Source organism: Bos indicus, chromosome 21, assembly GCF_029378745.1.
Source record: "Bos indicus isolate NIAB-ARS_2022 breed Sahiwal x Tharparkar chromosome 21, NIAB-ARS_B.indTharparkar_mat_pri_1.0, whole genome shotgun sequence".
Classification (NCBI taxonomy): Eukaryota; Metazoa; Chordata; class Mammalia; order Artiodactyla; family Bovidae; genus Bos; species Bos indicus.
The window spans coordinates 56,955,402-57,027,328 of NC_091780.1; the positions used below are offsets into that span (position 1 = coordinate 56,955,402).

The 71,927-nt window shown below is 40.7% G+C and overlaps 2 protein-coding genes across 3 annotated transcripts; one reads left to right on the plus strand and one right to left on the minus strand.

Annotated features, from left to right (window-relative positions):
- Positions 1-527: 527 nt before the first annotated feature.
- On the minus strand, positions 528-7,603 carry NDUFB1 (NADH:ubiquinone oxidoreductase subunit B1). Its single transcript, XM_019983659.2, has 3 exons — positions 7,445-7,603; positions 1,588-1,732; positions 528-644 (listed from the first exon to the last, which is right to left on the minus strand). Exons 2-3 carry the CDS (start codon positions 1,725-1,727, stop codon positions 608-610), a joined length of 177 nt encoding a protein of 58 aa, XP_019839218.1. The 5' UTR covers positions 1,728-1,732; positions 7,445-7,603; the 3' UTR covers positions 528-607.
- Positions 7,604-7,778: 175 nt separating this feature from the next.
- Positions 7,779-44,394, plus strand: CPSF2 (cleavage and polyadenylation specific factor 2). Of its 2 annotated transcripts, XM_019983657.2 has the most exons (17): positions 7,779-7,935; positions 8,726-8,844; positions 11,219-11,280; positions 16,916-17,098; positions 18,183-18,342; positions 18,426-18,531; positions 19,578-19,707; positions 21,913-22,028; positions 23,427-23,614; positions 24,279-24,569; positions 33,248-33,348; positions 33,696-33,896; positions 36,320-36,472; positions 37,183-37,408; positions 37,833-38,132; positions 39,298-39,432; positions 39,821-44,394. In XM_019983657.2, exons 4-17 carry the CDS (start codon positions 16,950-16,952, stop codon positions 39,911-39,913), a joined length of 2,349 nt encoding a protein of 782 aa, XP_019839216.1. In that variant the 5' UTR covers positions 7,779-7,935; positions 8,726-8,844; positions 11,219-11,280; positions 16,916-16,949; the 3' UTR covers positions 39,914-44,394. The 2 variants fall into 2 exon arrangements, with proteins under 2 accessions (XP_019839216.1, XP_019839217.1); XM_019983658.2 differs by lacking the exon at positions 8,726-8,844.
- Positions 44,395-71,927: the final 27,533 nt, after the last annotated feature.

Below are 71,927 nucleotides of genomic sequence, written 5' to 3' on the forward strand. Positions count from 1 at the left end.
TATGTTTTTTTCCTCCCCCCCTGGGCCGGCCCTATGTAAATTGGGCTAGCCAGGAGTGCTGTTTGTTCTACCTGAGGTCCTCACTCAGGTCCTCAGACCTTCCTTTGTTCTATTTTCGCTGGCTTTTTCCTTCCTTGTCTTTTAGCCACCACCATTTTGGACTCCTGTTTCCTATTCTAACTACCTAACAATCTTAACTACTGAACCCCCAGGAAAGTCCCTGAATGGTGTCTTTTAAAGAGCAAAAGTTTTTAATTTTGATAAAGTATGTCTTGGTTTTAAAAACTGGTGCATGCTTTATATGTTATATTTAAGAATCTTTGCTAACCCCAAGGTCACTAAAATTTTTGGTTATTGATTTTTAGAAAATAAATCCTACCATATTCTTTTTAGAGATCCTTTGAAGCACAAGGTTTGAAAAAAAATTCTGAATAGTTGGGCTATGATTCGGTGACCATTTTTTAATCACCACATCTGTTATTGAAATGGGAGAGATTATTTCAGCACAAAAAGGATCACACTTTAAATTCTTCAAATTAAATAATGAGTGTTTTTATTTCTATTATAATTTTAAAAAAGTGAACATTCTGTAATTCAGCTGTAGCCATTACTTCCAGGTGACTTCTTCATTAGGTTTCAATTCCCTGCATAGAAAGAAAAAAAAAGGAGAAGCGAAAGTGTAAAGACAATTTTTATGAAGGAATAAAAGGGAAAGTCAAGAGAATATGAATTTGGTGTTTTATACTGTATTACACTGACCCATTCAAAATATTTTATTAGATTGAGAATATTCATTCTATTCTCTTGTGATTTTAAACCTTTTACCACCTCTTCAATTTCATTTTTCCAGATTAAAATGTAATTTTTTTTTAACAACTGTAATTTCTCATTAGTCTATATGAAAGCAATTATCCTCTCAGTGACTTCATTTAATGTTTTAGACTCTTTCTAGCTCATTTTATCTGTCTTGAAATCCCTAACTGTGAACCTCCTCTATACACCTCCTGTGACTGCTGCTCGATTCTCTTGTCCTGTGAGCCTCCTCCTTCCGGAAATCACAGCCAGTGGTGGATTCCCTGTCTTGCTAACTCTAAGTCTGCTGCCAAATAAGCCATCTCCAGAGACACAATGGGACAAGGCGGCTGCCAGTTGCTATCTGATCACCCAACCATCCTGCCTAAAGCTCTTGAGGAGTGTTGCTTAGACCAGTGCCTCAAGCCATTAGTGCTGTTGATTTCAGCTACATCATGGACTAAGTCAGACAGTATATGATAATATATGTTAAAGCTGCATACAGAATAGGCTTGATGAGATGGTATAAAACTGTTTGTACATTAAAATGTACCTTGAAATAAAAGATTTTCAAAGATCTGAAATAGCCTGTTCAGAAACTAAAGACTTGTTTACACTGCAAAAGTAATCATATTGCTTTATATAAGGGCTAAACAACAAACAAGACTACAAAACAGTATCACTAAATCCTTGGAGGAGTGGGAATTACCCCTTCTGTTTATTTTTGGCACAAATAATATTAAGAAGAGTACTTCCAAAAGCTGACTGTTGGTTTAAAAAAATACAAAAACTAACCTTTTATATAACAGACTCTTGTTCCGGAAGGCAGTTAGCTTTTCATCATTCTTTCTGTCCAGATAATATCCAAAGACAAATCCCATAGGGACAAGTACATGTACCCAGTGGTCACGCACAACCTGAAGTAAGTTCATCATGAATGCTATATTAAAACAAAACAAAAAAATAACCCTCTGAAATATAGCCACTTTTGAAATATCTTTCAAATCATACCTGAAACAGGAAGATAGCTCTAAATATAGGAGATAGATCTTAAAAGCATAATAAGCCTCTTCAGAATGTAGTATATTACTTAAAAATCTACTTAATGAAGATTACATAGGTGACAATGAGTATGAAAATTACACTGCACTAAAGTCAATTTATTAATTTTATTTCAAGTTTCACCAGTGATCTGATATATCACAGGAATGGAGAGAGTATTAAAACATTCTACCTGCAAAAGCTAAGTATTTTCACCCTCCTAGTATTATTTTAAAACTTTTACACATGTAAAATATTTTTAGATTTAGCATAGCTCACAATTTTAAAACTGATATAATAATATTGTCAGAAGCAGAATTCTTTAAAGCTATAATTATTGAAACCTATTTTTTAAAACTAATTTTAGAAAGGAAATGAAAACATGAGAAATTTTCTTAAGAACCATACTGAATAATGTCACAGTAGATCTGAATATCAATTAAATAACTCTAAAAAGATATGGAGAGAAGGGAACTTACTCTTGTAGAGTGACTACTAGGTTACCAGAGCCATCACATAGTCCAATATATAACATGAAAAATTATTACTCTTATTTTACAGATAAGAAAACAGTTTAACCCAAATAGGTATTACATATAAAGCTGGAATTCAAACACAGGTTCATCCCAAAGGCATAGATCCTTCCATCATATTGAAATGCCTCTCATAGAGACCCTTCCCCAAATTGACATTGCCATTTATGGTACTTAAGACTTGTTAACTTTTTAAGAGTTTCCAGGGCTTCCCTGGTGGTCCAGTGGTTAAGAATCTGCTTGCTAATGCAGGGTACATGGGTTTGATCTCTGGTTTGGGAAAATCCCACATGCTGCAGAGTGACTAAGCCTGTGTGCCATAACTACTGAGCCCATGTGTTGCAACTACTGAAGCCTGTGTGCCAAGAGTCTGTGCTCTGCAACAAGAGAAGCCACCGCACGGAGCAGCCTGTATACCGCAATGAAGAGTAGCCTCTGCTCGCCATAACCAGAGGAAGCCCACATGCACAACAAAGACCCAGTTTAAAAAACAGTGTTTAAAGAGTTTCCAAAAGGCAGAAGAGGATGACATCTTTATGGAAGAACTAGAAGTCATCACATGGAAAATAAATCTGCACTAATTCAATGGAAACATAGCTGAATCATCAATTTTCTGTAAAAATTTGGATCTAAAGATGAAATACATATGTATGCACATGAATCTATAATGAATAAATCCTGTATAATGTCTGAGAAGACATGGCAGCATCCCAGAAAGAGAATACATTACTGCTAATAAAAGGGCTTAGCTGTGTTTGGGAAGAAGCTGTGCTTTCTAATCTTAGCACTCAACTGTTCTAGGATTATGTAGACTGGATTCCTGCCTCTCCTAAAAACTGGTTCTCACACACATTCTAATTATTTCTCAAAGTTTACTCACTAGAGGCACTGGGTTAGGAAACAGACATGAAGTTAAAAGTCACACAACTATTATACACTGCTTTCATAGAGTATAATATTACACACAGCAGATTCCAGTCTGAATATCAGAGATCTAAGCAACATGACCTTATTCCTAGAAGGCGGTGGTTTTCTTAGCATTGTACCTCCCCTAAGTAACAGTATTTGCATTCAGATCTTTGCTGCTGCTAAGTCACTTCAGTCGTGTCTGACTCTGTGTGATCCCATAGACGGCAGCCAACCAGGCTCCCCCGTCCCTGGGATTCTCCAGGCAAGAACACTGGAGTGGGTTGCCATTGTTGACCAACAATGTCAACAATTTGACCAACCTAGACAGCATACTAAAAGGCAGAGACATTACTTTGCTGACAAAGGTCTGCTAGTCAAAGCTATGGTTTTCCAGCAGTCATGTATGGCTGCGAGAGTTGGACCATAAAGAAGGCTGAGCACCTAAGAATTGATACTTTTGAACTGTGGTGTTGGAGAAGACTCTTGAGAGTCCCTTGGACTGCAAGGAAATCCAACCAGTCAATCCTAAAGGAAATCAGTCCTGAATACTCATTGGAAGGACTGATACTGAAGCTGAAGCTCCAATACTTTGGCCACCTGATGTGAAGAACTGACTGACTGGAAAAGACCCTGATGCTGGGAAAGATTGAAGGTGGGAGAAGGGGATGACAGAGGATCAGATGGTTGGATGGCATCACCGACTCAATGGACGTGGGTTTGCGCAAGCTTCGGGAGTTGGTGAGGACAGGGAAGCCTGGTGGGTTGCAGGCCATGGCGTCACAAAGAGTCAGACATGACTGAGTGACTCAACAACCAGGAGATAGCGAAGGATGGGGAACCCTCGTGTGCTGCAGCCCAGGGGGTTGGAAAGAGTCGGATACAACTTAGCGACTGAACAACACCACAACACTGAACCAACAAAAAAAGTAATTGCTGATTCTCGGGTCCAAGACTTCAGCCCATGGCCACCTGTGGGCTAATGCCATTACTGTTTGCACTCTTCTAATAGGGCCAGCAATGGCACCCCACTCCAGTACTCTTGCCTGGAAAATCCCATGGACGGAGGAGCCTGGTGGGCTGCAGTCCATGGAGTCGCTAACAGTCGGACCCGACTGAGTGACTTCCCTTTCACTTTTCACTTTCATGCACTGGAGAAGGAAATGGCAACCCACTCTAGTGTTCCTGCCTGAGAATCCCAGGGATGGTGGAGCCTGGTGGGCTGCTGTCTATGGGGTTGCACAGAGTCGGACACGACTGAAGTAACTTAGCAGCAACAGGGCCAGCAGACATTTCTCTCTGCCTTTACCCTGACAAGAAAAGATGAACCACGCCCCACGGGCTCTTGCTTAATACAGATTCTCAAAGAGACTCTACAGATAAGGCAGTAGGAGTGACAGATAAAAGGATTCTGTACATTTAGAACCCAGAGTTGGAGTCAATCACCATGATGGACTTCCCTGATAGCTCAGTTGGTAAAGAATCCGCCTGCAATATAGGAGACCCTGGTTCGAATCCTGGGTTGGGAAGATCCCCTGGAGAAGGGAAAGGCTACCCACTCCAGTATTCTGGAGAATTCCATGGACTGTAAAATCCGTGGGGTTGAAGAGTAGGACATGACTGAGAAACTTTTAGTTTCACCATGATGGAAGCGATTTCCATCCCTGAGAGAAAAATGGCAAATCTTACTCCCAGAGGCAACTGCACAGTCTACTACATAATGAGCTTTGGGACCAGTGATACTGAACATAAAATTTGTCCTACATATGTCACTGCAAGTGGATGACCTGGAAAGACAAAGATTGATGAACATAAAAAGTGAGCTAGATGTTTGGTAGAAACCAACATAATTCTTGAAAGCAATTATCCTTCAGTTAAAAAATAACTTTTTAAAGAAAGTGAGCTAGAATGATCCCCTTGAGAAGGGATAGGAGGAGCAGTGTAGACAGGTTCATGGTCACAGGCCCAAGACCATAAGATGGTTCTATTTAATGGACGAAGGGCAGTGAGCATCTGGGACAGTCTCTAATAAGACAAGTCTGCTGCTGCTGCTGCTGCTAAGTCGCTTCAGTCGTGTCTGACTGTGTGTGACCCCATAGATGGTAGCCCACCAGGCTCTGCTGTCCTTGGGATTCTCCAGGCAAGAACACTGGAGCGGGTTGCCATTTCCTTCTCCAATGCGTGAAAGTGAAGTCACTCAGTCAGTGAAGTCGCTCAGTCATGTCCAACTCTTAGCGACCCCATGGACTGCAGCCTACCAGGCGCCTCTGTCCATGGGATTTTCCAGGCAAGAGTACTGGAGTGGGTCGCCACTGCCTTCTTCGAATGAGACAAGTCTAGGTTTGGATAAAGAGTGACATCCACATGGGTGCCCTCAAGGGCACTATACATATTACTAGTGTCTTCTTTATATGAAGACTCTCAAGAAAAATTTTGCTTCTACTTCAGAATTGAGAGTAGCTATGGTATTCCTGAAAGAAAGAAAGAAAGAAAAAAAAAAAACCTAAATGGTTTTTAATCTTCTTAACTCAGGGAACTGAATCATGTATCCTCTGATGCCAAAATTATCCAAAATTTTCTCCCTACTTTTAGAAAAAGCTGACTTTTAGAGCACTCTCTGTCAGGCATAGTTCTTAACTGCTTTTCATAATCTCCATTTCATGTAATTCTTATATTACTATACATGTATTAACTAATGCCATGTCCCCAGCGAAGCAGGAATACTTTTTTCAGATGAAGAAGTCCAGAGACAATCAAGTTGTCTAAGGTCACAGATGCAGTAAGTGCCAGAACTGTGATTAATACCCAGGCAGTCTGGTTCCTTGGTCCATGCTCTTTATTCATGCTTTTCTGTCTTTTACAGTAAGTATAAAGGTCAACATGTATATTAATCTTACTCTTGGCTTTATCTCATTTTCCCCACTCAAAGCATAATTTGAGATATTACAAGTGTCGTTCCAGACCACTGCAATAAAGCGAATATAGAGATAAAGTGAGTCACGAGAATTTTTTGGTTTCCCAGTGCAAAATAAAGGTTGCCACACACCTTCAGTTTGTAAAAAGTGCATTATCTGTGAAGCACGATAAAATACTTGCCTTATTACCTTTTCTTTCAACCCAATTTTTCCCACTTAACATCTATAAAGAAAATTGTATATGGTGTGATTTTTGTGAGTCCTCCTAAATTCACACAGGAAAAATATAGATGGTTAGACATTAGTCCTGACAGCAATTTATGTGTATTGATCCAAAGGGTCGACTTAACCTATAAAAAAATCAGTTCTGGATGGAAGGAGAAACTGAACTCTTTGAGGTCCGGAACCTCGACTGAATGACATGTACACTCCAGAAATCAAGAACGAAATTACTTTGTTAAAAACTACATTTTAAAAAAGTGTGTATTTTGGGGCTTGGCGGCTCAGGAGGGTTTGAGGCTTAAAAGAGAGTAAGGTTAGTTTCCAATCCTGATTAACGAGGAAGACAGAACTCTGAAACTTGGACGAATCAGAAATGCTAGCGGAGAAGCTGGAGAAGGCAACGGCACCCCACTCCAGTATTCTTGCCTGGAAAATCCCATGGACGGAGGAGCCTGGAGGGCTGCAGTCCATGGGGTCGCTACGAGTCGGACACGACCGAGCGACTTCACTTTCACTTTTTCCTTTCATGCATTGGAGAAGAAAATGGCAACCCACTCCAGTGTTCTTGCCTGGAGAATCCCAGGGATGGGGGAGCCTGGTGGGCTGCCGTCTATGGGGTCGCACAGAGTTGGACACGACTGAAGCGACTTAGCAGCAGCAGCAGCGGAGAAAATGCCCCTTCCAGGCTGTATAGCCCAGGAGCTGTGATCCCTCAGTCTGGGAGCTTTGATCCCGGCCGGTTCGCCTCCGGTCCCGTAACATCTAAAGATGTTTTCCAGTTAGGACAACCTCAGAATACTCTTTCCCAAAAGCGCCAGGCGGGAAGCATGAGCGCAGCCGCCCGAAAGTCTGCTACTTTCCTTTCTCGGTCTTCTTCGCCCAGAAGCCTTAGGAAGCCGTCCCAGCCCCGAGGAGGCCCAGACCAGCCCAACCCCGGTGCACACGCCGCCGCAGAGCGCTTTCCTAGAGGTACACCCTCCCCGCCTGCACAACGGCGAGTCTCCCCGCTTCGACCGCCCTGGACCCCAGACCCACCTGCGGCCTCGGAGCCAACAACGACCCCACGACCAAGGACAGCGGGGAGCGCAGCCACTCGCGCCGGCGGAAGCGGCGGCCTCGGGACCCACCATTAGCCGCGTCCGGTCCGTGAGAGGGGTGGCTCCGGGAAATCATATTTCTTCTTCCTTTGACTGCTCGACTCTTCTCATATTTATTTTAGCTTCAACACGTTATGAATCCTTGAGAAGTGAAACTTCGGCCCCCAGGTAACGAGACTCGGTGTAAGCGCCACCCTCTTCCTCCAGTTTTGTGCCCCCCCGCCGACCCCGGAAGATGGTATCACCCTGTGTCTCCCCGCCTCCGCGGGGTCGCCCTCAGTTTCAAAATGGCGGCGGCCATTGCGGGGCTTCTCTTGGTTGATCTTCACCGGCGCTGCTGAACCAACGTCAGCTTTTCTCGCTCTTGAACGTGGATTCGATTAGGGGGTTGGGAAGGGCAGTGGACCGCTTTGGGGCAGGACTTATGAGGCAAGTGGGGGCGGAAGAAAGCTGTGCGCCTTTGGATGGGGGAGGGGGCGTCTCGGCCCTCGGGGAGAGCCCGGCTCCGACTCCGCCCGGGTCTCTGCGCGGGGACGTGCCCCCCAGGACTTCGGCTGCGACCGTCCGGGTCGTCCCCGGCGGAAGTCCTCAGCTTGGGAAAGACAGTGACTTCTCCGTGGATCCAAAGCTCCCTATCTTTCGTGGCAGTTCCTACGATTCACTCCCAAGCTCTCCTTTCCTCCTTTCTGCCGTTTTCCGCCTCCTTTTCAGTCTCGATGCTGGAGGAGTTAATCCGACTCCAGCTTCGGTTCCTTAGCCTTTTGGTTAACTTGTTCTCAGCCCCCTTCCTCTGGGTCTTCCCGTTGTCTCGTACTGAGAGACCACGAAGCTACTGGGCACAAAATAGGTGTTCTTTTTAGTTAATCGACTCCACAGACCTTGAGGACGTTACCATGCTTTTAAAACAGTCTCCACAACCCCCTTCCCGAACCCTCCCCCTATCCCTGCATAGCCTTTGCGCGCTTCCGGCATCATCACTCTATATACATTCTCAACGGTAAACAGGAGGTCAGAATAATTTTAACTCCGGCAGGTCTGGCTTCCTGTGACCAGGCGAACGTGCGTTATCAATTGCCCGTGCTCTGATTTTTTTTTTTTTTTTTAATTTTAGAAGCTCTTGGAGCCTTTTATGAAACTAGTGCTCTCCCGGAACTGACCAAGAGGAGACTTTTCTCACTCGAGCTCCAGAGCTAACCCAGACTCTTTCGTTTTCCCTTAGATTTTGCATGGTTCCCCTTTGTTGTCATCAGCATATGCAGCCCTTATTGAGAACGAGTGACTGTGACAGATAATTGAGGTGAAATGGTCAGCAATCCCCGCCCAGAAGGAATTTATATGGTGAGGATTCAGTCCGTTCAGTACACATTTGTGTTGCTTTGAGCCCTGTGCTTGGCATTGGCGATAAAAAAAAGATTCATTTTACTCTTTCCCCATTCATTTAACATCCATTCAACATATATTCTTTGAACATATATTCTTTGTGCCCACTTGTGTTAACTAAAAATGAAGAACATCGCCTGGAGACACCAAAATAGCTTTCAGTTGAACTGGGTCATTAAGGGTCAAAAGGAAAGTACTAAAATCAGGAAAAGGTCATCCCTGGATACAGTACAGCGATGCAGAGACTGGAGAAGTTTTGGCTTACTTAGGGAGAGCAGGAGAAAGCAGCCTTGAGCATGCAGTGCAGGGGTGGTTGGTGAAGCAAGAGGGAGATTAAGGTAAACTTGGGAAGGACCTTGCTTTCCAAGCAAGGTGTTCAGACTTTCCAAGGAAGTATTTAGCTGGAAATCACAAGAAAGAGGCGCAAAGATATTTGTTTTTTAGGATGGTCGGTCTGATTGCTTTGTGGAGAATCAACTTGGAACAGAAAAACTAGATGAGAGGAAATTGCAGTTATTCAGGTAAGGCAATGGGTGCCTCTGCTGAGGCAGGAGAGTAAAGGATGTCAGAGAGACTTCTGAAATGCCAAATAGGGTTTAACTGATGGGAGCCAATTTGGTGGTCAGAGGGTGACTTAATTTTTAGTCTGGGAGATTAAGTGGTTGGTGATACCATTAAAATCAAGTCTAAGACATGAATGTAAAAATAGTATGATGTGAGCTTGCACTTGAGGAGTGGCAAAGCACAGTCCAAAGCATTGATTTTAGAGTCTAGACTTGGGCTATTACAGTAGCCACTAGCAACCTGTAGCTGTTGTGCACTTGAAATTGTGGTTGGTTTGAATTGAGAGGTGTTGTAATCATAAAATACAATGAGTTAGTACCAAAACTCATTAATGTCTTAATAATGACTACATGTTGAAATGATAATATTTTGGAAATATTGGGTTAAGTAAAATAAAATTAACTTCACAAACTTCAGTGTGACTGTGAAAAAATTTTAATTACGCTTGTGGCTTGCATGATATTTTTGTTGGACAGAGCTGTTCTAGTCTAGACTAATGATACAGGGATTAGTGAGGATGTTAGATTTGAGCTGGGCTTTTAGATGATGATAGTGGTGATCTCAGGGTAGCTTGCTGACGCCCTCCGTTACCTGTTAAGGTGTTCAGGTTTTGTTTTTTTAAACAGAAGCCTTCAGAGATTTTTCAGCAAGGGATCATATTCAGGGGTGTTTTGGAAGATTAATCAGCAGTAAGGTTTATGTTGAGGTGAAGGAAGGAAAGGCTGCAGGCAAAGAGAAACTCTAAGGTAGTGAGACCCTGTGTAAGGGTGCTTGCAATATGAACGGAAAGAGAAGAATAAATGTACAAAAGTATTCTAAGGGGGAAATAATCAGGAGTTGCTAAAGTCTAATAGTCCAAGAAGTAAAGGAAGCAGTCGAACATGTAGAGTTTCAAGTCTTGGTTACTTAAATAACAACCAGTGAATTCTGTGTCATAGGTATAAGGTACATGTGGGGCTAAAGAAAGTTAGTCTCAAAATAGAACCAGTAAGTTTGAAAGGAGGAAGTGGGCTGCTAAATACTCTCCTTTTTTTTTTTTTTTTTAAATCTCCCTGCATTCTCTGTCTTCTTTATCTAATCAGTCATGTATACCAGCTACTTTTTTTTAAATATAGAACTACCTGTATCATATTATCTTACTTGATTACTGCTGCTGCTGCTAAGTCACTTCAGTCGTGTCCGATTCTGTGTGACCCCATAGACGGCAGCCCACCAGGCTCTCCTGCCCCTGGGATTCTCCAGGCAAGAAAACTGGAGTGGGTTGCCATTTCCTTCTCCAATGCATGAAAGTGATGACCTTAAAATGTCTCTGTTGCCTCTTCTCTTTAGCAATTATAATTAGGTCCAAAGTTTCCAAGGCCTTTCATTAGCTGACCTTTTTCTATTCATTAAAACTTTTTCATTTTTTGCTTCCATGAAATTGTGCCAGGCTAGTATTGTTACTGGAAAGTTTTTGTTTTGTGCTTTTGATCATGTTTTTCCCTTGTTTTGAATACCTTTTCTCTTTATCTCTTTTTACCCATGGCCTACCAGTTCTTAATGAATAATTTAAGATCCCACCTCTTTTTTGATTCTCAATAACATAAATTAATGTCAGTTTAAAAAATCTTATTTCCAGGATTTTTTTTTAAAGGACCATATATTATTGTACTTGCTGCTGTTCACTGTGTTTACCTTAGGAGAAGACATAGAAGTTAAACACCAAAATTAAAAACAGAAGTAAATCATCATACCACATTCATGAGACTCTTATTTCTTTATTTTTTAGATATATAAAGAAGTCTTCCTTTGAATTCATTGTGTTTCATCCCAAATACAACTGAGATATCAGTAAGTAAAGACTGTGTAATAAAGATACAGCTTTATTATAGTATAAGCAATTATAATAAAAATATCTTTTCATGAAATTTCTTTTTCATGAAAAAGAAAATATCTATTTCATGAAATATCTTCTCATGCAATCTGGGTTTGTCTGCAAAAGTTATAAATGAGCTCATTCGGTTCTATCTGTAAGACACTTTGTATTTTCATGTCATAATCTAAATAAAGAAAGTGGGAGAGTAAAGTAGATTTAAGTTGGAAAAGAGTTTCTCTTAGGCCATTATTATAATTGTGGTACACGGAGCTTTTTGACAGGGAGATCCAAGTCCTGTTTAAAAATGTATTTATAAATACGTTTCTTCAAATAGAGAATTAGTATCTTTGTATTTCTCATACCTTAAAAATAGGAACACACTAAGTCAATGTATTTTTAATTTCAGTTTGTTTTAGCAACAGTGGTTGTTAAACATCCACTGTGTAAGCCGTGCTCATATGGTAAGGGTACAAACATAGATCAAACCTAGTCCTGTGTTCAGAGAGCTCTCCCAAAACCAAAGGAGGTGCATATAAATAGGTAGCTGTTCAGTTCAGTCGCTCAGTCGTGTCTGACTCTTGGCGACCCCGTGGACTGCAGCAGGCCAGGCTTCCCTGTCCATCACCAACTCCCAGAGCTTACTCAAACTCTTGTCCATTGAGTCAGTGATGCCATCCAACCATCTCATCCTCTCTTTCCCCCAGTTTCCCCCTCAGTCAGTCTCTCCCATCAGGAAGCTTCCATCTCCATCAGAGGGCAGACAGAATGAAAACCACAATCACAGACAACTAACCAATCTGATCACATGGACCACAGCCTTGTCTAACTCAATAAAACTATAAGCCATGCCGTGTAGGGCCACCCAAGACGGACGGGTCATGGTGAAGAGTTCTGACAAAACGTGCTCCACTGGAGAAGGGAATGGCAAACCACTTCATTGTTCTTGCCTTGAGCACTCCATGAACAGTACGAAAAGGCAGCTGTTAATGGTGTGGAAATAGCACTAAGCTCATTTAATACTAGCCATCTTCATTTATTCATTTAAGAAGCACTTATTGACCACCACTATGTGTTAGGCACTGTAGGGGTGCTGGCATATAATTATAATCAAAATAGACAAAAGTCTCTACTTTCATGGGTCCTTCTCTGGTGTAGGGGTTAAAAGGAGATAAGGGGTTGGACAAAGTGAGCAAATAAGCAGCAAGTACAGGTGGATACTATGTATTTTGAAGAAAATAGAAGGAAAATACAAATTATAGGATGTAGTTGAGGTGGGGGTGGACTTTAGGGTGGTCAGAAAATGTCTCTGAAATAATGAATTTGAGGTAGGGAAAACAGTAACTCAGACTAGTTAGAAATCTTGGTGACAGCAGAGATAGAAGGAAATATATGAGAAATTATTATGCTTGAGAAATATTATAGAGGTAAAAAGGCAGGATTTACTGATGGATTAGATGTGAAAAACAAGTAAAAGATCAAGGATAATGCCATCAGAGATCAGATGATCTTAAAGCTCTTAAGACTGTAAAATTACCTAGAGAGAAAAGAGAAAGTCCTGCAGAAAAGCACTGCCTCATGTAGAGGCTGGGGGAGAAGGAGGAATTAATTAAGGAGCATGAGGAATGGCCAGTTAGATATAAGGAAAATCAGGAGAGGGTTGACCCAGAGGAACAGAGGAAGGTGTTTCTGGGAGGATGGAGCTGTTAATTTTGTTGAATGCTGCTACAATTTCCAGTACGTTGGGACCACAGAAATGTCCATTGGCTTCAGTTGTATAGAGGTTTGTCAGAGACCTTCATGAAAGCTTCTAGTGATATGGTGGGGAAAGACATCAGATTCAGTGATTTGAATGGGAGATAAGAAAGTAGAGACAGGTCTGTGGACAAATATTCTGAGAAATTTTGTTGTGAATGGAGAGTGTAGAAGCGATAAAGCAGTTGCAGGGGACTGTAGGATTGAGAGAGGGTTCTTTTAAGTTGAGAAATTCTAGAGGATCTTTGTATGCTAATGGGAATGGTACATCGGTGATTCATTGGTGATGCAGAAGGAGGGGATGACTGAAGAAGTTATGGAGAAGATAAACAGGAGTGGGGTTCGGAGCACACACGCAGGATTGGCCTTGAATGAGAGCTGGGCTATTTGTTCTGAATGATGGGAGACACAACAGTGTATGTGCAGATAGGTTAATGTAATAGCTGTGGTATCTGGAAAATGTGGAGTTACTGTCTGATTATTTTTGTCTTCTAATTGAGGAATGAGGTGAGATTATCAACCTAGTAGGGTGGAGGGAAGGATGTGTGATGCTTGAGCAGAGAAGAGATGTGAAATGATGGTCTCAGATGGAAAGTCAACCTACTAAGAAAAATCAGATTGGTAGGTAGGACATAGCGCCTGTTTGAGATCTTTGGCCATGAATTTAAAGAGCAAATAGCATAGTTGTGTGACTGGCTTTTTCCCCCTCTGGCAGCATTGAGCTGCTAGAAAAAACAAGGTACATGATTGGAATGAGTGAGGGTTAGGATTTTGCCAGACTTATACAAAGAAGGACTAGAGCTGCAAAACACTTGAGTATTTGCAAAATAATCAAGATGGCTCGTGGATCCATATAACTTAAGTGGAGACAGGAGGTGGTCATGGACAGTGAAAAAGTAGTCAGTAAATACAGTGAGGCCAAAGGGTTTTTGCAGTGGGAATTCTGGAGTAGGGATGGTGGGAGTGAGACAGGGAGATCGTTGAAAGTGAAATTTTGAAAGTGCTACAGTTTATTGGTCATGATAAGGTCATGGTTGTGACTGTGGTGCTGGGTGGCTGAAGTGAAAAGAAGACTATTGGAGTTGAGAAGGTCAAGGAGAGAAGAGTTCAGTAGTGCAGCTCCTCAGAGGAAGCCTGAGTCAGGAACTAAAGTCCTCCATTAATGGGGAAGGACCGGAAAGGCTCACAGCGAGCTGGCTGGGCAGCACGAGTTCAGCGGGACTCGAGTATTTCCAGGAAGGAGAAGACATGGACTGGAGGCTGCAGTGATGATCAGGGAGCACATGCTTCCTGCTTTTGAGGTCAGGGAATCCAGGAGAAAAAAGGCCTCTTGAGAAGGCTGGAGGAGATACAGTATCATTTGAGAAGAGCTAGGTTTCTGTCAAGATTTGCAGATGAGGAAAACCTTCGGAGAAGAGGGTGAAGTTCTCTGTGAGTAATGGTTCCAGGGGGAATACTGAAAGGATTTGGAAGGCAGAAGAGGTAGTGAATTGGTCCCACCAGGTGGACTTCGGTGATGATGGACAACCTCAGAGTCTTGGGTCTTTGGCTGTGACCGAAGGATGGGAGATGTGGTGACAGTCTGTTAAGAAAGCTGGGCACTTTACCTTAATTTGTTGATATGACCTTGGGCAGATGTTGAAGGATCATCAGATGTGCAATGACCTTCTCTCTCTTTTTTTTCACATAATAATAATTTTAATAATAGATACTATAGAGTAACATTAACAGTAATGAAAAGGCACATTAATTAGAGGGAGGTCTAATAACTTAGAAAACTTTTGAATCTTCCAACATCCCCTTTTCTTCTAAGCACTCTTGCCGGGGACCAGCCCCGGCTGATCCAGGGTATTCGAAGGAGAGACGGCGTAGGCGAAGATCAGGAGACAATTGCTTAATTAAATGTTAATTAAGGATATAAAGAGTAATAGAATGAGGATAGCTCAGTAAAATTCAGTGAAGAAAAGAGGCTGAAATAAGGATAGCTCAGTGAGGAAATTCAGTGGAGAAAAGAGGCTGAATAATTCAGCCAGAAGGTAAGAGAAAGAACGACATGGTGAGACCAAGTTTCGGTGAACAAGGCCCGTACTTTATTTTCCAAAGTAGTTTTTATACCTTAAGTTATGCATAGAGGATAATGGGGGAAGGGGTAGAGTCTTGCAGCAAACCAGGCTTTCTTCCTGCAAACTTATCATATGCAAAAGCTTAGGTGATTTGCATCATCTTCTGGCCCGGAGGCCTGTTAACATTTTAAGACCTTTTCTTCAGAAAAGGTATTTTTCTCTAAAGGTGATTGGTCAGGAGCCACCCTCCAAAAGCATTAGATAAAGTTGCATTCCTACAGAGCAAAGGTGTGGTGGGCTATAACAAGAAAAAGAATTAACTCAAGGGTCCCAGGTTACAAACATTAAAGCTACTACTTACACCAATTATATTAATCAATACACTGCCAGGGACACAGCAGGTAAGGGATATGGAGACTTAGCAGCAAACATTGGCCCAAGAAGTGAAAATCCCTTCACCAATACAATTTCTAATCAATCTTTTAACTACTCAAAAGAATCTGTGTTTAGACAGTTTAGAACATCTCCTGCCTCTCACAGTTGGGAGGCTCTGAACAATCACATGTGGCCGGAAAAACCTATTCAGGCAGGCTAGAGGATTTCCAAAGGAGTTTGTAGGTTAAACACTGTCACACCCAGGAATTATTAACTGGAGCTGTAAGCTAACTTTTTTCAGAGAGGTAGTGGGGGACAGCCCCCCGTAAAGTCAGAGGTGTAGGTGAAAGCACAAAGCAGAAAGTAGGCAGACTCTGGTTTTGGGGGTATATGCTCGAGAATTTCCAGGGAGACTCCTGAGGCTTGATCCCGCCTTTGCGTATGCCAAGCCTCCTTCCTCATGACCTTTGCCAGAGGCAGAGCTCGCTCCCCGAACACTCTAAGGATAAAGAACTGTGAATGAATAACTCTCTTACTTGCATAGTTAATCAGAAAAGGCAAATTTATTTTAAGAACCTAAGATCTGAAATCTTGCTGTGGAGTTGTGCTTTGCTAATGAATGTTTTTAATAACATCTATATAGTAGCACACAATTCTGGGTCCTAAATCCCAACAGATGTTTTTATGTTGTATCTTCTTGAAATACGTAGTAAGTATCCCAACTGTATTCCATCAGATATGTTTTGAACACCTACTATGTGTCAGATTCTCTTCAGGAAGTGCAAACTATAAGGTACTACAGTTGTTTTCCAGTTGCTCACATTCCAGTGCAAGGCTTCTTAACAAAATTCCCTGAAAAATATGTGAATTGCTACGTGTATATGGACCTTTTTGTTTTTTTAAGGACTGAGGGGAGCAGGAAAGATCCATAGCTTTTTATCACATTGTCAAGTGGTTCTTTATTTAAGGACCACTGGTTTAGTAGTAGAGAAAGACACATAAACTTGCCATCTCAGAGCAAAATAAAGGAGGAGCAAATGCACCTTGAAGAATAAGTTCACTAGTTTAGTACGCTACATTTATTTATTGAGAAACTTGGTAGTCTCCATTCTAGGTAATTTATACATTATTTAAAATCTTCCAACATCCTTTTAATGTATATATTAATATTCATATTTTATAGGATACATAAGTGAGGGAAAATTTAGCTAACCTGCTCAGAACAATATAAGTATAGATTCAAATACCGGTCTGATTCCAAAACCTGCTACTTTTCATCAAACCACATTGGGGTGGGCCACTGAAGGACTTATAGAGGGTGTAAGATTATGTTTGTACCTTCACACTTAGCAATGATGGAAATAGGTCTTTAAAATGACTCTGTTTTTATGTTTAACTGTGTTTTTATTTCTGTTGAAAGAACTTTTTGGATTGTTGTTGTTAGACCGAAAAAAATGACATCTATTATCAAATTAACTACCCTTTCTGGGGTCCAAGAAGAATCTGCTCTTTGCTATCTTCTCCAAGTCGACGAGTTTAGATTTTTATTGGACTGTGGCTGGGATGAGCACTTTTCTATGGATATTATCGATTCCCTGAGGAAGTAAGTTACTGTTAATATGTCTACACTTTTAGTAAATCAGCTTCTCTTTTCCACGCTGTAATACTATTTTGATGTTACACAGTGTTTGCTGTTTTGCTCTAAAATTTTAGTTGAAAGTAAAACAGTTTTATTTAAACTGAAGAACCAAATAATGACTTTTTATTTGCGTAGTTTTGATTGACTTGTAAGCTGTGTTTATTGAATGTCAGCAAAATCTTAAGTTAATTGTTACTGGATAAATGGATCTCAGTAGAAATTTTTGCACCCTAATTTTAGAAAAGAGCAAAATTAAGTTTATAAGAATTTGAAGAGAGGAAAACTGTACTTGTAAAAGTTCTTCAGTCAGATCAAATTAGCTTATTTTCTTTTAATCTTTTGATGCTTAGACATTTGAGAATTGGTGCTTAGAATAAAGCCCATGAGATTCAAAAGGATCTAATCCATCAAAGAAAGATTTAGTTGTGTTAGCAGTATTGTACTAATTATGGAATGAACGAGAACTTAAATATTGAAAAAACTTAGAACTTACAGCAAAACATTTTTTTCTTATTTCTTTTGTTAATGAGAATATATTATTCATTGACTGAAGTTACACTATCATGAATATGCTGTCAGTCATTATGCTAAAAAGCTGAGACAAAAATCCATAATAAATATGTGGCCTTTTAAATGTCCTTTCCTTAACAGTTTCTTAAATCCTGAGTTCTTGAACTTTAATAGTATATGAGATAGACTCTTGAAATCAGTTTACGTGTAGTGTCTACTGTTTTCCTTCCTTTTTTAAAAAAACGTGTCTAGACACTGTATATTTATGTGCATCTCATACCACAGTTTTGATCTCTATGAGGACAGGGGTAGTACTAATTGAAATTCATAGGTAACGTAATTTTAGCTCTCAGTTGAGCATGGGGTCTCAAAGTCAGACACGACTGAGAGATTTCACTTTCACTTTCGCTCTTTTTACCCCATCATAGTCTTCAGCTCAGAATACTGAGAGGAATCAGAACTGGCAAATTAATTTTGAGTATCCTGCCTGTTCCTTTAGGAACAAGACTCAGTAATAGTCGTCTTGCTTGTGTTCTAGGCACGTTCACCAGATCGATGCGGTCTTGCTGTCTCATCCTGACCCTCTCCATCTTGGCGCCCTCCCCTATGCTGTTGGAAAGTTGGGTCTGAACTGCGCCATCTATGCAACCATTCCCGTTTATAAAATGGGACAGATGTTCATGTATGACCTTTATCAGGTAATTTAAGCAATTAAAAAACAACTGTTTTAACACCCTTGCAGTGATCATTTTTAACCTTTTATTTGTATTTTTTTTTTTAGTCCCGACACAATACAGAAGATTTTACACTCTTTACCCTAGATGATGTGGATGCAGCCTTTGATAAGATACAACAGTTAAAATTCTCTCAGATTGTGAATTTGAAAGGTAAAACATGGGTTCCAGTAGCAAATAATTGGACAAATGGTGTTTGAACTACTGAAAAGTACAAGGGAAATTTGTAGTAAACATTATAGGCACTATTGTCTGAAGAATAGAAAATCAGCATTTTTTCACAGGGAACTGTGAACTTCCCCAAAATCATCTGAATTTTAAAATATTCCAGGCTAAATTCTAATAAAATGTAACAGCTCAGGCCTCCTTTTCACGTTTAATTTAGGAAGACTTACTTAGTGATTACTGTATATAGTGCACGAAGGTAACATGGTCAGATTCTCGTCCAAAGAGCTCACAGTGAGGCTGAGGAGAAGAAGGAGCTCAGATGACTAAATGGAGTGAGGGGAGTGAGTGAAGTGCTGGGGCAGCACAGAGTAGAACATGACTGAATCCTAGAATTGAACATGAAAAAAGCTTGTCACTTAATTAGGACAGGAGGTCATATATATATATATATATATATATATATATATATACATATATATATACACACACATATATATATGTCCCTAAATATGTATTTATCATCTGTAGAAACAACTATTTAAATATTTTCCTAAATATGATACCATAAATATGAAAGAATGGTGCACAAATGGACTCTGAAGTTTAGCCAGGAAGTAACAGCGCTTTGGCTGGTACTTAGTGTTCTATAGGATATATTCTTTACCATAATGAGATTTGAATTGTCAATTTAGAGATTAGCAAAGATGGAAACACTTCATAATTTATGTGCGCAATGTGAGTAGTAAAGTTTATTAGTTCATACTAAGTTATTGAATAGTAGTGGCAATCTCTGGCCTTTTATTTTTCAAGCACAAATATTATGCACAGATGCATAATAAAATTATAAGGTGCCTCCATGAAGGTATGACTGGGGGACTGGAGGGTGAGACTTGCATTTCACTGTATGCCTTTTTACTTTGGAATTTTGTATCATTGTACATGTTACTTATTAAAGAATAGCTAATAATAAATGACTTTTCTTTGGACTTATAATAAGAAATCTGAGTATTGTCATTATCTTGTTGACCTAGGCAAAGGACATGGCTTGTCTATCACACCTCTGCCAGCTGGTCATATGATAGGTGGAACAATATGGAAAATAGTCAAAGATGGAGAAGAAGAAATTGTTTATGCAGTTGACTTCAACCACAAGAGGGAGATGTAGGTATATCAAGATAAAAGCTAATGGAAATGCTGGTCTTGCTTCATTGTTTGGAGGGAAATTTAAAAACAGTTTTCTTTAAACTAGAAATCTAGAGCAATTTAAAAGTACCAAGTAATGAATGTTTTCAAAGTTACTTAAAGTATTTGCATTGTAAGGAAAAAGTTTGATATGAGATAAAAGATACTGTTTTGAAATTTACATGCAAATATCTACTCTATAAAAGAAGTATCTCTCTGGAGATGTTGCATAGGAGATTAATTTTTATGCATCAAACTATATTTTATATATTCTTGACTTGTTATTTAGAGGAACTTTGCGGGTGGGTTTTTTTTTAATTTTTGATAAAATTCATTAATACCATCTAATATAATGATTTAAAGTCAGACTTCCTTTAGAAGAGTGGGTAGCCTATCCCTTCTCCAGTGGATCTTCCTGACCCAGGAATTGAACTGGAGTCTCCTGCATTGCAGGTGGATTCTTTATCAACTGAGCTATCAGGGAAGTCAACTTAAAAGGGGACACAATAGTTTCATTTGAAAACTTCATTTTGTACTTACAGCATTTCTGTAAGATTGTTTTGGTTTCTTTTGTAATTTTTGTACATTAAGTACATAACTTTTATATTAGTATATAGTATCCTTAAGATCTTTTATATCATATTAAGAAACATTTAAGACTAATATGTTGAATTTTAGGCTCTTGTAATTACAGGTTAATGAGAAAAGATGGGTATTTGAGTGAATGATATTTGAACATTTTGGGAAAAACCTCATTTTATGTCTTTTTTATCACTTAATAAGATAAATTTCAGGTGGATTAGAATTAAATAGAAAAGGAACAATACTGGCGAGTCTGATCTCTTGATTTGGAAGACTTCGGTAAGCAGAAAGGAAATGGACCAAGTTATAAAGAAAGACTCTGCTTCATTTGATTACATATACGTTCAAAATGTCTGAAACAATAAACTAAGTCAGGGCTTCCCTGGTGGCTCAGTGTAAAGAATCCGCCTGCCAATTAGGAGACACAGGGTCAATCCCTGATTCGGGAAGATCCCACAGGCCATGGAGCAGCTAAGCCCGTGCACCACAACTACTGAGCCTGTGCTCTAGAGCCCAGGAGCTGCAACTACGGAGCCCACTTCTCGCAGCTACTGAAGCTCATGTGCCCTAGAGCCCGTGCTCCGCAGCGAAGAGAAGCCATAGCAATGAGAACCTGTGCACTGCAATTAGAGAGTAGCCCCCACTCCCTGCAACTAGAGGAAGAAAGCCCGTGCAACAGTGAAGACCCAGCAGAGCCAAAAATAAATAAATAAAAAATTTTAAAAAGACCTAAATTAAAAGACCTATAAACTAGGGAAAATATTTCCATAAAGTTGATCAAAGACTTATTTATAAGACCAGGTATTAATCAATCAGAAAGATACCAGTTGCAAAATGGACAAAAGTTATAAAGTCAAAAAAGAGAAAATTTAAATGATAATGATTTTTTAGAATTAAATACCGTTAAAATTGCTTTTAAATGGTAATGTTCTTCTGGGAATTATTTCATGAGTTGGTCACTGTTTCTGGTTGAACCTTTCTGGAAAAGGGAGAGCTTTCTCAAAAGGGTCAAACCTTTCTGGAAAGCCATTTAGCAATATTTTATATTTTAGTAAAAACACTTCTAGGAATGTGTCCTAAAGAAACAATTAGAAATGCAACAGAAGCTTTTTGTAAAAGTTTTCTTTGAGAGATTATTTATAATGACAAAAAAAAGTAACCTAAGTATCAATAAAGGGAAATGACCAAATATTTATTGTATACACACACAGAAGGCTTTTATAATTATTAAAAATTAGATTTAGAAAATGGTTTTAATGTCATGGGAGAAAACTAGGGTATAAACTGGATATATAATCATCTACATGAGATACCACTTTAGTAAAATACATACACAGATATATGCATAGAGAAATATGTACTTAGAAGGATATATACCAAAATACTATGGTGATTATCTTTGGGTGATGGTACTCTGGAAGAACTTAGTTTTCCTTTTCTGAATGTACTAGATTTTCTTATCAGTGAGCATGTAAACTGTTATAGTTAGAAGAGGAAAAAAACCTTAGAAAAAGGTTTTTTGGGTTTTTTTTTTTTTGGTAAGAAAAGCTGTTGTTTATTTGAAGTGATACAAAGTATTCCTGTTCTTCAACTTCCTTATAGCCACTTAAATGGATGTTCCCTGGAAATGCTAAGCAGACCCTCCTTACTTATCACAGACTCATTTAATGCTACTTATGTGCAGCCCAGGAGAAAGCAAAGAGACGAGCAGCTTCTGAGTATGTATTGCTTATGATCCTTTCTACAGAGCTGTGGAGGTGCATGGTAGTATGAATGGCTGTTGGACATTTTTCTTGTCATAAGAGATTGGCTAACTCTAGTATTTTTGAAAGAATATTTTGTAACCATATCAATATTTTTACAAAAAGGTGCTTTTGTTGGTTTGAATTTAACTTTCTTGGGATAGGCATAAAGGTTGGTTTCTTCCTGTTATTCAGCATATAGCTAGCTTTCCTTGTCCTCATTAAACGTCAGAAGCGTACTTTGATGTCTAGCGAACATCACAACATATAAAGATATCATATAAATACTAGAAAAATACTTATACTCAGAAAAATGAATGAAGGAGATAAATGAGGGTGTGGGTAGTCTGTGACTTTGGTGTTTGGGTGTTTTATACGCTAATACAGTAGGCAATGGCACCCCACTCCAGTACTCTTGCCTGGAAAATCCCATGGACGGAGGGGCCTGGTGGGCTGCAGTCCATGGGGTCGCTAGGAGTCGGACACTACTGAGCGACTTCACTTTATTTTTTCACTTTCATGCATTGGAGAAGGAAACGGCAACCCACTCCAGTGTTCTTGCCTGGAGAATCCCAGGGACGGGGGAGCCTGTTGGGCTCTATGGGGTCGCACAAAGTCAGACACGACTGAAGTGACTTAGCAACAGCAGCAGCACAGTAGTCTTGGTTCTAAAGAGATGCATCCAGGCCATCCCTGGTTGCTTCTGCTCTGGCTTGAGCCCTTTTATCTTTTATTCTGTTTTTGAAAGCTGCATTGGAATTCAACAGGGTAAATCGGATTCCAATTTCAACGTGTTTGAAACCACCACCTTCATTTATCTACTTAAAAAGTATGACTGATATACTATGTTACTCTAAGACGATTTTCAATTCTTGGATTTTTGTTGTTGTTGTTGTTTATTTTTGCTAGAGTTTGATTTGACTAGTTCCAAGCAGATTTTCATCTAGAAAGTCTTTTATTGTAAGAAGGAATGTTAATTTGTCTTTTATTCTATACGCACACATACATATAAAGCATGTATGTATTAAAGTATAAGTGTGTGTGTATAAACTTGGGAATTATGTTTCATAATGAAATTCATGGAGGTGAGAGGTGAGGTGAGGCAGGTGAGACCAGAGTGACCTGGAAACACAAAGCTGATTGCATTTGGCCTGTTAGCCCAATTTTCCCAATACATTATACAAATGTCATCTTCTGTGTGTACTATGGGTGGAAAGGGTTAGAAACCATGATTTATAATTTTTCAATTAAACAGTTAATGGCATTGTTATAAACCATAGTCTTAATAGTGAAAACATGAAGATAAAAGTTATCTTTACTCTTATAGCAAGATATTGGTATGTCCTATTGGGATTTTACATTCTTGTTTTCTAGCAAATGTCCTGGAAACACTTCGAGGTGATGGAAACGTATTAATAGCCGTGGACACTGCAGGCAGAGTTCTGGAACTTGCTCAACTCCTAGATCAGATTTGGAGAACTAAAGACGCTGGATTGGGTGTTTACTCGTTGGCGCTCCTCAATAATGTCAGCTACAATGTGGTGGAGTTCTCCAAGTCCCAGGTTTGTTCTCATGTGGTGTGTAATAAAGAAGTTTGCTGCAGAAATTGGATTTATGGAAAACAGTGTCTTAAATGCTCTTTGAATTTTCTTTTTCTGTTGAGGTTGATGATGATAATGATGATATAAACTAAAAATCAGCCACTTACTGTTATGTATTCTTTACATGTATTATTTCACTTAATCCTTAAATATCCTAGGAAGTAGGTTCTGTTTTTGTTCCCCTTTTACAGATTGGGTAAGTTGCTTCTCTAATGCATAGTATCACGATCTGTAAAATAGGGACAGAAATAGAACCCACCTCATAGACTCTAAATGTTAGAATTCATTTTTCTCTTCCTTTTGAATAAGCTCTTTTTCTTGAAATAGCAATGTCTTGGGTAAGATATTCATTTAGAACTTATATACTACCTTCTGAATAAGATTTAAGGTGACATAACTGAAACGTGTAAAATTACAGATTTTTAGGGATGAACATTTGGCTGAGAAGATTTGTTGGGAAATAGAAACAGACAATAAGCTACTTGTCAGCATGGTACAAATTTAAGCAACCATTGGTGGAAAAAAAGACTTAAGATGGAACTTGAACTCCTAAACTATTGTAGAATACATTCAAGTTATAATGCAGTATTTTCTAATTATTGCCATCTTTTCCCCCCATTATTAGGTTGAATGGATGAGTGATAAGTTGATGAGGTGTTTTGAAGACAAAAGAAATAATCCATTTCAGTTTCGTCATCTCTCTCTATGTCATGGTCTTTCTGACTTGGCTCGAGTACCTAGCCCTAAAGTTGTACTTGCCAGCCAACCTGACCTGGAATGTGGATTTTCAAGGGATCTCTTTATTCAGTGGTGCCAGGACCCTAAAAACTCGATCATTCTGACTTACAGAACTACTCCTGGGACTTTGGCACGTTTCCTAATTGATAATCCTTCTGAAAAAGTTACAGAAATAGAGGTAAGTGCTTGTGTGTGAACCTTATCTTGAAATTGTTTGCGGGATACGTTATGCATGATGTTTGTAACAGTCAGTGACCAAAAATAAAACCTGGAGTTGTTCCAGGATTTTTATCAGGCTGACAGTAGAGGGGCTTTAACAGCACACATTTCAGAGCTCCTTAATTGGAAGTTCTCAGTATCGAACCCTTCCATGGTACCGTTTGGAACCATACCCAGAGAGTATGCATATATACTGTATTCTCACTCTGAAAAATTCCTTTCACATTCTTCCCATAATTGAAATCTAGCTATTTCTTAAGATTTCTTTTTCCAGTAGCCTTCTCTTTCCTGCTTCATGTATTTGAGTGGCATAGGTGTCCTTGTTCTGCATTGTAGCTTTCAAGCTATTTCCTTTCCCTCTGTAGCTCATGCCATCAGAATTGAAAATAAGCTGACCTCTTCTTGTTCCAGACACGTACTATTCTCTTGGTCATTGTCCTTCATTGGTGACTTTAGACCCTGGTTCACGGCCTTCCTGTTCACGGCCTTCCTGTTCACGGCCTTCCTGTCCACTCATGCTCAGGACTCCATTCGTGATGACTTTAGCATCCATATGTATGATTTATCCAGTTCCTTGGCCCTCTCAGTTCCTTGATACTTTATTTCTTTTCTTTTTAAAATTGATAACACTTTATATCTTTGTGACCCTGTGGACTGTAGCCCCCCAGGCTCCTCTGTCCACGGGATTTCCCAGGCAAGAATACTAGAGTTGATTGCCATTTCCTCCTCCAGGGGATCTTCCTGACCCAGGGATCGAACCCCCATCTCCTCTGTCTCCTACATTGGTGGATGGATTCTTTACCACTGAGCCACCTGAGAAGTCCCGACACTTTATTTCTTAATTTTTTTCTTCCACTCCACCTCAGCCATCTCTTCCCATGATCGTGCAGTCCACTCCCATGGTCATACCTTTAACCTTGTTATGATCTACAGATTTCTCCTTCAAGCAGACCACTCTGGTCTCATAGCTGACTATCTCTGGTACTCCCATGCCAACAATGCTTTGGTCCCACTGGGACTTTGAATTCATGAACCTCATCACTTCTACTTAGTCCTCATTGCTGTATCTTCTGGTCAATGGTCCAGCATTATTTTGCAGACACCTTTCTTTTTATTTATTTATTTGAAGTATAGTGTGATTTACAATGATTCAAAGTGATTCAGTTTTACATATGTATATATATTTTTTTTCTCAGATTCTTTTCCATTGTAGATTGTTACAAGATATTGTTACAAGATATTTAACTCTTTTACCCTTCTTTCTGTTTATTGTACTTGCCTAGCAGACTCTAGTTAAACCATTTGCTTAATTCATGCCTATACTCAAGCAATCTGATGTTACTGGAGTTAAATACACTGTGTGGACAGGTTTCCCTTCACATTATTGACCTCACACGTCAGACAGGCACCCAGCACCAGCACTCCACATTCTGTGGGATAATGCTTCTCCCATTCTCCAGGAAGACAGTACCTTCTTTCTCCACGAATATCTTACAGCCCATCTCAGCCCTCACCTGTAGCACATGACCTTGTTTCAAACTTAACTGAGAAGTAGAAGCAGTCAGGGAGGAATTCTCTTAGCTTCTCCTCACTAAATAGCCTAACCTGTCCTGCATCCACATTGCAGCCTTGTCTCCTGTTACGGGAGCAACATTTAGCCAAACAACCCAAAAGCCAAGAGATCATTTTGCTTAGTAACCAACACATCGAATCTGCCAATTTTTCAAAACTAATATGATTTGTAAGGCTTCCCAGGTAGCGCTAGTGGTAAAGAATCTGCTTACCAATGCAGGAGATGCTAATTTGATTCCTGGAGAAGGAAATGGCAACCCACTCCAGTATTCTTGCCTAGAAAATCCCATGGACAGAGGACGCTGGTGGGCTATAGTCTGTGGGGCTGCAAAGAGTTGAACATGACTGAAGCGAATGGATACTGAATGGTTAATAGCAGCCATTCTTGTGCACACTTTTAGGTGATTACTGTTTATTTTGTCTTCATAGCAGTGATTTTAAGGAATGTTTAGTTTGTGAAAAGCTAAATAAATGGTAAGGGTATCTTAGTCTTTAACTCTGCTTAGTGCATGCATGCTAAGTCACTTCAGTTGTGTCCCTAACTCTGCTTAAGAAAAGCATAAATAGTAACTAAAATCTGATATACATTCACTATAAAAGCAGAATTGTTGAGGAAAGATTCAGAGCAGGCATATCAAAGTAAAATGTGCACTATCTTTTGGGCTATTTAATAGCTTAGAAATACAAAGTTAAAAGAAAACACAAAGTTCAAAACTTAAAACAGTTTCATCAGATATGAAATACTAAATTTGAAAATATTAATTACTGGAAATACAATGAAGGCTGGTATGCCATTTGAAGAATTAGTAAAAGACTATGAAAAGTGATTTAAGTTTGAAAAAGAAAATGACATTCTGAGCTGAAACTTGAAAATGTTTTAGGTTTTTAATATTTTGGTAAGTAATACTTACGTCTAGGGTCTTTGCCCTCTCACCTTGTTAGGGATATTTCTTCTGTGGTTATCCTTTTTCTCTCCATTATCTATCACCTCTTTCCTTTATCACATCCAAAGTAATTTTTACTGTTGCTTGTCCCCCATTCCCAAGCTTGTTCTTTTCTGAGTCTTCCTCATCTCATGGAATAGCACTTTCCGCGTACTTACTCAAGCTCTAAGTATAGATAATTTTAAAACATTCATTGACATATAATACATACATATAATATAAAGTTTGTGTATTGTAAGCAAACAGCATGATAAATTTTCACAGATTGAACACACCTGTTCTAGCTTATACCCAGATCAGAAATAAACTATTACCAATTCTCCCAGATGCCCCCTTCCTCATCCTCCCTATCTTTCCAAGGGTAACCACTTTCCAGACTTCCAGTACATAGACTATTAAAATTTATTTTCAATTCCTTTTCTCTCATTGTGTGTGTGTTAGTTGCTTAGTCGTGTCTGACTCTTTGCGACCCCTTTGAGTATAGCCTGCCAGGCTCCTCTGTCTATGAAATTTTCCAGGTGAGAATACTGGAGTGGGTTGTCATTTCCTCCTCCAGTGGATCTCCTCGACCCAAGGGTGGAACCTGTGTCTCTTGAGTCTCCTGCATTGGCAGGTGGTTTCTTTACCACTGGCGCCACTTGGGAATTTTCTGTCATTACCCATGTCCAATCCAGGAGCAATTCCTATTGACTTGACTTCCAGATATATCCTAAATCTGTCTGCCTTTCTCCAGCTCCACTCCTGTCATGGTAAGGGTCTTGCCTGGGCTGTGCAGTGGTTTCCTAATTGATGTCACTGTTTTTACTTTTATGCTCCCTTAAATGCTTTATTCTCGTAGCAGCCAAAGACATGTCTTTTCCTTTCTCTCTGTTTCTCTCTCTCTCTTGTTTTATCATTTTAAAACTACATAACATGAAACTTACCATCTGAACCACTTTTAGGAGTCCAGCACAGGAGTGTTAACTGTGTGAACACTGGTGTGCAACAGACCTCTAAAACTTTTCAGCTTGTAAAACCCAAGCTCTGTTACCATTGAACAACCCCCAAAGGCATCTTTTAAAAATTTATCATTTCGTGTCACTCCCTTGCTTGAACCCTCTGGTGACTTCCTTCTCTTTGAAAAAAACTCCAGACTCCTTTCCCAGGGTTGCAAGATCCCACTGACCTGATCTCCGTCCACTTTTCTGACCGTATCTCATTCTGCTTTCTTTATGCTCCACACTGCTTCATTGCATCAGGGGCTCCTTCTGCCTCTCATGTTCCTTCACAGCTTTGCACTTGTTTACTCCTTTACTCAAGTCTCAGTTGAAAGGCCACCTCCTCAGGTAGGCCTCTGACTACCAGTCTACTACTCAGTTGCCAACCCATCACATTATATTCCCTAGTGTCATTACTATCGAATATTTTTTCATGAGAAAGGGATCTTGTTTTTTTATATCCACTAGTACATGGAAGGTCCTCAGTAAATGTGTAGGTTAAATTCATGAAACACCAGATGAGTGAATATGTAATAAACCAGGCTTCTGATCATGTTAGATAAGAGTTTACTCTATGTTTTTTTTTTCATCTACATTTATCCTTCTCTAGAGTCAAATCTTATGCATTTAAAAAGAGCAAAAACAGTAAATGAATAAGGATTAATGAATTGGAGTAGATTTGATTAAGAAAAAGGAATAATTTGGAGACAATCCAGTGAAGAACTAGGAAGAAAAAAGCTTAGGGTTGATTATCCTAGAAATCTGCTATTGAATTTAGCCGTTAATTTCAGCTATCTTACGTGAAAATAAGATGGAAAGTAAAATTTATTATAGCAGTAGGCATAAGCTAAATCATGGGGTAAATGTTTTGTTCAAGTTTATTTGTGGTTAAAACAGACAGCTGTGTAAATTGCTTAGTGTGTACTACAGGAAAATAATGATATTTTTCTAAATTGAACTTACATTCAAGTATACTGCTAGGTAAATGTGAGATGCCAGAGGTAACATGTAAATCACTCTTTCATCCTACATAGTAGAATCACTTGATTTGGTTTAATTTTTTTGTTACTTTTTATTGTAAAATAATCTGAAAGTTAACAGAAAAGTTGTAAAAAATAGTATACCCAGATTTCCCAGTTGTCAGCATTTTATTGGCTTTGCCTTATGACTTCTTCATACACATACAGACACAGTGCTGCTGCTGCTAAGTCGCTTCAGTCGTGTCTGACTCTGTGCGACCCCATGGACTGCAGCCTACCAGGCTCCCCCGTCCCTGGGATTCTCCAGGCAAGAACACTGGAGTGGGTTGCCATTTCCTTCTCCAATGCATGAAAGTGAAAAGTGAAAGTGAAGTCGCTCAGTCGTGTCCGACTCTTAGCAACCCCATGGACTGCAGCCTTCCAGGCTCCTCTGTCCATGGGATTTTTCCAGGCAAGAGTACTGGAGTGGGGTGCCATTGCCTTCTCGCATACAGACACAGTATGAGATACTTTTTTGAAAGTAAGCTGCAGATATTCCATCATTACCTCTAGACACAGCAGTATGCAATACCTAGAAATGAGGACATGCTCCTGTAAGACTGTATATTTATGATACATCACTTGAAATAAGGAAATAAGCACTGATATCATACTGTTGATATTAATACTATTTCATCCACTGACCCCACTTGACTCTTGGTAATTGCTCCAACTGTGGCCTTTCCTTTTTGTTTGGAATCCCATCCAGGATGACACTTTGCATTTGTTGTCAAGACTTGATATTTTTGAAGCATGTATGTTCTAGATTTTTTTTTCTATTCACATACAAATATCTATATGATTTTTTTTTTTAAAGAAATGGGACCAAATTTTCCACATATTTTTGAATAATGAAGGTTGCTACAGATTTACCTTATTCAATACTTGGTATAATAAACTTTAAAATGTTCTTGAATAAGTGATTGAATTATTTCTAGTGATTCTTTAATAATACGTTATGTATACGTACTTTGATTATTTAATCCAGTGGTTCCCAAAAGCATGGTGCAAGGAGCCCTGGGGGCTACCCGAGACCCTTCTATGGAGTCCATCAGTTGTTTTTCACGGTGATATTAAGATGTTATTTGTCTTTTACTGTGAAAGCAGTGGTGGGTAGAGTGCTGGTGCCTTAGCGTAAATCAGGCCTGTGGCATCAAGCAGGTTAATCACTGCATTTTTCATCACCATACACTTGTCATTGAAATAAAGTTGCAGTTAAGAATATCCTTGATGAAGCAGTGAAAGTTATTTACTTTTATTCAACTTACAAACTTTTATTCAACTTTAATAAAGTTATAACTTTATTAAATCCTTTTAAAAAGAACTTCTTAAAATAATCTTGGTGTCAAGATGGGAAGTATACAGAATCACTTGTGTTATATACTAAGTTGGCCAAGAGTTTATTTGAGTTTTTCCCTAACATCGTACAGGAAACCCAAATGACTTTTTTTGGCCAACCCAATATGATGTTTGTCTTGAAGAAATCACTTGGTTAATTGCTTGAGTTGTTGAGTTAAACTAGCTACTTTATTTCCTGGAACACCAGTTTTACTTGAAATGACGTGGTTATTCAGACTTGTGTATTTGGCAAATATTTTCCCAAAAAAGAATAATTGAGCTTGTGACTCTAAGGAAAACAATTGATAGCATTTCTTGCCTCAGTCTGATAAAATTGAAACTTTCAAGTGAAAAGTAGCATTTTGGAAAACTTAGCCTGTCATTGTCAGATTGACAACATCACTTTTCTGGTGAGATGGTAGTGTTATTTGCAAATGTTGATTTTTAAAAATATTGTCAAATTTGTATAATATTGTGTAATTTATGAACTAATATTCATAAGTTAATGAACTTAACTGTGTGACTTAATGAACTAATATTTTCCAAATATCTAATGCATGAAGTTGCAAAGTAATGTACAAGTAAAAAGTCCAGTCAAAATGTAAGATCAATCAGTAAATTTTACTGTAACAAAGTACAGAAGTTATGGGTATGATTAAAGATTCCACATTACAACTAGCCTTTAAGAAACCACCACTTTTTGAGTTTTAATGTAATATCAAAGAAGAATATTCATGAAAAGGCTATTTAAAAATTTTTCCAGCTATTCATCTGTGTGAGGCTGGATTTTCTAAATATACTTACTTTAACCAAAACGATATATGGCAAGAAGCAGAATGTGAGAATCCAACTGTCTTCTATTGAGCTAGATATTAAAGAGACTTGCAAAAATGTAAAATAATGCCATACTTTTTACTATTTTTTTTCTTGCTTTGGAAACTATCATCTTTTGTGAAAAATGATGTTAACATTAACATGATATGAGTGATTTTATTTTTAATGAACAAATAAATTTTTAAAAATCTCTCAGTTTTAATTTCTGATATGGTAAAATATGAATAAATATAACCTACAAAAAACAAAAGTTCTTCAGGCTTCTCAGTCATTTTTAGGAGTTTAAAAAGAGATGCGTGGAGAAGGAAATGGCAACCTCTTCTGGTATTCTTGCCTGGGAAATCTCACAGTCAGAGGAGCCTGATGGGCTACAGTCCAGGGGGTTGCAAAGAGTCAGACACAACTTAGCAACAACAGCAACAACAACACACAGTCAGGTAGATCGTGACTTGGGGAGATACTTCTTGATGGAATCGTGGCATAAAATGGAGAGTGATACGACATAGCAATATGGAATATGGAGTTTTAAAAGAAATTAAAATGTGTGTATAGAATGTGCTGTGCTGTGCTGTGCTTAGTCGCTCAGTCATGTCTGACTCTTTGCAGCCCCATGCACTGTAGCCCAGCAGGCTCCTTTGTCCATGGGGATTCTCCAGGCAGGAATACAGGAGTGGGTTGCCATGCCCACCTCCAGGAGATCTTCCCAACCCAGGGTTCGAACCCAGGTCTCCCACAGTGCAGGCGGATTCTTTACCCTCTGAGCCACCAGGGAAGCCCATATATAGAATGAGTGTTCCAAATATTCAAATAATAAGGGCTGGGGCTAAAGAGAAAAAAAAAATAAAAAGAGATCAGAAGATTTGAGGACTACTGATTAGATCATTCCATGCTGATGGATTTTAAAGTTGTGTCCAGTTTTCCAGTCTTGTAAACATTGCTGCCATGTACTTTTTTTCCCCTCACGTGTGTGTGATCGTTTCAGTAGATAACTTCCTAGAAGTGCTGTGTTAAAAGGATAGGTACATTTTTAGTTTTAGATGTTGACAAATTGCTTTCTAACATAGTCGTTGTAATTTTCCCCTAGTGGATGGAAGTAACCTTTCCCTATTAGTAATTACTATAGCCAATTTCATAAATTAAAAGATGGTTTTATATTAAAAATTTTTGCATTTTTCAAATATCATTTGGGTCAAGTGGTAGAGAATCCACCTGCCAGTGCAGGAAATGCAGGTTTGATCCTTGGGTTGGGAAAAACCCCTGGAGAAGGAAATGGAAACCCACTGCAGTATTCTTGCCTGGAGAATCCCATGGCCAGAGGATCCTGGTGGGCTACAGTCTATGGGTTGCAAAGAGTCGGACATGACTTAGCAAATAAACAACAACAACAAAAATTATTAGTAAAATTGGATATGTTTTCATGGCTATGAATAATTTTTCTTATTTTATAAAGTGCTTGTATATCATTTTGTCCTGTTTTTACGTGTTGACCATCTTTTCCTTAACATATTTGGAAGAGCTCTTAGGAAAAAGTAGCTTCTGATAGTCAAATAGTGCTGCAGATAATTTTCTCCGTTTCTTTTCATTTCATGAGATTAGAATATCAGAGTTTTTTCCCCTCGTTACCATATTTATTCACCTTTTCTTTTCAGTTTTGTGTCATTTGTAGCTCTCACCTACACCAAGTTATAAAAATACTTTTCTGTATTTTCTTTGCCTGATTGGTGATTTTTAACCAGTTTGATTTAAATTAAACCCATCCTAGAAATGTGACAGCTCAATTTTAGTACTAATCTAAATAGGACCTGTGATTGCACATAATAGAAACTTGAATATTTCAGAGGAAAATTTAGTTTAAAGATGATGAAGCAATTTAGAGATGTAATGTATTTCTCACACCCCACTGCCTTAACCTCCTCGTATTAATACTTCCTTTCATCTGCTATTTTTCTGTAGTTGAGGAAACGTGTGAAACTTGAAGGGAAAGAACTTGAAGAATACTTGGAAAAAGAGAAACTAAAGAAAGAAGCTGCTAAAAAGCTCGAGCAGTCAAAAGAGTAAGTTGTTTTCAGGCAGATTAGAAGTTTTTATAATTTGAGAACGTGTTTCTACACAAAAATGTTTAATTGAAAATATTTAAATTTTCTTTTGACTTTATTGCTTTCAATACATCTTTCCAGTGGTGCTAAATTCTAAATTCTTTTCAGCGCTAATGTTAGCATGTATTTATTAGTTGGCCTGTTATCAATTGGCAGTTTACACTATATTTCACAAAATAGCAGTCCAATAATACTGTCATTAGCATTGAATTAACATTGACTTTTAATTTAAGAATAATTTTATAAATATTAATTAAAAATCATTTGGGGACTTGCTGATCTCTACCTTTTCACAAACTCCTTAGGGCGGACATAGATTCCAGTGATGAGAGTGACGCTGAGGAAGACATTGACCAGCCATCAGCGCATAAGACCAAGCATGACCTGATGATGAAAGGCGAAGGCAGTCGTAAAGGAAGTTTCTTCAAACAGGCTAAAAAGTCTTATCCTATGTTTCCTGCCCCAGAAGAAAGAATTAAATGGGATGAATATGGAGAAATCATCAAGTACGTGAGCAAAACAAGCTTTTCTTGCTTCTAGATTGGAGGTAGTAACTGTGTTGTCATTTGAGCTCAATGAATTTGGTCCTTCTGGTTATCATGTATGTAGTTTCTGAGTATCTCAGCTTGAAAGATACAGAAGACTTTTAATTTAAAATGTAAGGTTGAGGAACATCTAGAAAGTTACTATTAAAGGAGAACTGATAACTTTGTTACTTAGGTATGTAAAATGTTTTAAAAAGATGACCACTATTCTTTCCCCTCTCCCCACTTAAAAAGAGAGGTAAGGGACATGCAGGGCTTCCCAGGTGGTGCTGGTGGCAAAGAACACCAATGCAGGAGACCTAAGAGATGTGGGTACGATCCCTGGGTGGAAAGATCCCCTGGAGGAGGGCATGGCAACTCACTGCGGTATTCTTGCCTGGAGAATCCTATGGACAGAGGAGCCTGGCAGGCTGTGATCCATAGGGTTGCAAAGAGCTGGATACGACCGAAGTGATTCAGCACGTGCACAAGGGACATGCGTTGGAAAAAGACGTATGACAGGAGGAGCTTCTGACAGCTGGAGTTATGTTAAGTTGCGGAAATGGGTTATGTTTCAAGTATTGCATACCTGTTTTAGTTATAAGAGGAATAGGAGATACCATGAGTGGAACCGTGGAAAATCTATCTACACCGTTAGAAAAACAACTGAAATCACATGTTCGAATCACAAACTTAAAAACACTATTGTCCTGAATAAAGATCAGTAAATGTCAGATGCGTGCACAACGTCTTTCACAGTTTGGTCTCTCCCTACTTTCCTATTATATTTCTCTATATTTCTGTTACACTAGTGTGTGTTCGGAGAAGGCAATGACACCCCACTCCAGTACTCTTGCCTGGAAAATCCCATGGATGGAGGAGCCTGGTGGGCTGCAGTCCATGGGGTCGCTAAGAGTCGGACACGACTGAAGCGACTTAGCAGCAGCAGCAGCAGTGTGTGTTCTCCATTCTGGTGGTACCAGCCTTCTCTCAGTTTCCTCCTGCTCAGCCTTTTCTTTTTTTCTTAATTGGAGTATAATTGCTTTACAATGTTCTGTTAGTTTCTGCAGTATAATTAAGCGAGTCTGCTACATGTAAACATATATCCCCTCCTTCCTGACCTCCCTCCGACTGCCCCTCAATCCCACCCATCTTGGTCTTCATGGCTACTCAGCTTTTTCATGTCATGCATTTACACATTTCTTTCCTTCAGCCGTGCTCCACCTTCCCACCCCAGGCTTTCAGGCTGCTGAGTCTGGCCTCACAAACTCCTGGAAAGCTTCCCTCTTCTCCCCCGCCACCCCAACACAGTTACCTCCCTCTCTTGTACCTTCTTTGTTCTCCTTTAATGGTATCTTGAGCATATGGTCTTAGGTCATCCTTGGGTTTAATTAGGAAAATTCTACTGTTTATTTGGCCCTCTAAAGTAGTAGGGAAAAAAGCTGACAATCTAAACAGTGCTGGAGAGTTTGCTCACCGCTTCACTTAATTAGCGCCAGTCTGTTTAGCGTATGGACAGGGCTCTTTAGCTTCAATTTTCTTATCTTAAAAATGGAGGCAAGAATAAAATAGGTTGTGCGTTTAAGGCACTGAGCATAGCACCTGACTCGCAGTAAATGCATGTTAGGTGGTTGCTGCCTGCCATCGTTGTGTGGATTACAGTTGGCAATGCGCTACAGTTGCTCTGTGGGTTACAGTCAAAGATACTGGGCTCCTGCAGCAGTCTGGGTGCTGGTGGTAGAGGCCTGGATTGTCAGAGAGGAGTGTGAGGGGATTTGGGGCCAGGGCATGATAAATACTGAGATTAGACAGAGTGTTTAAAAAAAAAAAGTTTGCCTTTTAATTTTAACATAGAACTCTCTCTGATACTCAAAAATAAATGTGCTAGTAGTTTGTTGAAATAAAAGTGAGGGCTTTTGAGGGAGCTAATGATTTGTGTCTTGGTCTTCTCTGTAATAAGCAAAAATGGAGAGTCCTCTGCTTTCATCAGGCAGGGAAGGAATAATGGGTGAGGGGGCATCTTAGCGAAACTAAAGGAGACCTGAGATTTGTGAGACTGGAAATTGACAAGAGAAACCACAGAAATTGAGAAAATGAATTACTGGAACAAAGGAAGGCCAGGTTGCAGTAGTACTTGCAGCAGCCACTAAGGTCTCTGAATGGCCTGTCTAGGTAGGGCCTTTTCGCTCCTCACATGGTGTGTTTTAAAGTGTACTTAAAGAACCTAATACATGCTGTCATTCGATTACTGAAATTGTGAAGTTGCACTGACTTTGGATCAAATGTATATTTGAATCTTGAGATATGTGAGGAGTCTAAAAATTGTGCCATCTACTAATTGGTTGTATATATTAAATAATACTAGCTTGCTTGTTACTACTTCTAATTAGAGGCTTATTATTTAGACCAGAGGATTTCTTAGTGCCAGAACTTCAAGCTACTGAAGAAGAAAAAAGCAAATTAGAGTCTGGCCTGACAAATGGAGACGAACCCATGGATCAGGATTTATCTGATGTTCCTACTAAGTGTATTTCTACAACAGAATCTATTGAAATAAAGTAAGTGCTTTTGTTGCATTTTGCAAATGGATTACAAAGTAAAATTTCAAGTACTTGAATTATATAATTGACATTGTTTCAGAGGTTATATTTCTGAATATTCACTAGCAAGTTTGTGCTTAGTTAATTTTTTTCTTCTTGTGATATATGGGAGTTTTTCCCTTTATTAATGATACTGGAATGCCAAAGTGAATTGGTGGTGAGGAGGGGGTTAAACTTCACATTGTACATTTATATGAAGAAACATTCTTTCTGGTGTTTTTAGTAAGTTGAGTAGCAGGTGAACTTGTGTAATTCACAAGTTTAATTTTTCTAAGAGCTTGTTCAGTAAAATAAACACCTTAACTCAATTACCTCTAGGGCACTAATATCTTAAAAACACCACTTTGTCTTAAAAATACCCATTGTGAACCTTTTTTCCCCCTTTCTGCTAGTGCAGTTAACAGCAGCAAATTATCATTTTGGAATATATATATTTTTTAAGTTATCAGAGAGCAGAGTGGCTTATTTGTCTAGTAGTATCATTTAGTATACATTCTTGAATATAGCTAAGAGCTTAATAATACATGTTAACAATATAACAGGGTATATTCCTCAAATCCTCATGCTACATGTTGATACATTTCTTTCCTGATGGTAAAAGCTATTAAAAACCTAATTTTAGAATGAACTTACCAGAAAAGGAAACTTGAATAATCATTTAATTACAGGGCCAGGGTTACTTACATAGACTATGAAGGACGCTCTGATGGGGATTCCATTAAAAAAATCATCAATCAGATGAAACCACGCCAGTTAATCATCGTCCATGGACCACCAGAAGCCAGTCAGGATCTTGCAGAGTGCTGTCGTGCATTTGGTGGGAAAGATATTAAAGTATACATGCCAAAGCTGCACGAGACAGTCGATGCCACTAGTGAAACTCACATCTACCAGGTAAGCATGCTGGCCTTCAAGCAGCAAGTCCTAGGGGCCGAGATTATTGGTGGTTTCCAACCTCAGCTCCGCATCAGGAGAGCTCTGGGGAGTCAAGGGGGTTCAATGTTTTCGTCTTAGTCTCATCAGTTACATTAGAATCACTGGAGGTAGGACCCTGGCATCAGTAGAAAAGAAAATTTGCCATGTGGTCCCCGTGTGCAGTCGAAATTAAGAACCTTTACTTTGGAAAGTAGACGGGGCCCTAATGATCTTATGGGTCATTGGGTCATTACCAGTTACAGTGAAGATCAGATGAGTGAGAGATTTTTAAACTTTAATACACAGTACTAAAGTTAGAAAATTATAATAATAGGTCATATTTAATTGTCAAGTTATACTCTGTGGGCTTTATTTCTCTTTTTCCCCTTTGCATCATATCTAGGTGAGATTAAAAGATTCACTTGTCAGCTCCCTTCAGTTTTGTAAGGCAAAAGATGCTGAACTAGCTTGGATAGACGGTGTCTTAGACATGAGAGTTTCCAAAGTGGACACAGGAGTTATTTTAGAAGAAGGCGAACTAAAGGATGATGGAGAAGACTCTGAAATGCAGGTGGATGCGCCTTCAGATTCTAGTGTCATAGCACAGCAGAAGGCCATGAAAAGTCTGTTCGGAGACGATGAGAAAGAAACAGGTGAAGAAAGTGAGATCATTCCTACTCTGGAACCCTTACCACCTCATGAGGTAAAAAAAGCATGTGCTGCTTCTCCTCTCTCCCTTAATTTACTCTTTGAATTTTCCTTCTATGTTTTGAACCATTTAAAATGTGTCATATGTAGACTCATTTTGAAGTTTTAAAAAAATTACTAAAGATAACGTTCCTGTGCTTGTGCTTGTGTGTCCTCCACGGCTAGAGGATAACGATAGTAGAGAACCCTTCAGCAAATCTTCTAAGACACATAATTGTTCCATGATTTGCTTTTTCCAGAATAGATTTTTAAATGTTAAGTTTGATGGTTGGGAGTGTCACCTGTCTACTTCTATTATAGTTAGGAGATTTATAATTCCATTTTTCTATGTTGCCTCTTCAGTTGAACCACTTTTGTTTTTGATATAGTTAGAAATGTTTTATTTAGTAGAGATATAGTTTTAGTTTGGTATTTTGTTCACGTGTTCTCAAGAGATATCTAGTTAACTGGCAGAGCTGTAAAATAGTTTAACGTATGGTAATATTAAAAGCACATGATCAGAGTCTTAAACGACTGTCCCGTGATGTCTTTAGCCCTTCTATGCAATAAGGAATGAAGAGATGGCCTCTTTCATCAGATCCCCTCTAGCACAACTCTTGAAATTGCAGGAAGGAATTAGGAACTTTCCTCTCTGTGCCAAAGCTGGCACTCTCCAAAACAACGTCAAAGCAGCGGCATTACGTTGAACCACTTGCCTTTGATTCTAAAACCCACGGTGTCCACCGCATCCACAGTGAGGGGGAAGGACAGTGGAAGCGGGGTCAGGGACAGTTATCCTCTGAACTATATACAAAGGACTGGGATCTGGAAAATGAAATTTCAGTTCAGTTCTGCCTACTGGCACTCTCGTTGACCCCCTTTGGCAAGTGGGTGAGTGAAGAGCATAACATTATCAAACATCTTTCTGTTATTATGAGGCATGACTAATAAACTTGATTGTGAAACATCCAGAAAATGTGAAGGGCTTTGTAATGTTAAATAAGGAGGTAAAACTCAGAATAACAACTGGGAATGTGATTTATAGACTTGAAATGATCTGTCAAAGGAATTCAGGGGATAATAGAAAGTAGCTTTGAGATCATGTGTTACTTCCCTTTATTCAGTACAACTCTGTGTCTAGTGTTCTGTTTGAAATTCTTTTCCCTTTAACCTTACCTCAGGTTCCTGGACATCAGTCGGTTTTCATGAATGAACCAAGACTGTCAGACTTCAAACAAGTTCTTTTACGGGAGGGGATCCAAGCTGAATTCGTAGGAGGCGTGCTCGTTTGCAACAATCAAGTGGCAGTCCGTAGAGTAAGTGTGGTTTTAGTAAGGAAGGACTGAGTGAACAAATACTTCTGGTATTTTGTTATTTTGAATTCTGTAATTCTTGATTGAGTTAATTTTACAAACTGGAGCTCAGTAAATTAAATTTATCATGATGACCTTGAAGGCTTTTAAAAGGGACTGTCAAAGACGTGGTATATAATTTTATTGTAGATTTTTATTATTTGAATCTTCTGACATTTATGTGTCTATGTAAAATTCATGACTAGAATATTATGTTCATATTCTGTGAATCAGAACAGTCACTTCCTAATCAATCATAAAGTAACCTAGTTAATATGTTTTGGTTATCATGTCTGCATATTAACGGGTAGAAGATGTACTAAAGAACTTTTTTTTTCTACTTGGTTTCTAGACGGAAACTGGACGCATTGGATTAGAAGGCTGCCTTTGTCAAGACTTTTATAGGATAAGAGACCTTTTATATGAACAGTATGCCATTGTGTAAAGGACATGATGTCAAAACGTATCTGTTTGACCTTTCTAAGAAAAAAGGATTCTTATTCTAAGCTTTTGCTTTTTTGTTTTGTAACATATAAAAAGAATCTGCCAGAAAAACTTAACATCCACTTGATTTTTAAAAGTGTAAATAGAAACCATATTGCTAATGCTCAAATGAGCATGCTGCCTTTTGGCTTTCAGAGTGTCAGAGATCCTTACAAGTGCACAGGCCTTGGAGTTGAAGGTAACTGGCTTCCTTTACAGACCCCTTATTTTAGAAGGGCTTTTACTTGAATTAAACAATGCAACTTAGCAAACCTGTTCATGGCCTTAGAGAAGCATGTTTGCATGAATTCTTGCAAACTGTTTCTTATATTTTCTGGAATGAAAAGTAGGAATTTCTTTTAAAAAGATGTGCCATAAAAAAAACAAACTGATAAAACAGTTTTTTGAAGCCTATGTATTTAAAAAACGGAAAAACCAAGAGTACGTGCTGTAACTTAAATTCCTGTATGCATTTTCTTCACATGGAGCTTCTCTTCTCCGTGGCATGCTTCCCAGTGATTCACTCTTCCATGAGATGGGATACATTTGGTTCAGAAGTCAGTTTTTATTTCCCCCATTTCTTACTTTATCAAGATTTTGTTCCTGTTATTGTTGTTCAATTTGAATTATAACACTGTCATTTGGATATATGTAATTGAAGAAAACTCTTAGTCTTAAAGGTCTTGCCTACGTTTAAACACATCTTAACTCACAGCTTGGTTACTGTATTGGAGACTGTTCATTGCTTTGCTTTCAGAGGAGCAAATGTTGAACTTTACATTTTTATAAGGTAACAGTATAATTAAGAGGTGTAAATGTGTTCATCTCTTAGGCTTGCTTTCTCCTAAGGTTGCCCAAACAGTGGTTGAGTTTTATACATATTGCTACAAAAATAATACTGAAGTTGGACAAGACCATCCTTTCTATGTTCATGTCTTTCTTGGGGCCAGCAGCCTTGATACAGTGTAAACCACTTGTGCTTAAGAGTAAAAACAGTACATGCAATTTCCATTGAACTTAAAAATGAAAATCATGTCACCCTGTTGTAATCTGTTGGTGCTTTTTTTAGAATGTAGCTTAATCATGACAGACCTTGATCTTTACTTCTTAATTATTTAACCCCTCCTCTCTGTACACTTCAGCATTTTTAGAAGAATCAGTCTTCTTGTTTAACTTATATGGAACTATGCATAGTACAACCCACTGATACTAGACAAGAATTAATAGTTCATTCTATTTCTAAGGCTTAGAGAGCTCTTACTTTGGGTTAGATTGCTCATGCAAAGTTTATAGCCTTCTGGTACTGAAAACCAGATATACAAAATAATGTTACAGGTGGTAAAGATAAAGGGTATTTTTTTTTGTAGAGCTCTGAAAAAAAATCACTTCAGCTCTTACTGCTGAATAGAGTAAGCCTAGAATTCTATTTATATTCCAGGGAAAAGAAAGTCTGCACTTGTTTGATGGCTTAAAGCATCAGGTTATACATATTACATTGCAGTACTGGTATTGAAAAATCATTTCTTGCTTTGCCTTTCTATTGTCCTGTGAATGGGAATTAAATGTTAAAGCACTGCTTGAAGATTGCTGTGCTAACTAGTGTCAATGCAGGAGCAAGGTTTTCACCTGTTTCTAGATGACAGTATTACTAAAATCTCTAAAATGAAGATATTTGTTCAGTCTCAGTTGCTTAAGAAGAATGTAAATTTTAAAAAGGACTCTGAGATAAATCATGAGCTCAGAGAACTTTCAGATTATCATTTTTCAGAAGAAGACTAAATACAGTGGACCGTCAGTTGATATCTATAAATAATTTGGTTAAAAAGAAATTTTATTCTGTAATTCGTGTCAATGGGATTATAAATGTCAAATATTACAGATTTTTTTATTTTCATGAACCAGTAGGTGGCCTGAAACAGAAGTGAGGAAATCAATTTTCTAAGGAGGGCCTTTGCCTGTAAAAATTTTTCTTAGATAACAATTCACTTTAAAATTCACTTTTTTAAAGTTACATTCATTGGGGGTTTTTTTTTAGTGTATTTACAGAGTTATGCAACCATTGCCACTGTCTTAATTCCAGAACACTTCATCACCCCAAAAAGAAAGGTCATATTCGTTAGCAGTCACTCCCCATTCTCGCGTCTCAACTCTGGGCAACCATTAATCTGTTTTCTGTCTTTGTGAATTTACTTATTCTTGATAGTTCAAAAAAATGGAATCATACAGTGTGTGTTTTTCTGTGTCTGACTCTTGGCATAACTTTTAGGATTCATCAGTGGTGTAACATGTGTCAATATGCTTTTTGTGGCTGAATAATACTCCATGTGGATGCACCACATTTTGCTTTAGTCCATTCATCCGTTGAGAGGCATTTGGTTTGTTTCTACTTTTTGGCTATAATGAATAATGCTGCTCTGAATGAATATTTGTGTACAAGTTCTTGTATGGGCACATGTTTTCAGTCTAGAGAGGCATATACCTAAAAGTAGAAGGGCTGGATCATATGGTAACTCTGTGTAACCATTTGAAAAATTGCCAGACTGTTCTCCACAGTGGCTGCACCATTTTCCATTCCTCCCAGCAGTGTATGAGGATTCCAGTTTCTCCATGACCTTGGCAGCACTGATGAACCATTATCTTACTTTAGCCATTTTACTGTGTATGAAGAGGTATCTCATTGTGGTTTTGATTTCCATTTCTCTAATGACTGATGATTTTGAGCTTCTTTTCTTGTTCTTATTGGCCATTTATCTTTTGTAGGTATGTATCTGTTCAGATCCTTTGCCTATTTTTAAATTGGGTTATTTATCTTTTTATTGTTGAGTTAAAGAGTTTTTTATTTTTTTAAATGTATTCTGGATACTAAATCCTTAACATATGTGACTTGCAAATATTTTTTCCCATTTGTAGACATTTTTTCCCCTCTCTTGATGGTGTCCTTTGAAACACAAAACTTTTAAATTTTGATGAAGTCTAATGTCTCTTTTTACTTTTTAGTTCCTTGTACTATTGGTGTTGTATCTTAGAAAGCCATTGCTTCATCCATTGTCACAAAAATTTATGCCTATTTCTTTCCTGAGAGTTTTGTGGTTAAATATAGTTCTTATATTTAAGTCTTTGATTCATTTTGAGTTAACTTTTACATATGATGTGAGCTAAGGGTCCGATTTCATTCTTTTGCACTTGAATACCCAGTAGTGCTGGCATCATTTGTTGAAAGACTGTTTCCTCATTAACTTTTCTTGCCATCTTTGTTGGAAGTCAGTTGCCCATGAATGTATGACTTTCTTCCTAGAGTCTTAGTTCTGTTTCACTGATCTGTCCTCTACCCACATCTATCTGTATGCCAGTACCACACTGTTTTCAATACTGTAACTGTATCAGGGTTTTAAGTCAGCAAGTGTACATCCTCCAACTTTTTTCTCTTTCAAGATCATTTGGGCTATTCTGGTTCCCTAGCATTTTCATATGGATTTTAGAATCAGCTTATCAATCTCTGCAAAAAAAGCCCTCTCACTTTTAAAAGGGAAAAAAGGTAGTTGGAATTTGTAACTTAAAGTCTTAGAACATTAAGCCTGAGTGGGACTGTAGAATTCATCTAGTTCGACACACTTATTTCAACGTTGAATGAATGGGCCTGTGGAAGGGAAAGGATTTGCTTAAGATAGGTAGCTAGTCAGAGACAGAGGTGGAATTGGAACCTAGCCTTCATAGAGTTTATTCATTTGATACTAAATGAATCTACAATCCTTATAGAATCCACTAATTCAATACTAAAATAAGTGTGTTGAACTAGCTGATTTCTGCAGTCTGAGATTTTAAGCTGTAAATTTCAACTACTTTTTTTTCCTGCACTGCTGTACTGCTCTGGTTCCTTAGTTATATTCACTTTGCTTAGGGGGAATATGTTCACTTTATTTGCTGTAAGAACAGCATGAACAATAGTCTGCTCAGAGAGGACTGCTTCCATCCTGTGTGATGGCCAGTAAAGGTGGGGCAGGGGCGGGGGGGGTGTGGGGGTGCAGATAGGGTGGGGACAGAAAGGGTAAATGTCACATCCTGTACTTTTCTTTGATTTTAAGGTTCTAGAGGTTTAGATAAAATAAGGTTATTGTCCTTTAAATATTGATGAACTCATTACCACTTAAGTCAAAGGGTGTAAATAGTGGTTGGTGATTGAGAGGTCGATTGTTTGCTTGTTTGTTTGGGTGGTGGTTGCTCCCCACCACCCCAACCCCTTGTTTATCCAGCCATGTGGCATCTACAGAGTGGATGGATATGTATACATGGAACTAGAGAAGGAACCTTCAGATCTGCTGCCTGGGTGAGGATCAAGGGAAGGTTTTTCTCCTTCTTGTGCTCTTTCTCACTCTAACCACCTTAATTGTGTTTATGAGAAAATACCCCAGATTGTCAAAATAAACATGGAGGACTTTGCTGAAATTGAGGGTATCTTTGTTTCTCTCTCCCATCCATCTCTATGCCTACCTCCCCCATCCCACACACACACCCACACAGCTCTAGTTTTTTGGTGCTTTTTCCTTCATTACTCAAGCCCATTTCATTTTAGTTCTTGAAGTTAAAATGTGATTTCGAGGAGCAAAATAGTACAAGTTTGGAGAGTTTTGCATCTCTCCTCATTGTTGAAGAGAACCGCAAGTATATGTGCTTCTTTTGTGAAATTGTTACTAGATTCCGTGGATCCTACTCAGACTTGATACTGAGTGATAATTTCAAGTGGAGAATATACAAAGGATTCATAAGGATATACTACATCACTTTCTGAAGTTATTTTTAATGTTCAGTATCCAATTTATCATATGTATTTCCTTTTTTCCTCCCTGTCACAATTGTAATTTTTTTTGAAAGCGAAAGTCACTCAGTCGTGTCCGACTCTTTGGGACCCCATGGATTGTAGCCCACCAGGCTCCTCTGTCCATGGGATTCTCCAGGCAAGAGTACTAGAGTGAGTTGCCATGCCCTCCTCCAGGGGAATCTTCCCGACCCAGGGATCGAACCTGCGTCTCTTACATCTCTCCTGCTTTGGCAGGCGGGTTCTTCACCACTAGCAAAAGGCACTATTAATTGTTCATTGGAAACAAATCTCTCTGGGAAGCTGGTTTTATTCTAAGGGTGCTGCTGCGGTCCTTGTTTATTTTTGGACCTCTCATTTCTCTCCAGATTCGTGTACCGAGCTTATGAGAGATGTGATTTATTTCAGAAACACACGGTGGCCTTGGCCCAACATATGCCATTACCATTTGACTCTAAATGATCCCCACCCCCGCAAATATTTAAACCTTTCCTTTATAGACAGACATTTGCTATCATAGAAGATTTTTTATATTAAAGAGTTAGCTATTAAATACCAAATTATAATTGAAATAAAAGTAGGGAAATATACCACAAATCATAAAGATACTCATGGTTTGGGTTAAATTTCATATTTAAGTATCAAAGGATGTATGTCTCTGATGAGATTATGGAAATCTTATAAGAAAAATATTACTTTAACCTAGATGTACAAGATTTAAATTCTCAAGGTTTCTCAATATCTCCCATACGTAATTTTTTTTTAAGGAGACAGACATATTGTAGGAAGAAAGAATATGTCTAATGAGAAAAATTCAGTTCAGTTCAGTTCAGTCGCTCAGTTGTGTACAACTCTGCGACCCCGTGGACTGCAGCACACCAAGCTTCCCTGTCCATCACCAACTCCTGGAGTTTACTCAAAGTCATGCCCATTGAGTCGGTGATGCCATCCAACCATCTCATCCTCTGTCGTCCCCTTCTCCTCCCGCCCTCAATCTTTCCCAGCATCAGGGTCTTTTCAGATGAATCAGCTCTTTGCATCAGGTGGCCAAAATATTGGAGTTTCAGCTTCAACATCAGTCCTTCCAATGAACATTCAGGACTGATTACCTTTAGGATGGACTGGTTGGATCTCCGTGCAGTCCAAGGGACTCTCAAGAGTCTTCTCCAACACCACGGTTCAAAAGCATCAATTCTTCGGCACTCAGCTTTCTTGATAGTCCAACTCTCGCATCCATACATGACCACTGGAGAAACCATAGCTTTGACTAGATGGACCTTTGTTGGCAAAGGAATGTCTTTGCTTTTTAATATGCTGTCTAGGTTGGTCATAACATTCCTTCCAAGGAGTAAGAGTCTTTTAATTTCATGGCTGCAGTCACCATCTGCAGTGATTTGGGAGCCCCCCAAAATAAAGTCTGACACTATTTCCCCATCTATTTGCCATGAAGTGATGGGACTGGATGCCATGATCTTTGTTTTCTGAATGTTGAGCTTTAAGCCAACTTTTTCAACTCTCCTCTTTCACTTTCATCAAGAGTCTCTTTAGTTCTTCACTTTCTGCCATAGGGGTGGTGTCATCTGCATATCTGAGGTTATTGATATTTCTCCAGGCAATCTTGATTCCAGCTTGTGCTTCATCCACCCCAGCGTTTCTCATGATGTACTCTGCATAGAAGTTAAATAAGCAGGGTGACAATATACAGCCTTGACGTACTCCTTTTCCTATTTGGAACTAGTCTGTTGTTCCATGTCCAGTTCTAACTGTTGCTTCCTGACCTGCATACAGGTTTCTCAAGAGGCAGGTCAGGTGGTCTGGTATTCCCATCTCTTTCAGAATTTTCCACAGTTTATTGTGATCCACACAGTCAAAAGCTTTGGCGTAGTCAGTAAAACAGAAATAGATGTTTTTCTGGAACTCTCTTGCTTTTTCAGTGATCCAGAGGATGTTGGCAATTTGAAAGATTCAGAACATTGTGCATTTTTAACTATTAAGCAGAATCTTATATCTACATTATTGCCCATTAAGAAAAGCTTCCTTCACATTTATTTCAACTATTCTTTTGAATAGTTTTACTCATTAAGCAGAGATTTTTGTAGTATAAAAACCAGAGTAATAAATTCCCAGTAGGTCAAAGACCACTTGTGTGTGTCTTATTTTTTCACTTATTATTTTGAAATAATTTTAAACTGACTGAAAAATTACACAGATAGTTTAAAAGATCCTTTATAGCCTTCTGCTAGTATCCCCTGTTAACATTTTTGCCATATTTATTTATCTTTCTACACACACACACATGTGTAGTTGTTCAGTTGTGTCTGACTCTGCAACCCCATGGACTGCAGCACACAAGGCTTCCCTGTCCATCACTATCTCCCAGAAATTGCTCAAACTCATGTCCATCGAGTCGATGATGCCATCTCATCCTCTGTTGCCCCCTTCTCCTGCCTTCTGTCTTTCCCAGCATCAGAGTCTTTTTCTAATGAATCAGCTGTTCGCACCTGGTGGCCAAAGTATTGGAGTTTCGACTTCAGCATCAGTCCTTCCAATGAGTATTCTGGATTGATTTCCTTTAGGATTGACTGGTTTGATTTCCTTGCAGTCCAAGGGACAGACTCTCAAGAGTCTTCTCCAATGCCACAGTTCAAAAACATCAATTTTTTGATGCTCAGCCTTCTTTATGGTCCAACTGTCACATCCCTACATGACTTGTGGAAAACCCCACACATATATACTATTTTTTGAACCGCTTGATAGTAAGTTTTTTCCTTTAAGGCAAGGACTCTTCTACCTAACTACAGTACTTCAAATCAAAGTCAGGAAAACAGTATTGATAAAATTCTACCATTTAATCTGCAGACCCCATTCACATGTCACGAATTGGTCCAAAATGTCTTTATAATAATCCTTTCCTTTATGGTCTAGGGCCCAGTCCAGGATGATACATGTGTTTAGTTATGTTTTCCCTTCAGTCTTCCTCAGATCTGGAGGACTTCCTCAGTTTTTCCTTTTCATAAATTTGTTTTGTTTTATGACCTTGACATATCTGAAGAGTGCTGGCCAGTTGCTTTGTAAATAGCCCTTCCTTTGAATTTGTCTGATGTTTCTTCATGACTAGATTCAGGGTACAGGTTTTTGACGGGAATACCAGAGAAGTAAATGAGGCTGTGTTCTCTGTATAATATAAGAAAGCACATAAGAGTCAGTTTTTCCCAATACTGGTGATGTTAACTTTTCACAGTTGGGTATGTTTCCAAGGTTTCTCCACAGTCAGTGTTTTGTGGGGAGCTACTTTGAGACTCTGTCAATATCCTGTTCTTTATAAATATTTATCCTCTAGCTTTAGCATCTATGGATGATTCTTATCTGAATACGTTCTTGCCAAAATGGTGATTTTCTAATTAAACCGTGGCTTCTGTATTTACTTGGCATTCTAGTGTAAGCACTTTCTCTTCACCTCCATTTGTTTATTCTTTGTTTATGTCATTGTGGAACACGGATTCTCTTTTGTAATCTATAAACGATCATGATTCATTTTGATTCTACACAGTGCTCTCACTAATTTTCAAGCTGGCTTCTGTGCTCTTTTGACATAGTCTCGGGTTCTTTTTTTTTTTGGTGGTTAAAAAAACATTAAATTCAGTATGTTGACCTTTTTTAAGTTTCAGGTTCAGTAGTGTTGAGTGCATTCACATGATTGTGCAGTAGATACTGACCATTTTCATCCTGCAACACTGAAACTCTGTACCCACTGAACACTAATTTCGTTTCCTGCCTCCCCCTGCCAATCCCCCAGCCTTTGGCAATCACTTCCCTACTTCCTGTTTCTATGATTTTGATTGCTCTAGGTACTTAATGAGTGGAACCATACAGTATTTGTCCTTTTGTCCTTATTTGACTCAGCACACTATCCTCAAGTTTCATCCATGTAGCATGTGACAGGATTTCCATCCTTTTAAAGGCCGCATAATATTTCATTGTATGGCTTTGCCACATGTTCTGCATTCATTCATTTGTCTTTGAACATTTGGGTTGCTTCCACCCCTGGGTTCTTGTGAATCATGCTGGCATGAACGTGGGTGTACAGATAGCTCTTTTGAGATCCTGCTTTCAAGTCTCGGATAGATATCCAGGGAGGTTGCTGGGTCATGTGGTAATCGTGTTTCTAATTTTTTGAGGAGTTTCTATACTTCCTTCCTTAATGGCTGCACATCCCCATGGCTCTTTGAGCACTTTATTACGATGTTTCAGGCTCCATCTTGAATTTTCATTACTGCAGTCCTGGCATCGCCGTTTTTCTGGAGTCCTGGTTCACTCTCGTGGAGAATGTCATTTAGAGCCAAGATTTGGGCGATGTGTTGTATGTGTTGTCACGGTGCCATCACTCCTGCAGATCCTCTCAGTGTACAGTTAGGAAATACCTCCCTCTCTGCCTGTTTCCTCATCATTCATCTCTCTGTATTAAAGACCACAAGTTCACACTGATCTACATCCAGTTCCACTTCTACTCCACGAGATTTATTCTAGCTTTCCCTCTCTTTGCATTTGTACCTCCTTTGTGCTCAGTTGCTTCAGTTGTGTTTGACTCTTTGTGACCCCATGGACTGTAGCCTGCCAGGCTCCTCTGTCCATGGAGTTCTCCAGGCAAGAATATTGGACTGGGTTGCCATACCCTTCTCCAGAGGATCTTCCTGACCCAGGGATCGAACCCAGGTCTCCCGCATTGCAGGAGGATTCTTTATCATCTGAGCCACCAGCGAAGCCCAAGAATACTGGAGTGGGTAGCCTATCCCTTCTCCAGGGGATCTTCCCGACACGGCAATCGAACCAGGGTCTCCTGCATTGCAGGTGGATTCTTTACCAGCTAAGCTACCAGGGAAGCCCTAATCTTCTGTACAGTCACTTACTTGTTCACATCCCTGTGATTAATCAATTTTTGACCACACAGCTGGCTGCTTTGCTTGAAGCCCCCTGCACACGGCTGTTAAAACGAGGGGGATTCTTTCCATTCCTCGATCCGTGGCAACCCCTGCCAACTGAACCCCATTGGCTCAGATGGCAGTGCCTCAACCGGTGTTCTGTCCCAGTTCACGTGATGGTCCAGCAACGGTGAAATGGCGCAGTTTCCAAAGGTTTCTACTTTGCACGGAACTTGATAGTCTTTGGGTGTTTGTCTTCGTTATTTTGCTACAATATTTTCCTCATTATTTTCTAGGGTTAAGTCAAAGTAATGATCACTGTGGAGTGGGGTTAGGGGAGAATATGAAAACAAAGAAGGTGGAAACCCAGTCTCAAGGGAGTGACAGGTATGGCGGGAGGATACACACAGTGGCGATCACCATCCAAAGTGCCGTCTGATCTAAACACAGCCGTTAAAGATCTTAAGTTTTGTGTTAATATTATTTTATAACTGTCCTTGCAAAAAACTTGGCCTGTCAGTTCATCATTTGGATCACCCACCCCCTTAACTCTTAAGCTTTAGGAGTGTCAGGACCAAGTTCACTCTATTGAGTGCCGAGATGTTCTTTTATTAAACAGTCAGTTATTCTTCCTTCTTAACAGCTTGGAGTGGGAGGAATAATATCATGCCCCTGGACAAGTGATTTCTTAGTAGGTTCAAGATGGAGTCCAACAGTCCCATAACAAGTGTGGGAACCTGTATAATACTTATGAGAACTTAATCCTACCCATGGAAAATGGAGATTATGGCCATAATTATTTCCGTTTTAGAGATTTGGTTCACCTAATGGGAATCATTGCTCAGGTGCTGTTTCACTAAAAATAATAATAACTGAGCCTCTGCCTAGTAGCTGATACTCAGTATTTTCTCTGTACCAAGTATTGTACCAAGTATTGGGTTGGGCAAAAAGTTCGTGTGGGTTTTGCCATAAGATGTTACGGGAAAAGCCAAATGAACATTTTGGCCAACGTACTACTTTGCATGCATGTCTCATTCAATCCCAATTATCATGGGCAGAACAGATACTGTTATTAACCCCATTTTACAGATGTGGAAACTGAAGCTTATGGCCTGTTGTCAGGCTCCCAATTTTCACATGTAATAGGCGTTACAGTGTATACTAGTTTTGACACATCATTAGAGTTCTTTAGTTTTGGGGTACCTCTGTGTGGATTGGGCCTGTTCCTTTAAGTCTTGTTCAATTGCTGAGTCATCTCTGACTCTTTGAAACCCCATGGACTGGAACACCAGGCTTCCCTGTCCTTCACTATCTCCTGGAATTTGCTCAAACTCAGGCTCATTGAGTTGGTGATGCCATCCAACCATCTAATCCTTTGTCTCCCCCTTTTTCTTCCCTCAGTCTTTTCTAGCATCAGGGTGTTTTCCAATGAATCAGCTCTTCACATCAGATGGCCAAAGTATTGGAGCTTCAGCTTCAGCATCAGTTCTAATGAATATTCAGAGTTGATTTCCTTTAGGATTGGCTGGTTTGATCTCCTTGCTGTCCTTTAAATCTTAGCACTTCAAATATATGGGGATGGTAAAAGTACCATCACCTAGGGTTGCATGAGGATTAAATGATGTGAACCTTGAAAGCACATGGAGTGTCTGGCACATGGTAAGCACCTCACTACATAATTATTCAGTGCCACTTTTACATCCATCGCCTCATTCAATCTTTATTATAACCCTAAAGGCTGGGTTGGAGAAGGAAATGGCACCCTACTCCAGTACTCTTGCCTGGAAAATTCCATGGATGGAGGAGCCTGGTAGGCTACAGTCCCCAGGATCGCAAAGAGTCGGACATGACGGAACAACTTCACACACACAGTCATCTGACTCCGGTTGATTAGTATTCAGTTAGCCCAAGATTGGAGAGGGCAGTGGCACCCTACTCCAGTACTCTTGGCTGGAGAATGCTATGGAAGGAGGAGCCTGGTAGGCTGCAGTCCATGGGGTCGCTAGGAGTCAGGACAAGACTGAGAAACTTCACTTTCACTTTTCACTTTCCTGTATTGGAGAAGGAAATGACAACCCACTCCAGTATTCTTGCCTGGAGAATCCCAGGGACAGGGGAGCCTGGTGGGCTGCTGTCTCTGGGGTCGCACAGAGTCAGACACAACTGAAGTGACTTAGCAGCAGCAGCAAAGGCTGAGTATCACCTCATCTTCACAAAAAGAAACTGACTCTCGGGGGTCTAAGTGGTTTATTCAAAGCCACATGGCTGATCAATAGTGAACTGGGTGCTTTTACCACTCGATCTATAAAAGTGCTCTAATATTTATCCTTTTAGCTTCTAGATAAGGGTCCTTTAAAGTAACTTTGAATGTATTACAGTTTAAATAACAGTGGAATTTTCACCATATGACCTAATGTAGATCAAAGACATTTTTATCTTCAGACTTTTCTAAGACAGTTTAAATGCAGCAGATTTTCTGATTTGATCAAAGTGATAATGCATTAATCTAAATACGGAATCTTTTGTCTTTACTGCTGACTTTATGCTATTCCCCATAGAATTACAGAAAAGTCTTCTCTGGGTCAAAATGAGAAAATCCACAGGCTGCTTGAGAATCTTGGAACATATTTTTCTAGAAATGCTTATATTCTTGCCGGGGTCCAGCCCCGGCTGATCCAGGGTATTCGAAGGAGAGACGGCGTAGGCGAAGATCAGGAAACAACTGCTTAATTAAATGTTAATTAAGGATATAAAGAGTAATAGAATAAGGATAGCTAAGTGAGGAAATTCAGTGGAGAAAAGAGGCTGAAAAATTCAGCCAGAAGGTAAGAGAAAGAACGACATGGTGAGACCAAGCTTCGGTGAACAAGGCCCGCACTTTATTTTCCAAAGTAGTTTTTATACCTTAAGTTGTGCATAGAGGATAATGGGGGAAGGGGTAGAGTCATGCAGCAAGCCAGGCTTTCTTCCTGCAAACTTATCATATGCAAAAGCTTAGGTGATTTGCATCACCTTCTGGCCCGGAGGCCTGTTAACATTTTTAAGACCCTTTCTTCAGAAAACTTACTTTTCTGTAAAGGTGATAAGTCAAGCGCCACCCTCCAAAAACATTAGATAAAGTTGCATTCCTACAGAGCAAAGGTGTGGTGGGCTATAACAAGAAAAAGAATTAACTCAAGGGTCCCAGGTTACAAACATTAAAGCTACTACTTACACCAATTATATTAATCAATACACTGCCAGGGACACAGCAGGTAAGGGATATGGAAACTTAGCAGCAAACATTGGCCCAACAAGTGAAAATCCCTTCACCAATACAATTTCTAATCAATCTTTTAACTACTCAAAAGAATCTGTGTTTAGACAGTTTAGAACATCTCCTGCCTCTCACAGTTGGGAGGCTAGGAACAATCACATGTGGCCAGAAAAACCTATTCAGGCAGGCTAGAGGATTTCCAAAGGAGTTTGTAGGTTAAACACTGTCACACCCAGGAATTATTAACTGGAGCTGTAAGCTAACTCTTTTTTCAGAGAGAGGTAGTGGGGGACAGCCCCCTGTAAAGTCATAGGTGTAGGTGAAAGCACAAAGCAGAAAGTAGGCAGACTCTGGTTTTGGGGCTAGATGCTCGGTGAGAATTTCCAGGGGGACTCCTGAAGCTCGATCCCGCCTTTGCGTATGCCGAGCCTCCTTCCTCACGACCTTTGTCATGGGCGGAGTTCCTCACGCTGGCTCCCGGCAGTGATAGAATTCCAGTTGAGCTATTCCAGGTCCTGAAAGATGATGCTGTGGAAAGTGCTGCACTCAATATGCAATATGCACTCAATATGCAATATGCCGGCTCCCGGCATATACTGATTTCAAAAAGCCATCTAACACTTTCCCATAAGATCTTTATGGATAAGACAGAGAAATGGGGGTTGGGTTTAGGTTTAGTCAAGTGGGTTTGTCCGAGGTCATTTCTAAAGGCTGGCCATTGATGGACTCATGGAGGTCTGAATTGGCAGGCTCTGTCCTCGTCTTGCCAGGTGGCCTTCCCAGGTAGCACAGTGGTAAAGAGTCCACCTGTCAATGTAGGAGATGCCAGAAGCACCGGTGGGGAAGATCCCTGGGTGGGGAAGATCCCCTGAAGTAGGAATTGGCAACCCACTCCAGTATTCTTGCCTGAAAAATTCTGTGAACAGAGGAGCCTGGGGTAGCAAAACAGTCCATGGGGTCGAAAAGAGTCAGATGTGACTAATCAACTTAAGCACACGTGCATATCCCCATCTTACCTTACATGACATTTTTATAAATTTTCTGGTTGAGGATATTGGTGGTAGGTTAAGACAATTGCAAATAACCTGCCACCCAACGAAATAACTCTTGAATGAGAAGACAACATTGATACCCGAAAGCATCCTGGTAAGTTTGGACTATGGTAGAACCTGAGAAAATGAAATTTCATCTGTCTTTCCAAAGCAATGGCACAAATACATAATGGAGAGAAAAAGCCTAGCCTAGAATGCTAGATTTCACTGGACAGTAAGCTGAGTATAAGGATAGCTGCCAGAAAAAGTAATGACTAAGGGCCATACTACTAATAGACTCATGGACTTTTTAATTACTAAGACACTCTTTGAGAGAAGTGAAAGTGAAAGTGGCTCAGTTGTGTCTGACTCTTTGTGACCCCATGGACTATTACAGTCCATGGAATTCTCCAGGCCAGAGTACTGGAGTGGGTAGCCTTTCCCTTTTCCAGGGGATCTTCCTGGCCTAGGAATTGAACCGGGGTCTCCTGCCTTGCAGGCGGATTCTTTAGCAGCTGAGCTATAAAGATTCTGATATGCCTGGTATGTCATTCTACTGCTGAAATCACACCTAGTTCAGTAAACATTTTCCCCCTTCCCCCTTTTAAACTTTCCCCTCTAATAAGTAATAAATGCACATTATAGGAAATTTAGAGAGTATAGAAAAGCATAAAGAAACAAGAAGGCCCATACTAAATGTAGTACTTTTATCATTTTGGCCCCTTTCCATCCTTCTCAACAATGTTTATGTAATTATGTGTACAATTTTGCATTTGTCTCTAGAGAAAAATTTCCTATGTTTGTAAACATATTTTCATGGCTGCAAATATTCCATCATATGGCTGTATCATTATTTACTTAGCTCTTCCCAGTTTTTGGATGGTTTCCAATTTTTCTCCATAATCTGAAATGCAAACAGATTTATTCATAAAATCATGCTTCATGGTGATATTCGTACTAGCACATAATTACAAACAGCCTAAGTATCACTTTTAAAAGACATTGGTATCTGAATGAGGCCCAGAGGAGGGTAGCTTTATATCCAGCTCTCTTTCTTTGAAGAAGCAAAATAAGTCTTCAACATTTCACAACTAAGTGAGAGTGTCAGTAATATACCCACCACCAACCCTCAAACGTAACTGTTCCAAGAATTCGCTTCCAGTGCCAGCGTCTTCCCTGTAATTATCTATGTCAATCTTTCCTTCTCTTGCTGCTTTTTTCACCCTCAAGGTTTCACTCTCAAAACTTATAGATCACATTTGACCTTGATCATTCTGGGGTAGACAGAAGGAAATTTTTAAAAGATTTGTTAAAAACTTTTATTCTCTTCATTACCGTATTATAAACTAATAATTATTAAAAATATGTGTCACAGTGGGAAAAAGAGCACATGAGCAATTGTACAAAACTTATCCACAGACATCAGCCTCTAGCAGCCACTCCTAGAAGCAGCAATGCTTTAGTCTTGGGTGAGTTCTTCATCTCATGACTTTGGTTTCCTGAAAAATGGGGTTGATATAAGTATTTAGCTCCCAAGTGCTCAGAAAGGATTAACTCCTTTTGGCAATCCTACAAAACTGATGGACAACAGAAATAAATTATAAGCTATAACAATAAAGTACATAGTACACTGTTTAATACACTAGGGAAAGAAACGATCTGTGTTTCCATTGAGCTGCTGACCCAGAATGAAGAGGACTATTATTAACTCTTACTGTGTACCACACACTTGCTCATCATTACTTCTACTTAACTCTTGCAGCAGCCGGTGTCAGATCTAAGTTATCCCCACTTTACAAATGACAAAGTGAAGACTCAGGCTAAGAATTTCCCAGGTATCAATCACTTGTAAACAACTGCGGCCAGGGTGTGGATCTATATTTTTTAAGTATTCCAAAGTCTACACTTAGGATTAGAGCTTCAAAAGGTTGACTTAAAATTGTAGGCCTATCCGATCAACGTGGCAAAAAACAGATATTCGTGAAAGAAGGAAAGAGTAGTACGGACTGAAGGGATGTGAAGATACTAATAAAACAAGGCAAGGGTATTTCCTGTCTTTCAGAGTAGAAAACCTCCATGTTTCTCTGTCCCTTGGGTTGAAACTTCAGGATCCGTTTATTCCCAGGACTTCAGCTGTCTTTCCTCATCACTATTTCAAAATAGAAGCAGTGGTCGTCTTAAATTTGACATTTAATCTGTGATCACGTGATGTTCCCCCTGTTCTAAATATTTCCACAGCACTTTTGAAGCATTTTTCTGCTGCTGTTAGAGTTGTTCCCAAGATGTCCTGTGAAATAAATTAGGGAAAGGACTAGTGTCAAACGCAAATTCAAAAAGTAAGACATACCCACAAACTCAGGAAGCAAAGTTGTACAAAACGATTAGTGGGTTTTTGGAGTTGTTAACTTGGACTCCCATTCTAATTCCATTTCTTGTTGCGAAGTCACCAATAGCCAAGGAAGCCAGGGAGCCTGACATTTGGTGTGTCTACCACAGGCACAGGCCTAAGCGCTTTATCACTGCATTCTTTGTTTTTTGCAATAGCAAATCTGATTAACACTGAACATCCATGAAAAGGGAGAGATTGAGTTGATCACCATGTATCCACACTGTGAAATTTTTTTTAAAATTTATGTATTTGGCTGCATCGGGTCTTAGTTTCAGTACATGGGGTCTTAGTTGTGTCATGCCGGATCTTTTGTTGTGGCTCACGGACTCTCTAGTTGTGGCGCTGGCTCCAGAACCTACAGGCTCCGCAGTTGCAGCGCAAGAGCTCAGCTACCCTGTGGCCTGTGGGATCTTGGTTCCCAACCAGGAATCGAACCCGTTTCCTCTTCTGGACCACTGGACCACCAGGGAGGTCCCCACACCATGGCATGTTTTTTTTTGCCGTTGCTTAGTTGCCAAGTTGTGTCTGACTCTTTTGCAACCCCGTGGACTATAGCCGGTCAGGTTCCTCTGTCTGGGATTTTCTAGGCAATAATACTGGGGTGGGTTGCCATTTCATTCTCCAGAGGATCTTTCCTGACCCAGGGATCAAACCCGATTCTCCTGCATTAGCAGGCAGGTTCTTTACCACTGAACCACTAGGGCAGCTTATGGAATGTGTGTGTGTATGTGTGTGTGGCTCAGTTGTGTTCCATTCTTTGCAACCCCATGGACTATAGCCAGCCAGACTCCTCTGTCCATGACATTCTCCAGGCCAGAATAGTGGAGTGGGTAGCTGTTCCCTTTTCCAGGGGATCTTCCCAACTCAGGGATCGAACCCAGGTTGCCCACATTGCAGGCGGATTCTTTACCATTTGAGCCACCAGGGAATATTTAGCACCATTTAAAAAAATAGTTTTGACTGATATGTATCAATGAGGGAGCAGGAGAAGAAGGGGGCGACAGAGGATGAGATGGTTGGACTCAATGGACATGAATTTGAGCTAACTCCAGGAGACAGTGAAGGACAGGGTAGCCTGGCATGCTGCAGTCCATGGGGTCGCAAAGAGTCAGACATGACTTAGCGACTGAACAACAATAACACTGATATACCTACTGATCTGGAAAGATGTTCACATTAATTAAAATGGCAAAAATAAGTTGCAGAATAATATATGACTACATTTTTGTGAAATCATTTATGCAGATGGCTGAGGGAAGATTCTATCCCCGGTCTGCACTGAAGATGAAAAATTTCCCAGTTTTCAGCTTATAATTTCACTAACTTGTTTCTTTTGCCTCAGTGAGTACTCAGTCCAAAAGGACAGTTTTGTGGATGTCACAGGAAAATTCCCACCTCCCCTTTCATCAGCAATCCTCAGGGCACTATACACAGGAGCTGCAGAGAGGCAGCAGGGGAGGGGAGAGGGGAGGAGGAGGAAAGAGCAGGAAGGAGAGAGGCTGCGTGGAAGTGTCTCTCCTGAAACATCACTGCCCTTGGCTTCCATTGCCCTTCTTTGTCCACTTTTGCAGTGCATGGACCCCTGTCCATCCATCGAGGCCCACTTCATTTCCACCATATGATTCACTGCCCTTGAACAATGCTACAGGCTGGACTAGTTCTGATGTCAAGTGTGGTTTCAGGCAACATGTTTAAAAACAGGTACATTTGGTTTGGTGTGAGTATTTTGGGTCTTGTCCTCGGCTTGGCCTCCCAGAATGGATGACAAAGCATGATGAGTGAGGACCAATGAGTCTCAGTGCAGGAAGAACACTAACTAGAGATTTGGAAAGGTGGGTATTGTCACTTTCTCGGGGACCCTGACCAAGTCTCTGGTCCTCTGTGATCCTCAGTTTATTTATCTGTAAAATGGACCTGGGGTGGAATTAGTCAGGATAATTTACAAGACCCTGCCTACATGGTGATTTTACCACTCAAGTAAGCATAGTATGGTGCTTAGGGTGTGAGATTCTGGGGTTTTTTAGATCCAGGGCACTGTGGGGAAGAGGTAATAAAAGCAAGACCTGGCAAACGAAGCCTTTCTGATCCCCATAGCTCTCATCGTCCACCAGCAACCCCCCCGCCCCCTGCCCCGCTCATTCTCATTACCATTAGAACCCAGTGGGTAGAAAACAAATATCACATTAATTCAGCTCATTGCTCTCAGCCAAGGGGAAAACTCACGTAATTTTAGTACTTCCGACCGACATCCCTTTGTTGAAAGGATTTACTGTAGATCTCCTCAAACCTGAATTGCAGAAAATCTTTCTTGTACAAATGGCTATCCCCTGGAGGTATGTTCATATTGAAACCACATTTTGTTCATAATAAATTGGTTTTATTAGTAGTTTTCAATGGAGGGAAACCTAAAACCTTCTACCTAACATCTAATCTTAAAAAGGGTAATTAGTTGGAGTTATTAAAAACTCACCATCCAACAGATTTTTGAAAACTCATGCAGAGCTTCAGAAAATATTAATTCCTTTTTCCTTTGCAAAATAACCTAAGCAAATGAGATGTTCCTTAGAAATAAGAGAAGTCCCATAAAGAACGATGGAGGTGATAAATCTTTAATGCTCTGGATATTCTAACTCCCTATTCTCAGCCTGAACTAGGGGATAGAATCTAAAGGAGACACATTAAAATTTGAGGGAAATGAAATATATTTAATTCATCTATATCTATCTATAGAAAAAAATGAGGGCCTCAAAGAATGGAAAGAAATATGAAAGAGGGGCTTTTTATTGGGAGGAATTAGGCTAAGAAAGGACATGATTTGGAGAAATTATTTTCTAAAAAATACACTGTAATGCAACTGAAAGGTGCTTTGATTAGAAAAATAACCCTAAGAGCAATTCATACCCCATATAATGCTTATGGAATTGTTCCCATCCACTCTGGAGCGATCTGTGGCTTCTGGAAAAATCTGTGGTCAGAAAATTTAGAGAAATGAGTAATGCCTATCATTAACTTCTTCTCTTAGTCTATTGACTGTTCATCTTTAAGATACCCCCGAAGTAGGGCTAGTGCAAGTCAGAATCATTTATGAAAAGCCAACCACATGCAGGGTGCTGGACTAGTCACTCGGGAAAAAAGAAATAAGGTGCCATTCCTGGCATTAAATTGCTGTTGTTCCATTGCTAAGTCATGTCCAGCTCTTTGTGATCCCATGGACTACAGCATTGCAGGCTTTCCTGTCCTCCACTGTCTCCTGGAGTTTGCTCAGATTCATGTCTATTGGGTCGGTAATGCCATCCAATCATGTCATCCTCTGCTGCCCCCTTCTCCTTTTGTCTTCAGTCTTTCCCAGCATTGGGGTCTTTTTCCAATGAGTTGGCTCTTCCCATCAGGTGAGCCAAAGTTTTGGAGCTTCACCTTCAGCATAAGTCCTTCCAATGAATACTCAGGGTTGATTTCCTTTAGGATTGAGGGGTTTGATCTCCTTGCAGTCCAAGGGACTCTTGAGAGTCTTCTCCAATACCACAATTTGAAAGCATCAATTCTCTGGTGCTCATTAAATGGTTGTATGTTTAAGAACACATGCACAACAGTCCCTTAAATAGATCGGAGATGTATTGAGTAGATCTGGGCCCCCCAGGTGGCACTAGTGGTAAAGAACTCACCTGCATGCTGATGCAAGAGACATCAGAGATACTGGTTCGACCCCTGGGTCAGGAAGATCCCCTTGAGGAGGGCAAAACAACCCACTCCAGTATTCTTACCTGGAGAATCCCTTGCCTGGTGGGTTACAATCCATAGGGTCACAAAGAGTCATGACTGAAGCAACTTAGCACACACACTTATTGAATAGATACCCACAAGCAGAGTGATGGAGACAAGGAGATAAGCAGGAGGATTAGGATAAACACTACTGAACTCCTCCTACTAGCTGGGGAGCAGGAGTCAGGCAGGGCCAACTCCAGGAAGAAATGGAGGCTGGGACCTGGCTGGCTTTCCTGTTGTCTCCTAGCAGATCTAAGGGAAGAGCATGAAAAAGCTTGACCATTGACTTAGTCTGGGCCTGAGAATATATTCTCTCTAAATGGCTGGTTGCTTTACTGGGTGGTGGAAGATGAGCTAACAATATGAAGAATAGTAGGATGGATATAAGCTCGTATTTCTGGCCATGAACATGAGCTTTGCGCCAAACAGCAGATGGACCAAGTTCCAGTATTAGTTCACCCACTTTAAGGCATGTTGATGGATTTGTCTCCACCAATGTGCAAAGAGGTCGTGGCGTCTGGAGTCTGGGATCTGGCTACAAGTCAAGACAATGCCTCGGTACTTGATTTTCTCAACCGAATGATGAGACTGCTGAATGGAACAGACTTCTGTAGGCTCTGTCTACCCAGCAGCCATCCCCCGTCCTGCTGGCTACAGCACCAGGTTTGCCTGTAAGAAATGTATCCTCTCCTTGGCTCCTGTCATGTGACTGGAAGGGGGATGACCACACCCCAAGGAGCAACTGGTGCAAGGCAGAGCCCCAGTTGCAAATGGGACTTGGCCAGGCCAAAGAGGCCCAGCACCAGACTTACTGAAACAGTGATGGGAAAGGACCTTACTTCCCACTGGACTGCTAAACTGGCAACATCTGACCCTGGGGATGGTCATCTCTGCTCCTTGGGGAACAGCCTGCCTGCGAATGAAGCCAATACAAAAGAATGATAAAGTTGGAAACAGAAGGAGCTCACTCCTTCTGGGGTTGGAGAGGGAGAGAGAGAGAGAAACAAAAAATGGAGTCTGGCTCCTGGCTGCTCTAAAGAGGCAAGGTTGGTGGAAAGGAAAATTTGCTTTATTTCAGAGGCCAGTAACCTGGGGTGTGTGTTCACATTCAGCTCTGACTGTCATCTTGAAATTAGTCATGTGGTGGGCTAGTCAGCATTATCTTGATTCTTTTAAGTACAGTTAACCTTTAGTTCCAGGGTTGGTTAATTCCCATTTCTTTGAGGCCAGTTCTTAGAACTGTGACAGCTTATGTCATGGATATTAGTGAAGGATAGGGAAGCCTGGCATGCTGCAAAGAGTTGGACACAACTTAGCAATAGAACATGTCATGGCTACAGTCTGGTCACCATGTAGCTAACTTCTTCCACTGGTGGGGGTTTCAGTATAAGGCAGCTCACAGGATATGGCTCAGAATATCATCTATAGCCCTTGAGGAGGAACTGAATGTCCTAGACTTACTTTGCTTTAATGACTAAACTATCATCATTATATTTGGTCTTATTTAACTATTTTCCTTTATTTCTGCATTTTCTCACTTCTCTGAACTTATTGTTTGGCTAAAGTTTTGCCACAGACAAAAGGCAGACAGAGGATATCGAGGGAAGAGACCACAGGGTCTGAGCAGGCTCAAGTCGGGGTGGGGGTGGAGAGAGCTGAAAACCCCTTGAACTTCTTATATGAACCAATGGATTCCCTTTCTTGGCTTTGTTCATTTGTTTAAACTGGTTTGAGCTGGCTTTTCTGAAACTTGCATGAGAAGGGTTTTAATTAAAGAGGGCATACCCCATAGGACCAAACAACTGTGAGAACTGCACAAATACTTGTTAGGTCTCATCTTTCTCTAAACCTAAATCTTCTCTGATCTCCAAACTGGAGATAATACTTGCCCTGCTTACTTCAAAGGGCTGCTGGGGGGATCAAAGAAAATCACAACACTACACAACTGTGCCACTAACTAATTTTTAGTCAACTCTTCCCTTGAATCAAGATTCTTTAGGGAATTCTGAGTGGAAATGTTGCTAAATCTGAGATTTTCCTTGATTTTTCTTATTTTAGTTTTTCAAAACAGGACCACAATTTCCCTTCAAATTTTTTTCTTTTTTGCTTCTTGTCATCCAGAGAAGCACTAACCAGTCCCTGTGGAGAGGAAAGCAAATTGGGTTTGGATTTCTAAAAGTTCCTTAATGATAAGGAAAATGATGAATTGCTGGAAAGAGGTAAGGGGTAGGTTGGATTAGAATTTGCTAATGCTTGATCTGGAAAATTCTTTAGACATTGAACTGAAAGGGGTAAATTGTCATTAGTTACATCTTTGAAGGCAAACAGGGATCTCAGGCCTCCACTGGAGGGGGTCATTACTCTCTTCTTTCTGCTCTGTCCCACTCTTCTCTGAAGAACTCTGGGAAAGCCAGGGCTTTCATGTCACAGCTGGGACATTTTCTCTTTAGAATCAATCTCTGATGAGGGAACCCTGCCACACTGTTGGTGGGAATGTAAACTGGTACATCCATTATGGAGAACAGTATGAAGGTTCCCTAAAAAACTAAAAATAGAGCTCCCATATGATCCAAAAATCCTGGCTTCCCTGGTGGCTCAGTCGGTAAAGAATCTGCCTGCAATGCAGGAGACCACATGCAATGTGGGAGACCCAGTTTTGATCCCTGGGTTGGGAAGATCCCCTGGATAAGGAAATGCAACCCACTCCAGTATTCTTGCCTGGGAAATCCCCTGGACAGAGGAGCCTGCGGGCTACCGTCCATGGAGTTGCAAGAGTCAGACATGGCTCAGCAACGAAACCAAACCAGTGGTCCAACAATCCTGCTCCTAATATCTGAAAAGATACGTGCACCCTGATGTTCACTGCAGCATTGTTTACGATAGCCAAGACATGGATGCAACCTAAATATCCATCGACAGATGAAGGGATAAAGAAGATATAGCGTATATACACAAGGGAGTATTACTCAGCCGTGGAAAAGAATGAAATAAGGGCACCTGCAGCAACATGGATGGGCCTGGAGACTGTCATACAGAGTGAAGTAAGTCAGAGAAAGACAAATATCATAGATGCTGCTTATGTGTGAAATCTAAAGTACAAGTACAAATGAACTTATCCACGAAACAGAAATAGAGGTACAGATACAGCAAACAAACCATTGTTTACAAGGCGTAAGTGAGTGAGGGGTAAATTGAAAGATCGGGATTGACACACACACATTACTGTACCTAAAATAGATGACTAACAAGGACCTACTGTACAGCACAAGGAACCCTACTCAATACTCTGCAGTGGCCCATATGAGAAAAGAATCTGAGAAAGAGCAGATACATGTCTGTGTATAACTGAGTCACTTTGCTGTACACAGGAAACTAACACAACATTGTAAACCAACTCTATTCCAATAAAAATTTTAAAAAGTGTCTTGGTTACTAATACCTGCAAATACCTAGAACTCATCCAAGTATTAAGCAATAACAACATTCTTATATTAAAAAAAAAAAAAGACCTAATGAGAAAAGATCACTAGTTGAATTTACCTTTCCCTCCCCCTCCAATAAAGTCTCCTGTAGGTCTTGCAAAGAGAAGGAATTCCCAGCCTCATGCTTCCACTGACAATGGTAAGAGGCTCACCTGGCTGTTGTGTGTCTCAAATGTTTCAGCGACTGCTCTTCAAGTCACGAATATGGAGCCGTTATCCCGAAACTGTAGGTAAGTGCAGGTTTCAGTTCCCTTCACACTAAAATATAGTCTCTGGGCTCATTCATTCTGTTCCTTATTATGCCCATATATGCCCAATTCATATATGGAACTCTAAATAGAAAGCAATTTCCCATTTTCCAAATGAAAATATTTAAAACATCCTCAAAGAAAACCAGTCAGCCAACCAACCAACCAAAGAAATGAACAAAGGCCAATCTTTTTGGCCAACTTGAATATGTAAACTTTTAGAGAAAGAAAGAAAATAGTCGAGTATTTATAAGATTCAACGTTTTAATGTAACCTCCTATCTAAAAGTCACACATTACATAAAAGGATATATTAATTTAGAAATTGGCTCTTTTCCACTCTCGTGTTTCATGGAGCAATTTCATCCAAGCTCTGCTGGAGGTTGGTTGGCATCTGGATCTCTATCCTCATTCGTCTGAGTCTTCCTCCAGTTTACCACCTCAGCGCATGTCAGTAGAGATGCAACCTCTTTTGAAACTGTATGTGATGCTGTCATTGGAAACACAGGAAACAATTCCTCCTGTGGACATACATGCATAACCTCTGCATCGTAAGTACTAAATGCATTGCCTTTTTCCCCCTTCAAATAACAAGTTTATTATTTTAGTGTTCTAGAGGTCAAAATTTGACAGGGTCTCTCTCACTGTCAAGGAGCTGGCAGGGCTGTATTCCTTCTAGAGGCTTGAGGGGGACAGTCTGTTTCCTTGCCTTTCCTGGCTTCTAGAAGTTGCTGCATTCTGGGCCCATGGTCTACAGCTACGTTGCATCACACCAACCTCAGTTTTGCTGCCGCATCTTCTTTTCCTGCCTCTCCCTTGTAAGGCCCCTTATGATGACATCGGGTCCACTTGGATAATCTCCCCATCTCAGAACCCTTCATCACACCTGCAATGACCCTTTTGCCATGTCAGGTACCGTATTCATGGATTCTGGGGATTAGGAGGTGGACATCTCAAAGCTGTTGTTCTGCCCCCCACAGAGAGGGAGTGCGGGGGCCGCCAGACGTCAGCAGATGGGACTTCTCTAGCAGTCCAGTGGTTAAGACTTCCCGTTCTAATGCCTTGGGAGCAGGTTCAATCCTCAGTCAGGGAGGCAAGATCCCACATGCCTAGTGGTCAAAAAACCAAAACATAAAACAGAAGAAATATTATAATATATTCAATATAGACTTTAAAAATGGTCCACATCAAAAATATCTTAAAAAAGACCTCGGGGGAGGCTCTCTGGTGAGCTCATTCCCCCAGGACCATGCTGAGTCAGGTGTGAAAGCCCAAGAGGAGTGCACAGAGCATCCAGGATGCCACACTGGTGGGGACCCGGCTGGCGCCCAGCCCTGCTGGATGCACTGCTCTTTAGCAGCTTTAAAAAAGCTTTTTTAAGAACCACATTTCATAACTGTGACGGCCTTCCCCTCACAAATCTGCGGTAAGTGTCTCTCTCCTTTTTTATTGCTTCTATCAGGTGATCAGAAGGTGTTTCTATCAGGATCTTTAGAGGCGTCCCTAATTAGCTCTGACTGATTTTTATTTTTCCAGACCAATATGTCTTCTCAAAACAGTATTTTAATGTTTTAAAGAAGAGAGCTTCCTGTAACATGCTACATTTTGTAAGGACCTAAGGCAACTCCTTTTGTTGATGGATAATTGGGGGAGAGAATCTTGACACATATTTGTGCATATATTCTAATAGCTTAGTCATCAGGAGAACTTATCCTTTGCAATATATTTACTTGCCAATCATGAATCCAATAGCTGCTATGTGATAGGTGAAGAGGTCACGCATGCGTGTGTATTAAGTCACAGCAGTTGTGTCTTTTTGTGACCCTATGGACTGTAGCTTGCCAGGCTCCTCTGTCCATGGGATTCTCCACGTAAGAATATGAAGTGGGTTGCCATGCCCTCCTCCAGGGGATGTTCCCAACCCAGGGGTCAGAGATCGAACCCACATCTCCTGCGGCTCCTGCCTTGCAGGCAGATTCTGTACTGCTGAGTCACCAGGGAAGCCCCAGAGAGGTCACTGATGGTTATTTATATGCCATAAAAAATATTACCATGTTCCTCATACCCTCACCCACAAGAGGAACCCATCCTTTGCTATATGGGCAGCTTCTGGGTCTGGGGAGTTGGTGTGCTAATGATGATGGGGTGCAGAATTTTGAAGGGCAAAGAACATGTAGAATGAGTTATTTATATGCCAGAAAAAATATTACCATGTTCCTCATACCCTCACCCACAAGAGGAACCCATCCTTTGCTATATGGGCAGCTTCTGGGTCTGGGGAGTTGGTGTGCTAATGATGATGGGGTGCAGAATTTTGAAGGGCAAAGAACATGTAGACTGAGTTATTTCCAAACAGGCATACAAGAGAAAAGGGGTAGATACTGAAATATGGAGCTTCCCTTGTAGCTCAGTCGGTAAAGAATCTGTCTGCAATGCAGGAGACCTGGGTTTGATTCCTGGGTCAGAAAGATCCCCTGGAGAAGGAAATGGAAACCCACTCCAGTTTTGTTGCCTGGAGAATCCCATGGACAGAGGAGCCTGGCAGGATATAGTCCATGGGGTTGCAAGAGTCGGATACAACTTAGTGACTAAACTACTGCCACTGAAATAGGAGGAATTGAAGAAAAGAGAAAGGCCATTGTGGGCTAGGCTTTCTCTCTCCATCCCCACCCCCACCCCCGCCCACCACCACACCGCCCCCCTCAGGGAGGAAAAGGGGAGGGAGGAAGACAGACTGAATTTGAAGTCTGAATTCTGTTTCCAGGCAGCTACTAAGGCCATGCTATAAGAGATTCACATTGTATCACACAGAATAAGCAAGAGAGACGTTGAATCTCTTCAGAATTTTACCAGGGATTAGCATAAATGAAGATTTAAATTGCTTTCCAGTTCCTATTGAGGTTTCTTTTGAAGGTAGGATGCTGAGATGAGACTGCCCAGCAGCCTGGGCGTATGTATTTTGACTTGTAGTATTAGGAAATTTAATTCATAGAGTGCTTCACAATTTTCAAAGTGCGATTGTTATTCAACACCTATTTTGTTGACAGTCTGCCTCAGAAATGGTTTCCTCTTCTGTTAATAGATTCAGGGCAGCGACCACCCAGGTGATGAGCAGGAGGGCTGAGATTCGGGGTCTTCACCCTCCTTCTTCACTCCCTTCGCTGGGGCTCACCTGCCCTTTCCCTGCCCTGCCCTCTGCACAGGGACAGGCCTTCCTGTGACGTTCTGTGTTCACTGCAATAAGAGCATCCTTAAGGGGCACGAGGCTAAGTTTGATCCCATGAGCTATCTGTTGCTGATCCATGTGCGTCTCTCTCTGCAAGGCTGGTCCTTTCATCTTCTGTCCTTCCACGACCTCTCGGTGGGGTGGGTCACATAGTGGATTGGAAACAAGTAGGATCTGTTGTCAGAACAGGTCTTGAAAACCACTCGTCCTCACTTTCCATGTGACCTTGAATGCATAACCAACCAAGGTCCTGATTTTTTAATCTATTAAATGAGGATTATATCATATTTCATCAATTCCAAGAAGCACGTTTTCCCACATTTTGTGTGTGCTAAGTCACTTCAGTTGTTAAGCAAAGTGACTTCATCTTGAGGAAATGTTCTGCAGGAGGTGGCGTAAGGATCCTTGCGTAAGTCCAGGCCTGTGTGTGGCCCAGACCAGGAAGGGTTGGGGAAGGGATGGGGCAGGCCGCCCTGCCCCACAGCCCTGACTCCGCTGGTGACTGGGAGGGAGCATCGTGGCCTGGGTTCCAGGCAGCGAGCAGTTGGATTACGAACCTGGTGCCTGGCAGAGCTGGTGCAGGACATGGGGGAACCTGAGGGTTTCTAACTGGACAAGCTGGGGAGTCCGAAGCTTAGCCCTTCTGTCTTACTCAGTGTGGAGAACTCTTTCCCCAGAAGGGGTGACCGGGGTGGGTCTCAGGTAAACAGTACATACCTCAGGGACATGTGGCCAAGGCTTGCTCTGACCTAAGAGCCCTTCTGGCTGCTACGAGGTGAACCTGGGGAATGTTAGCCCACGGGCTCTGAAGCAAGACAGCTGGGTTAGCCTTGGACGTTTCTGTGCCTCAGTTTCCCCATCTGTAGATTGGGGGTTATGATATTATCTACTTTGTATTGTTGGGAGGATTAAATGAGGTTATAGTTGTAAAACACAAAGAGCAATGTCTGGTAACTGCTCAATAAGGGCTACTGTTCATATTTAGTATATGAATAATTCTGATTGTATCCATTTTATGGGGATAATTGGCCTGCAGAAGCAAATTGAGTCATATAATTTCCGTGTCCTTTGGAGGAAACTGTTGCCCTTTAATTGTCCTGTATATGAATCACAGTTACCGTTTCACTCATTCGTTCCTTATTCATTCATTCCGCATTGAGTTCTGTCTCCCTGTGAGGGTCAGTTTCACCTTCTTCTCTGCTGTTGTTGCCTTCAGACCCCCTGGGAGCCCCTAGTTGCTTTTCCCTCCTCACACCCCCTCTCTTCCAATTTGAATGCTTTCTCAAGCATTAGAGGCAGGTAGGAGACCAGGTGTATCAGTTCTGCAGAGAATGGGCAGTTGGTGGCTGAGAATAAGGACGGCTGAGTGGTTGTAGGCCCCGCACTCGCATCTTGTGTGCAAGCGTGCTCAGTCGCTTCAGTTGTATGCGACTCTGTGCGACCCCGTGGACGGTAGCCCGCCAGGCACCTGTGTCCATGGGATTCTCCAGGTGAGTATATTGGAATGGATTGCCATGCCCTCCTCTAGGGGATCTTCCCTACCCAGGGATGGAACCTGCATCTCCTGCGGCTCCTGCATTTCAGGCCAATTCTTTACTGCTGAGCCACCGGGGAAGCCCACTCTCATCTTACAGGTGAGGAAACAGAGGCCCAGGAAGGCCAGGTGGCTCACCTGGGTCGCACGGTGAGTGACAGGACAGGCATCTACTCGGGGTCCTTGTTCCCAGCCACCCCCTGTAGAACCGGTGCAGCAGGTCCCCTGTGAGGGGGTGGTGGGAGTAGGGCATCACCCCCAAAGGCTCAGGTGTTTCCTCGAGCTGCTTCTCCAGCTCATAAGAGACCCTTCGCCCATCAGTGCCGGCTCTCAGCTAGAGGCGGCACCAGCCCATTGCAGATGGCGGCGATAGATGAGCCGTTGGTCAGAAGTGTGTCCTAATCCTACTCTCTCCTGCTCTAATTCCCCGCAAATAATCTTCCCAGGCTGGCATTAGCCTACTTAGCCTGGGCTGGAAAGCACACGAGGTAAGCCACCCGGCTTAACCACAGAGTGGCCGGGTTCAGGAACACAGCATGTCATGAGCCCTGGAAGGCAGGGGGTGCTGGTACCTCGGTTCAAAGGCCGGGATGCTGAGGCCCACAAGGGTAAGGGCCCGTCACAGGCCACACAGTGGCCATGGAGAACAAAGAGGGCTAAGTGCATACCCGGAGGCCTTCCTGGCGCTGACCTAAGGGGTGAGAGAGCAGCCCCTGAGGGGAACGTCTGCTTGGGTGTCCTGAAGTGCCAGGACCTCTCACCACCACCACTCACAGCCTCTGTATGAACAAGCACCGTGGAGCCTGCTCCTCTGTGGGTGGGCGAGTGGCTGGACCATCAGAGGCCTGAGATGTCCATTCATGCAACATATGCTGATAAAGCACCTACTATGTGCCACTGTTATGCAAGGCCCTCAAGTGTTAGTCCTCATAGCAACTCGAGGAGGTAGGTTCCATTACCGGCCCTGGTTCCTCAGTTTAGTGATGTGCAAGACAGAGGATAGAGAAATTCAGTTATTTGCTGAGGCTGCACAGTGAGAGGGCTGGTAGAGGTGAGATCTGAACCCACAACATCCAGCTTGAAAGCCCCCATGTTCTTAACCACCTGCTGTATAGTCACTTTTGAATGTTGCTCCACACGCAACCCTCAGAGATGGTTAAGATGGAAACAGCCTGGCCCTTCACTGTAATAGTAACACCTAGAACCTCCCTGGTGATCCAGTGGCTAAGGCTCCACACTCCCAACACAGGGGGCCTGGGTTCGATCCATGCTTGGGGAACTAAGACCCCACATCCTGCAACTAGAGTTTACATGCTGCAGCTAAGACCTGGTGCAGTTGGTTAAATAAATACATATTAAAAAAAAAAAAAAGTAACACCTGAAACCCAAGGCATAAAGGCAAGTGTAGGGAAAGAGCAAATTAGTCAAGATGGCGTGGTCAGGCTCTCTTGCCCCATGCCCTCTTGCCCTCGCCCCATGTTTTTTGAATAATGATTATGTAACAGCTGAGAATATTCAGTCCTAAATATCCATTGGAAGGACTGATGCTGAAGCTGAAGCTCCAATACTTTGGCCACCTGATGCAAAGAACTGACTCATTAGAAAAGACCCTGACGCTGGGAAAGATTGAAGGCAGGAGAAGGGGACGACAGAGGATGAGATTGTTGGATGGCATCACCGACATGATGGACATGACTTTGAGCAAACTCCGGGAGTTGGTGATGGACAGGGAAGGCTGGGGTGCTGCAGTCCATGGGGTTGCAAAGAGTTGGACACAACTGCGTGACTGAACAGCTGAGAATCACTTATAGCTCTGTGTTTGTGCGTCACGAGGTACTCGCTTGGCCACGGGCTACTTTTGTTTTGTAAGCATATATAAATTCCACCTGGAAAGCCCTTGAGGTCAGGTCAGTTCAGGTCTGCTGTTGCGCCAGCCAGGAGAGAATAAATGCATCTGCAGTTCCTACGGCTCCTTGAGTTTTCTTCCAGCCTCTTAGCTTGTGTCTTGCCTACCATGGGTTCGGCAAACAGTACACACAGTGAGATACAGTGAGACAGCGAGTGTGCCTAAAGCCAAGGACTGATAAAGCTCCCAGGACTTTAGAGAAAGAGGGCTATCATTTACTGTATTGATGTAATTAATTTGAACATTTTTTGTTTAGCTTTACTTCTTTGATGGCTTGTCTATTGTCTGTGTCCCCACACTAGAAAGTAAGTTTCAGAAGAACAAGAGCTCTGTCCCATCCCTCCTGTATCCGCAGTACTTTAGCCCTTGGCTGGCAGTAGGTGCTCAATATATATTTATTGTTTAATAAATGTGGTAAATTAAAAATGGTGGCCATAAATTCTTTGCTAATCTTCCCATTGAAATGGGGTGAGAGGGTCTATTTCTCCTCACTTTGCATCTGGGCTGTGTTTAATGATGTGCTAGAATATGGCAGAGTGATGCCCTGGGACTTCTGTAGCTCAGCTGTAAGAAGCTTTACAGGTTTAACCTGGGGTTTTGGAACTGCTCATGGAATGCTTTTTCTTGGAGCCTGTTGTTCTTGCATTGAGAACTCCGAGCACATGGTGAGGCCACATGTAGGTGCCCTAGTCAGTAGCCCCACCTGAGCTCCTAGCTGACGGACAGCATCTGCTTCAGGTCACAGTAGTGAGCCAGTGTGGACATCCAGCCCAGAGGAGCGTTCAGATGGCCTCAGCTCCAGTGAGCAAATGTGTGACTGCAGCTGGACAAGAGGCCCGTGAGAGAACAGGCCAGCGGAGCCCAGTCAATCCAAGTACCGAGAGATGGTGAAGAGGAGAAGGGTGGTTCTGGCATTCTGGAGGATACCCATGCCCATGAAAACATAGCATGTATGTTCTGGTCTTATTTATGTAGCGTCATGAATAATGGTGGTTTTCTCAGAACGGTGACTTCCATGTCACCTTGACTCTATATTTGAATAAGTTGCTCAGGATCTTTACAATGAGTATATGTTATTTATATCATTTCATATAATAAGCAAGGTTATTGAGGGTGGAGTTAGTGAAAAACAAAAACTTAACTTCAAGGTTTTTCTACAACACAGTACATAGCCTTGAAGATTATCATGGCTATTTTCTTTAGGAGGTAAAGTTAAAAAGACTTATGTTTTCATCATCAGGATTTTATTAAAATTCTGGGTCAGATGATGTTAAGGAATTTGCCCAAGGTTGCAAGGCTAGTATATGTCAGGGCTGCTATTTGCAACATAAACCAATGCAAGCTGATTTAAGCAGAAAAGAAATTTATTAAAAGGTCATTGGGCACCTGTTCGTGGTAAAAACTCTCAGCA

What these genes read in the sequence shown, in the direction of transcription:
- NDUFB1 (XM_019983659.2), bottom strand. Translation starts at nt 1,727, where the DNA reads ATGATGAACTTACTTCAGGTTGTGCGTGACCACTGGGTACATGTACTT. An exon ending in AAGAGTCTGTTATATAAAAG is followed by an intron (nt 645 to 1,587) that starts GTTAGTTTTTGT and finishes CTTTCTATGCAG; the next exon opens with GGAATTGAAACCTAATGAAG.
- CPSF2 (XM_019983657.2), top strand. Translation starts at nt 16,950, where the DNA reads ATGACATCTATTATCAAATTAACTACCCTTTCTGGGGTCCAAGAAGAA. An exon ending in TTCAACCACAAGAGGGAGAT is followed by an intron (nt 19,708 to 21,912) that starts GTAGGTATATCA and finishes ACTTCCTTATAG; the next exon opens with CCACTTAAATGGATGTTCCC. An exon ending in ATCAAGTGGCAGTCCGTAGA is followed by an intron (nt 39,433 to 39,820) that starts GTAAGTGTGGTT and finishes CTTGGTTTCTAG; the next exon opens with ACGGAAACTGGACGCATTGG.